A 72,089-nucleotide genomic window follows, 5' to 3' on the forward strand; every position below is an offset into this window, starting at 1 on the left:
CAGCCGACTCGGTTTGCATACTAAGAATCCTTTGGGATTTTGTTAGGGCTAGCTGTCCTGAGCATGTGTAGTGGCTGCTATTCCAAATGAAAGAACTAGTTTGTTTGTTTTTTAATTATCTCTTCTTACAAGATCTACCCAGCAGTATTGCTCCACACGGCTTGAAAGAATTTAATTAAACAAACCCCAAAAAAAAAAAAAAAAAAGCCCTTGCTTTTGTTGTTGTTGTTGTTGTTGTTGTTGGTTGCTGGAATGAAATCAGACTACGATTGTGCCAGTGCGTGGAGAATTTTTTTCTTGTTCTTATGAAGAAACTGCTATTAAGACTAAAAGTATAAACACTTAGGAACACAATACATTTTTTTTTCTTTTTTGTGCTGTATGGAGGGTCACCCTCTTTGCAATGGGCCAGAGAGAAGAGTTCCCTTGTTTTTCAGAGAAAGCTCCAGAACTCTGTAGATAAACTGAAACAAAATTAGAGGGTTTATGGGGAATTTTAGTGCACTTTCAGTTCTTCAGAAAGGCTACATAGATATAACAGATGATTGCAGTACCACAGAATATCAGGTGTGGAAATACCTCCTGGACCATCTGGTTCAGCTATGTGAAGGGACAGTGGAGGGAGGGGACAGATAGAAAGCAGTTGGTGACCAAGATAAATTCCTCAGCTAATAGTGGTATGACTTTATTAACAAATAACCCTATTCCTTTATTCATAAAGGTAGCACAGGTTTATTGCAGAAAAATTAGAAAAGAGATGAAGAAGACATGAAGATTCCTCAAATGCTTGCCTATCATCTAAATACCTAGAAGATCTTATTGTCGGAATGTTTCTCTTCGTCTCATCTTCTTTCATCTCTTTTTCTCGCTTTTTCTAAACCCTGGCAGAGGAAGAAAGAGTAGATAAAAATCAAAGAAGAATCTGATGCTCATCAGCAGTTTAAAAAAAATGTTTGCTACAAAGGAAGGGTGAAAAGAAAAGTCTTCATTCCTAAAAAGAAAATCCAACTTAAAAGGTGTTAAACATGTTTCATTTAAGTAAAAGTGTTTTCTGAAATATTTTGTAAGTTTTAAAAAAGAGAATGAGAAATTGTACCTGACTGCCTTCAAGTCACTTACAATCTAGGTGGCTAAATTGATGATGTGCTGCATATTTTTTAAATACTGATTTTTAAAATTTTTTTTTCATACTTGAGGAAAAGGAGATGCTGAGTGAGAGAAAAGTTAAGCTTTCTTTCAGTTTCAAATTCTACAAAGTATTTAAGAGTCAGAAGAACAGACATTGCTCTTGGGTATTTCTCTTAGTTGCTTGCTTTTGTCTTTGGAACTTTCCCCTCTCTGTCACCTTGCTTGAGATGCCAAAATAAGATAATCCTCTTCTTACTATCATTGATACTGTCTTCTTTTTTCTGAGTTATGAAAATCTGTTTGAGGATCACTTATTATTAAGGCTTTGAAGATTGATGAAGAGGTATTTGAAATGTTTATTCATTCATTTATTAATTCATTTTCTGGATATTTATTGAGTACCTACAGGTGCTTGATGTTTAGCAGGGAACAAAGCAATCAAGCCCTGTCCTTATGGAACTTATATTTTATGACAGATTTTCTACCTAGGTGTAGAACAATTGGAAAGTTATTTAAGCCTGTTAATTACTGGAGAAGTGGGCTGTTCCAATGTAACGTTCCATGAGGGGTACTTTTAGGATTTTTATGTAAAAACACCTATATAGCTGCGTCAAATCCCATCAATTTTGCTTCTGTAAAAGATACAATCTCTGAGACTGCTCACAATTTAAGATCAGCATCTTCCACGCACGCATGCCCAGTAGGTCTTTTCCAACCCAATAGGTGGCTGTGGGCCAATTGGACGCTGAAGAGGTGAGTGTTGATGGAAAGATAATGCTATGGGGCAAGGACTGTGGGATTAGGAGAGCTTAGAACCAGGGCAATGTGAAAGGGGAAGCGTGAGCAGAGGGAGAAGGAGGTGAGATGGGAGGAGGTAGGCAACTAAGATAAACCCAAGTGCATTCATAGTTCTGTGGTTGACTGACCTTGATCCCTTGAGGCTTCCTGGTCAGGACCCTCTGCCATTGTCTGACCAAGGGGATTGTTGCAGATCTTTTAAGAAGAAACGGTAGCTGACTGGCCGATCTAGAGTTACAGTTCTAAGAATAATGTGACAGGTCTATCACCACATGGGAAGACACAGCTTCTACCTTGTTCTCAAAATGCATGTTAAAATATTGACCCATTTTGCAGTCCCTTAGCATAATCCCATTTAGACTTTCGGCTCTAACTATCTCACTTATGATCACAGCAGGACATTCTTGCTTGGACTTTGAGATACGGTTTAGAAGCACAAAATGCAAAGTCTGCAGGATATAATTGTCTTATACCTAGAAAGGTCAATCACAAGTATCTTGGAAAAATTTAAATAAATCAAACATGGACCCAGGAATCACTACCCCACTTTCCACATTTGAGGCTGGAGAGTTATTTTGTTAAGACTGTGCACACACCCCTGGAAGCACGGGGTTATAATTGAAATGTTGACACAACCTTAAAGCATCGCAGTGTGAGCAGTGTTGTTCTAATAAATCTTGTCCCTAATCCTCAGAGAGAACCTAAAGAAGAGATTCACTTTCTATATCAGGTTTCATTTACTGAAAGGCTTCTGAAGATAAAGCTCATAAACTATGAAGGGACAGATACAATGTGGGCTAAAGGGTTAAAGGGCTGGAGAAAGCTCTGTAATTCTCAGAAATGGGAAACAGATGTTGTTTGACATTTTGAAGCACAGTTTCCTTCTCCTTTACGCACTTTTCTGCTATCACGGTTTTCAAAGCAAAGATGTATTACTGTAAATGAGAATTGCTCAGCAATGAGTTTCCTGCTTACAGAACAGTGGGACCTAATATTAAGACTAATTTTTATTTAATACAGTGTCTTTTCACATAACAGAATCACAAATTGCGTTTGAAAACCGAATGGCATTGGCAGAGTTTATCACGAAACCCAGGGAATTAAATAACACCTTATGAAAATGAGTAAATATAATTGGAAAGAAACATTGCTTGAGCCTGGGACTCTCCTTCATATTAATTTTTGTTGCTAGGGGAACTGCTTTGATTTGCACTGACTTCTGGTAACCTCTATACAGATAAACACCTGCAGCTTCATACCTGCAGGTACAAGCAGGAAGCAGGACTTGGTATTATGATTCAAGAAAGAGGTGAGAAGAATAGGGTAATAGTAAATGATGAGTATGGGAGGTAAAGCATCCTGGGAGGCAGGATCCAAATGAAACAGTGGGCAGGAATAGCCTCCTCCAACTGGTAGCTGCCAGAGCAGGAGAAGAGACTTCTATTCCAGGTTAGATGCATTGGGGAATGGAATTGCGCCACTCAATGAGCAGAAAGAACTGAGACAGTGCTTGCAATTTACAAGCTGCGGAAATAAACCTCTTCTGGTCTATTTAGTGTGTATCTCTGCTACCAGTAGTGGTATCTATTTCAGCTTCTCGAGAGATAAAGCATGGGCCATTGCGAGGTTGCCTCTTTCCAATTTTAGCGGGGAAGCCTATCGGTTACAGAGAAGTGTCAGATCAGAGAGAAAGTTAACAAGATGGACTGAGGCTTGGGAAGCATTGGCAGCTTGGGCCGGGTGTTTCCCATGGAGCCAGCATACTGAATGGATATAAAAAGATATGATTTTGTGTGTCTCATAAAGTCCAGTGAGGGAGACTAGGTTTCTTATACAACATTTAATATTTAGGGGGGTAAAATAATCAGCAAAAGCAAACTTCAAACACTGGTCTTAGTTTTTTGGATAAATGCTGCTAACTCTTTGACTGAAGCTGTCATGGCAGGTGGGTTAAAAATGCAAAAAAAAAAAAAAAAAAAGATAAATCATGGCTTTATTTTGGAAATGGGGCAAGATGCCAAATTTTCATTTGCTCTGCTTTCCGTTGGCAATGAAATAAAGGCATTCCCAAAGGAGTCTCACCACCTTCCTGCAGAGATCCCAACCGCCAGGCCCACCAGGCTAGTCTTTGAGACAGCATCGACCACATTATCCACTCAATCAGAATATCGCCAAAAAGAATGTAAAGTGAAACAAAATGAAAAATAACGAGACAAACAAAAAACACACCAAAAGACAGAGTGAGGAAAGAAGTAAAAAAGTGAAAAAAAATGTTAGCAACAAAAGGTCAATATTTGTGATTTATCTTAGAGAAGTTGATTGGGATAAATCAACAATGAATACTCTTTAATGTTAGAAGCACACATATGCAAATACTTAGGCATGTCAATTCTAAGATCATTCGTATACTTCTTATGGCTGTTTAATCAGAAGGGATCCAATTCTCTTGGAGGGCTGATGCCCTGATATAGCTTTGTTTAATTTTTCTTTTTTTTGTGTGTGTGTGTGTGTGTAATTTTCTTCAAAGCCCTGTTTCTTGGTTCTTCTCTTTGATACCATTTCTCTCTCTCTCTCTCTCTCTCTCTCTCTCCTCTCTCTCTCTCTCTCTCTCCCTCTCTCTCTCTCTTTCTCTTTTCATTAGACCCAATTTATTTCCAACACTTTCTTCTACGGTACTTTCTTGGATTTGCTTGATACTTGGTTTGTTCTTTAAGATCAAGGTGTTTATGGAATATAATGTAGGATTGGGTCAACCTGTTCAGACCTTCTCTTTCAATATGCCTTAGACTAGTTTCCAGACTTCTCTGCACACTGAATCTCTGAACTTTTTTTGACAGTCAGTCACCTTGAACTCACACACTTTAAATTTCTTTCATAAAATGAAGAAATTCTCTTAATAAAAAAATTATCACAGAGTGAAATCATGTGTAGAAGATAAAAGGTAAAAGGCAACTTTTCCATCTCCCAAGAATTTCTACTCAACCATGTTTAAAATGAAAGTCAAATTTAAAACCAGTTCAAGGTATAATATAAGAGAAAAGTCTCTCTAGAGAAATAATCTTTAATGCAGTGTCTCTTTTATCCCATTGGAATTATAATGGGTTATTACTAAAGCATCCCATGCAACAATAATTTCATGATATCTCTTTCTCTTGGTCTTTAAATTTATTTTTTGATTCTTATTTCTTCCCACTTTTATGAGTTTTATAATGGACCACTCTGACTTCAGGATCTTCGATTTTCAAATGAACTAGAACACTGAAGTCCATTGAGCGTCTACTGCTCTGAGCAGATGAACCACCTCTGTGGCAGTCAGTGTGGATTTTATGTCTTGTAATAGCCATACCTGTCTCAGTACTTTATACTCAATTAAACACCAACAAACATGTATTCATGATGTTCACAATATTTGTAGTGAAATGAATGCTCAGTAGATACAGAAAATCTTAATAGGTATCAAGTCCCATTTAGGCCAAGCCCATGATGGAAAGCTGGGGCTTGGGAAGGCAGGTCAACATGCACATATATTTAGATGCACCGATTGTTTCTCTCTGGGCCATTATCTCATTCTTGGGCTCACAGTCCAGGAGTTAATGTGAATGGCTATACCATGTCCTGAGGCTTGAGGCAGAGCTAATAAATTTAGGAATACCAGTACAATTTTTTCTAGAGAGAAAGTGAAAAACCTTTGTTTTTATGGCACGAACACACATATACCCTACTGAGAGCCCTGCGAGATGGTAATCTGAAAACTACTAAAAGAAGAGGCATTCTTCATGCTAATATCCTTGTCATTGGATTTCTGCTAGTTGCCAGTGTTTTGGTTTCTACAAGCTGGTAATGCTGCCTTGGGCTTTCTTTGGCCTAATGAGCATTAAGTAATGTGGAAGATCTTATGGCCCCAAGGGGCAGAACGCTACCTATGCTGCTGGGGCCACTCTCAGGCAAGTTTGGAGAAGATGGAAAGGTAACTGAGATTAGGTCTAGAGCTGGAAGAGAGCTAAGGGCTTGTATCTTGCAAAAAAAGGCCTAGGAAACATACAAAGAGCATATGTTGTCTGATTATTTCTTCTGTATTAAAGCTGTGGACTATTGCCCATTCCTGTGTGTGTGTGTATCAGAGATTTATTAAGAGTGTCCTGCAAAAATAAGATCGAATAATAAGGTTGTACATACAGTCACCGAAAATCTGGCATTCTTTTGGATATACATAGACATACGCACACATGTAGTAGTGACAGTGTTGGGAATTGAACCCAGGGCCTCACGCATGCCAGACAAGTGCTCAGCCACTGAGCTACACTGCTGGCCCCTGAATTTGGCATTCTTAATGAAGGTCAATCCCTGATTATCTGCTTTCAGTAAACTTAAGATGTGTTACAATGATTGATATTGAAAGCTTCAGAAGTCATTTGGAAATACCCCTGAACGATAAGAATCAGAAGGCTACCTATAGTTCAAGTTTCGTAGTCTATCGCCCATGTGCACCTGGTCAGGAGAATTCAACTCTCAGGGTCAAGTTCTATAAATGGAAGAGGTAGGTTAGACGAACTGGAAGATTCTTGCCAGGTAAAATTCTTGGTAATTGATATTTTAAGGGGAAACGTTGCTCACAACTTCCCAGCTCTACCCTGGCGGTTCCTGATATACATGCATGGAAAGATATCTGTCAGAGCAAGGATTATTGAATAGCTCTTTGCTCTGCAGTGACTTGTCACAGTGAGTATTAGACAATGCTCAATGAGAATTTTAGAGCCTTATTATCATGCTAACTCTTTTGCCAGAAGATGCTCTTTCCTCAAGAAAGCAATGACTTGCTCCTCCACCGCCTCCAGGTTTTTGTTCAGATGTTGCCTTTTTAGTGAAGCTTTCCTAACCATCCTAGGATAATAGAAGTCCACCCTCACCTCCTCACTTCCTATCCCCCCTTCTAGGTTTTATTATTTTTTTCTTCATGGTACTATCGCCATCTGACATATTGTATCAGGCAGGTCCATGCAAGAGACAGAAACCCCATAATCAACTTCACAGGGAGAAGTTAGTAGAAAAGAGCTGTATTTCGCCATGGTGGTAATTTCAGGAGACATCTAGGGTTGCTGATGTTATGAGCTATGTTGGTGCCTCACCAAATTTGTATGTTGAAGTCCTCGCTCCTGGTACCTCAGAATGTGACTGAATTTGGAGGTATGGTCTTTAAAGAGGTGACTAAGGTAAAATGAGCTTGTATGAGTGGGTTCTAATTTCATCTGACTGGAGTCCTTATTTAAAAGAGGAGGAGATTAGGACACAGACACACAGAAGGATGATCATGTGAGAGTGCAGGGAGAAGACAGCCATTACAAGCCAACAAGAGGGTGAAGAAACAAACCCTCCTGAGACAGCCATGTTGAACTCCCAGCCTCCAGAGTTGGTAGAGAACCAGCCTGTGGTTCATTATGGCTACCACAGAACATTAATACAACTGCGAGAAGAAGAAAAAGACATTGGAATTATTGAAATTTAGAGCCCAAAAGAGGGACTCCTCCAAATTGAAATGAAGACCTCAGGACTCCCAGGGAAGGATTTGTCTGGGATGGGCATCTCTAAGAGAGGGATAATGGGGCTGGTTTTCCTAGTGTGGAAAAATTAAAAGTCAAAACCACCTATTGCTTTTGGAATCAATAGTTGCTTCCTAGGAGAGGAGTTGTAACTGGGAAGCTGTTGGGGAAAACAGGAAACCAATAGCAAGAAGCAGCTTCCTTCTTCCTCCTTCACTCTTGAAGTCTCCCCCCAGGATCCTCTGTCGGCAAAACCTAACAGAGACTAGCTGGCAAAGCAGAGATACTGCTGGGTTCCACCACCAACCCAATGTGGATTCAAAGACTAAAGACTTCCTGAGTTTTATAAAGGTTAAAGCTTATTGAATGGTGCACTCAGACTCTCTTTTCTGTATCCCCACTAGTATATCAGCTTCAAAAAGGCAGTGATAGAACTAACTTCTCTATCTCAAAGGACCTAAGCAACTGGAATGTAATGGGGACCTAAGAAGTAAGAAAATAATTAATTAAAACCTTCTCAATTTTATCATTTGCTAAAGTGGTTCCTGGAATGTGAGCTGAATGTCGTGATGTAGGCTGGAGAAGAAGAAAGACAGATAATAATACGACTATTTATTGATAGTTTACTATATACCAGAGTTTGCTAAACATTTTATGCGAATGTAATTCATTATTACTCCAACAACACTGAGGTAGATAACCCTAATGCTTCACAAGTAAGGAATCGAGGCTCAGAGAAATTACATAAGTTGTTCAGGAACATTGAAGTAATCAATTCAGTGTTCATTCGTAGGTCTTATTCTAAAATCTGCACTGTCTCCCTGGACCACAGCCACTGTGCACTTGATCTGTGTGCAGCTGGGGAACATTGTCCTGGGGCTCTTTAGTCCCAAATGAGATCTGCCATGTATTTCTCAATACTGTGCATTTGTATAGACTTTGTTTGGCATTATAAAATTATTTTTCACATGAATTAGTTCATGTTGTACATGCTGGAGTTCATCAGTATAAAAAGAATGTAAGTCTTTTGAGTAGATAAGAAATATTCACTCAAGCCTTAGTCCATATCTATGAGTGCTATTTTTTATTTATTTATTTTTTCTCTCTAGTTCTGACCTTTAAACTCCTCATTTGGTCAGAGCAGTGTTGAGCAGGGCACGTTCAGTGGACAGACTTTTGATGAAATCTGTAGCTGGTGCTGGCCAAGTGCAGGTTGGGAGCAAAAGTGAATGATAGAAAATTAAAAAGAGGCAATCAATGCTTAAACAATGGTCCCCCATCAGCAAAGGAAATCTCCCTGGTGCTTCAGACGTCTTTGTGTGGGAGAAGCCAGAGAGACCACAATCATAAGCTGATTCTTTTCTTTTAAATCTATCTTGGCAAATTAGCTACTCCGATAGCTTTCAAATGCATTTGGGCAGCTTGACGCTGTAATGACTGACAGACTGGGGAAATCTGGACCTCTGTGGAATAATGGTCTTAGAGAACAGAAAAGAAAACACTCCGATTAGATGTCATTGAGGCCTTTATTTGTACTATTCACAAAACACCAAATTATGGGATACCAGCCTGACCTAATTTATTAAAAGGGCTTACACATGCCCAGCAATGACAGAGCAGCCTCTTGTACAGCTAAGCCTAGCATGGGCCTGGTTTCCATGCCAGTTGACTTGGGGGTGGAGATGTTAAGTTTGGATTCAGGATTGAGCAGACACTAGTCCTGTTTCCAGAGTCCTCAGAGAATTCCTGAGGAGCCTCGACCCCAGATAGTGCTTATTATTTCTTTATTGCCAATTTTCATCATTTGTCCTCTTTAATAATCTTAAAACATCCTTTTTTTGGCCAAATACTTGGAGAAAATGGACATCAAGACTTAAATAGCTTTATCTCTTTATAATAGGAAATGACATTTGAAAAGTATTCTACACCTTATTGCAAATATTCCAACCTAATAGGCAAATATTTTGAGACCAGTGCAAGAATCCTATTTGACCTCCTCTCCTGGGATATGAAAGGTTATTACAGAACAAATGCGAGCGATGTTTTTATTTCAGTTCAGGCATATTTTGTTTCATCATCTAGGCAGTAACCATGGTTGACTGCAAATATTTTTGTACTTAGCTATGCAAGTGTTTCTTCATATGGCCTTGCTTAATAGAATCTGCATTATTATCCAGCTGAAATGATGCTACTTCAGCAAGGATAATAGCACACTTAAAAAAATAATGGTTCAGAAAGTAGCACATGCTAGTTTTCCACTTCACAAACTTTAGCTGAAAACATTTTAGTGTTCCTTAGATGTTTTGTTTTTCCACAACCATAGGGCAACAGATGACAAATAGATGGTATAATGATGGTTTGATGATTTTTCTTCAGTGTTTAGAGTTGCAAAACACTCTTGCATGAGTCCCAATTTACAGATGAGAAAAACCAAGGTTGATGGGGCAGGTAATTTATCTAAAATGATTGCTGTAGAGTGTAGGCACAATTCAAACCAGGGCTGTGAATCTAGAGTCCAGCCCTTTCAGCACTGTGTACAGCTCACAGATAGGGGAGGTCAAGTTTGGCAGAAAGCCAGGAAACATAGACCAGGGGCCACTGGATACAGGCCATTTCTCTGCCTTTCTACATTGGAATTGAGAAGCAGAATCCTGTTCACTTCTAAATTAAATATAGAGAACAAAGAAGTTTATTCCTCACTTGCCTAATGTGTTATTCCTTTTCTTTTTGAATCCTTTTCTTCCTCTAGTTAAAACTGGGAAGAAAAGGTCTTACCTCTTGTGTTTCCAGTAAAGATTCAGACTTTTATGGGTAATCCCTTTAGTGTTTCTCACGGCTACCTGGTTTCTCAATGAAAGTCACATAGCATCTCCTTTGTTACCATCAAGTGGCATGCTTATAGTGATAGATAAGTCATAAAATTATAGGGTCGAGCTATAATTACCTCTGCTTTCTAAACCACAGTGTAATGTACTTATGGTACTTCCTTTTGAGTGTGATAGAGTTAATTGTTATTGCTATGTTATCGTGTAGCATTAGCTAACAAACCCAGTTCAGCTACCTAGTAATCAGGAGTCCTTGCATCACCCAGAACCTGGTGACTTAAATTGCGATAAGCATTCATGCAATGTGCACGCTGCCATCGCCACGGTTGTAACCCATCAAGTTGTTGCCACTTGCGTTTGGCTGGGGATTATAGCTCTCATAAAACCCTTAGGGCTGGTTTAGTGGCCTCAGCCTGAGGTTTTGAAATGCCTGGAACTTCACGTAGGCTCAAAGCCCCAGCATGGTTGACTCAACAAATGTAATGTCACTCACTGTGCCGTTGGTGTGTGTTTAGGGAGAGAACTGAGAACTGGATTTCTGCGTGCACATAAATGCACTCAGGGCATTTGGAGAATAAGTAGGAGTATATTTATGTTCAATTGACAGGCGAGCCAGTTATACTGGTAAGGCGGTGGAGCAATGGTTTGGAAAAAGTGAGAACTCTGGTTCTTCCTACTCACTCTCTGACCTATCACCCAGTTGTGAGAAATGTCTGGAGCCAAAGTTTGGAACATTTTCTCCCTCCTAGTAATGCACATTGGAGTTCTGGAATAACAAGCTGGTATATCTTCCAATTATACATTGTACCTGGATCTATGAGTCCATGTACCTTGGTATCAGTCTATCTGTGTATCTTTATATCTATGTATATGTCTATTTGTGAACTGGTGTATCTCCTTTTATATCTTTATGGGACATGCTGGCATGAATAGGCCCAGATTACTAACTCCAGTCTGGAGTTCATGGATAACAAGAGGAAACTCAGAAAGGGCCTAAACTGTTTACAGCCTGAGGCTCTCCAGCTTTCCAGAATCCTGCAACATCTTTTTCCGTCAACTTGTTGCTTCTACTATGCCTCTTGGATCTGCGGTTCCTATTGCTACCAACTAGCTTGATTCTTTAACCAACAACTATGCTCTTACAGTTGTTTCATAACCAGGCTTCCTATGCTTGTCCAACCACATAAGCCATATATCCCATTTCATGATCAGATATTCTTGATGGTTTCCTATAGCTTAGCTTGCTGTTTGAATCCCTCCGTGGTCTCCCTTCTTTCTTTTTCTGCTCCTTTTCCTCATTAGGATCTGGCCAGGATCCTTTATGTAAGTCCTGCTGGAACGATGGCTGCTTTTGAGACATATGTGATATCTTCCGTGTTCTGTTCCCTTTCGTACTTCTTACTAAAATGCTCTTTCCCCATCTCAGCCGTTGGGCACATCTTGAATATCATTCTGATATGAAAAAGTTGCTATCTTCCTCCGAAGAAGTTCCCTCAAATAGGTCTTACAACCTCTGATGGATTGCAATCTTACAATCAGGGACTCTCTGAATATTACAGTTATAACTAGCTCCCAAATTTGGATCATTCTCTCCACTCCCATGCCATTACTTTTGCTGAGGAAGTCTATTTTCCCTAAGACTGGTAATGGTATTCATTATCTCTGATCTTCCATCAATCATCTGCCGCATGTTGCTGCCCCAGTGATAGTTTACAATGCTAAGATAATAATTACTCATTACGCCTCTCCTGAAAACCTGTCCATAAAAGGAGAAAGTTAGGTAGACAGGCGAGGGGAAATATTACTTTATATGTAATACTTTTTTAAAAAAATAAATGCATACATTCTTTTTATAATAAAAATAAACCTTTTTAATGTTCCTTACTACTTCTGGACTGGAAACCCTCTCCATGTGGCAAGGAAATCCCTTTATGATGGAGCAGGTGATCCTGTTGGAAGTTCAAACTTCTTTGTATCCCAACCCCCAAGATGTACTTGAACTCTTGACGTTTGCCTTTATTTGAATATTCTGGAATATTCTCTGGCAGTCCTTTGTCGGCACATGCTGCCCTTCCTCCCTGCCAGAATCCTTTCAAGTGTGGAGGATCCTCTGCTCACGTCACCCGCTCTGAGAAGTTTACTACCTCCCCAGCTTAGTTGAGTCCTTAAGTATGTCTTTGCCATAGGACTCACCCCATGGCCCTGTATTGTTTATTGTCATTTACTTGTAACTGCATAAAGCCAAAGAGATTTAAGGCAGAGTTTTAGGTGTTTCCAAGTCCAGGAATCTGGTACTTTTAGTTTTGTGTCCTACCATGTTAGGGTTCTCCAGAGAAACAGACTAGGAGAGATGCATATTCATTATTCGATACTGACTCACACAAGTGTGAAGAAGCCCCTACCATCTGCCATCTACAAGCTGGAGGCTCAAAGAAGCCAGAGGTGTAGCTCAAAGGTCTGACAGCTGGAAAGACAAAGGTGTGGATTCTAGTCTGGTCTTAAGACCTGAGAACCAAGTGTACGGGAGATGGACATCTCGGTTCAAAACGTCATATGGAGAGTGAGTGAATTCCTCCTTCCTTCACTTTTTTGTTCAGTTCAAGCCCTCTATTCATTGGACAATGCCCACCTATGTGGATGAGGGTGATCTGCTTTATTCTGTCCACTGCTAAAATGCTAATCTCTTTTGGAAACAGCTTTGCAGATACTCTTAGAAAAGTAATTTTTAACCAGCTATCTGGGCATCCCTTAGCCCAGTCAAGTTAGCATAAAATTAGCCATCACACCAAAGCACCTAGGTTATACCAAATTAGAAAGATTATTAAATAGTATTAATTATTATTACTATAATAAGGATTGTGGACTAGTAAAAAGTAAAATCATAAGGCTTAAAATTGGAGGAGTAAGCCCAGATACTCATATGAAACTTGCATTCTACAACTGAGGAATCTAAGGTCTAAGCATCCCACACAATGTCTTGTATTTAGAATATTTGTATAGTTTTGCTGATATTAGTAATAATTAGTGACTGTTTTAAGAATTTATCTATTTCTCTTTGCAAGTCTGTCAATTGTGCTTGATACATTTTGAAACTCTGTTCTTAAGTACATAAATATGTAGGGTTTTTATGTCCTCAATGAATTGATCCCTTCATCTTTATGAAATTGCTTTCTTTATAACTGGTAATATTCTTTTCTCTGAAATCCTCTTTTTCCGATGTTAATATAGTCATGTAGCTTTCTTCTGATTTATTAGCTTGAAATGTCTTTTTCCAATCCATTTCTTTTTAACCTATATTAGTCTTTCCATTTGAAGTTGGCAGTATAGTTCAGTTTTTTAAATTCAATTTTTAAAATTTACCTTTTAGCGAAACAGTGTTCAATTTGCATTTAATATGAGCATTGACTTATGTTTAATTACTTTTCCCTGTAATTTTTCTTCTATTTGTCCAATCTGTTCTTTTCTGTCTTTTATAACCTTTTCTGGTTTCTGTTTTATTATTATATTTTATCTTCATTGTGGGTTTATAACTATATCTGTGTGTCGTTTTGGTTTAATAGTTGCTTTAGGACTTCGAGTGTGCATCTTTAACTTCCTACATTCTGTCCTCAGGTGATCATATACCACTTCACATAGAGTGAAAGATTGCTACCATAGTTTGCTTCTATTTCTCCCCCTGCTCATTTATACTATTGTTGTAATACTTTTAATGTTTAGATAGGTTATAAGCTCCATACAACATTGACATGATTTTTCACTTAGTTGATTATATTTTACAGACATTTAAATAAGAAAAAAATCTTGTATGTTTGCTCTATAAGTATCTTTTTCTGATGCTTTTCATTTTCTTGCATAGATTCACATTTTCATCTGGTCTTATTTTCCTCCTGTATGGAGACCTTCAAAGTTGGTCTATATTGCCTTTATTTGGATTATTTCTGAGAAAAGATCTATTACAAACTGTACCTTTGTTCTTTGTACATAATGTGCTTTTTTCCTCTGACTTCTTTGACAATTTTCTCTCCATCACAAGTTTGGAACAATTTGATTACACTGTATTCTCATAGTTTCTGCATGAGTCTAGTGCTTGAAATTTGTGGGAGTTCTAGGACTGTGGGTTTATAGTTTTGAATAAATATGCAAACATTTCAGTCATTATTTCTTCAAATAATTTTATTTCCTCTTCCTCTCCTTTGGAGAATCAATTGCATATACCTTTGACAAGGTGAAGTTTTCCCACGGTTCAGTGATGAATGGTGTTCTATTTGTTTTTTAGCTCTCTTTCTGTGTGTGTTCTATTTTGGGTGTTTCCATGTATTTAATTTATGAATTTTTCCCATAGTATCTAATCTGCCATAAATTCCATTAGTGAAATTTTTGAGTTATACACATTGATGTTTTAATCTCTAGAGGTTAGACATGGGTGTTTTTCACATGATCCATTTTTCTATATAACTTTTGAAAAAAGGAAATATTCTTATAATAGTTGTTTTTTTCTTCTAATTTGATGTTTGTTTTTATTTGAATTTACTCCAAAGGCTTAAAGCCACTTTTTTATCCTTTGATTTTCTTACTCCCATTAGATGTTCAATTTTTCTAAAATTAAATGTACTCTTATGATGTGACATATTTTAAACAAATAAATGTACAGTATTTTGTTTATTTTTTAAGTTAAATAAATTTTATAATTTTTACAAATTAATCTTTTGCACCAGTGTTTTGAAATATTTTATATTGAGTTAAGATCCCTTCAATAATTGGGTTCAAATCCAGACTGGTCATCTCCTGGATGAAATGTTGCAGGATTTAAGGCACACAGGTGAAGGGTCTACAAGCCCTTTGTGGTTCTTCTGATACTTGTTACTTATGATGCATCATGCATAGTATAATCTTTTTAAAAGGTTGCATGCAGTTTCTTTTTGAATCATCTGCATTGGGCAGTTTCTCACATATATTAAATAGATCAAAGCAATTCTCTTTAAAATGAGCACTCCATGAACAATTCAGATGAGATTTTATGCAATTGTAATATGTAACATTTTCTCATTACAGAGTTTCATTCTGCCTGGTTTTCTTTTCTTCTTTCTTTCTTTCTTCTTTCTTTTTTTTTTTACAGACTACATTTTGATTCATTGTACACAAATGGGGTATATCATTCTGTTTCCACGGTTGTGCACAATGTAGATTCATACCATTTGTGTAATCATACATGTACATAGGGTAATGATGTCTGTCTCATTCCACCATTTTTCATACCCCCCCATTTCCCTCTACATAATCCAAAGATCCTACATTCTTCTCTCACTCCCCACACCCTCATCCCCTTATATATCATTCTCCACTATCAGGGAAAACATTCAGCCTTTGTTTTTTTGGGAATTGACTCATTTCACTTAGCATGATATTCTCCAATTCCATTCATTATTTGCAAATGCCATAATATTATTCTTCTTTATGGCTGAATAATATTCCATTGTGTATCTATACTACAGTTTCTTTATCCATTAATCTGTTGAAGGGCATCTAGGTTGGTTCCACAATCTAGCTATTGTGAATTGAGCTGCTATAAACGTGATGTGGCTGTGTTACTGTAGTTTGCTGATTTTAAGTCCTTTGGGTATAAACTGAGGAATGGGATAACTGGGTCAAAAGGTGGGTCCATTCCAAGTTTTCTGAGGAATCTCCACACTGCTTTCCAGAGTGGCTGCACCAATTTGCAACTTACCAGCAATGTAAAAATGTGCCTTTTTCCCCATATCCATGCCAACATCTATTATTGTTTGTGTTCTTTGATAATAGTCATTCTAATTGGAGTAAGATGAAATCTTAGAATTGTTTTAATTTGCATTTCTCTAATTACTAGAGATGTTGAACACTTTTTCATATATTTATTAATTGCCTGTATGTCTTCTTCTGTAAAGTGTCTGTTCAATTCCTTGGTCCATTTATTGATTTAGTTCTTTTTTTTTTTTTTTTTTTTTGGTGTAAAGTTTTGTAAGTTCTTTATAAATTTTGGAGCTAAGTGCTCTGTCTGAAGTGCATGTGGAAAAGATTTTCTCCCACTCTGTAGGCTCTCTCTTCACATACTTGATTGTATCCTTTGCCACGAAAAAGGTTTTTAGTTTGAGTCCATCTCATTTACTGATTCTTGCTTTGATTTCTTGTGCTTTAGGAGTCTTGTTGAGGAAGTCTGATCCTAAGCCAACATGATGAAGATTTGGGTCTATTTTGTCTTCTATTAGTGCAGGGTTTCTGGTCTAATTCCCAAGTCCTTGATTCATTTTGAGTTAAGTTTTGTGCAGGGTGAGAGATAGAGGTTTAATTTCATTTTACTGCATATGGATTTCCAGTTTTGCCAGCACCATTTGTTGAACAGGCTCTCTTTTCTCCATTGTATGTTTTTGGCACCTTTGTCTAATATGAGGTGTTTGTATTTATGTGGTTTTTGTCTCTGTGTCTTCTATTCTGTACCATTGGTCTGCTTGTCTATTTTGGTGCCAATACCATGCCTATATAATAGTAGTTTTAATGTTGTTTTGCAAGGTGTAATGTCTGTGTCTGTCTTGGGTCTGACTGATGGATATTTTCTGTCTTTTTTGCATTTCTGGTGCTTTTTGATTGGATGCCTGACTGTGAAGTTTACCTTATTGGGTGCTGGATAGTTTTATTATCTCTGTAGATATTCTTGAACTTTGGGATGTATTATGATTCTTAGGTTAGAATTAAGTCCACTTACCCAAAATCCTTATGATGATGTTATTACCTTTTTCACTTTCCACCCACACAAAGAATGGTGACAACTTGTTAAGCAAAGTGAACCTTCTGAACAATAAACCAATAGGCCTGGAGGCCCTTCTCTACCTCATTCCATCAGTTAGTATCCAGATTAAAGAGTTAAAATACTGATCTGCAGATGTCCTTGACAGGTGTGTGTGTACTGCTATAGTTGCCTCTGTTGTATCATCATATCAGATGATGTTTCATTACAGTGTTTTGCAGATTGTTGTCTAATCCCATGGACCCCTCAGATTGGCATCAGACCAATACTTACACCAGTGATACACCTTGAATGATTAGAAATCATATATCTAATATCTGGTGCTAGTGGATAGTGTTATTATTGTCTTCCCTGTGTGACTGTTTTCTGTTGCTTCTTATCACCCTGATACCTGAAGTCAAATTATGTCAACTGTATCCCTATAAAATCGGTTGCATGTATTCTTCTGCATTTCTGCTTCCAAGTTAGGCACTAGTAAAACATCTCTTGAAATGCTCTTATAATCTCTCCCTCTGATCAATCCCCATACCCACCCCATGCATACCCAATGTGCTAAACTGCATGGAACATACTGGAATATAATCTTTGTATGGAATATATTCTAGGTTCAAGGAAGTTCTGAGGGCTGGTTTGGGATGGACCGGTTTTACTAAGCCAAAACTTCAATGTCTACTCTCTTTGTGTGAAAAACCCTTAATGAATTCTTTCTCTAAGAAAATAAATTTAAATGCCTTTGTATAACACTCAGAAGATTTCTCTAGCATGCAGTTTTTGTTAAAAAGCTTTCCATTCTCTTTGTACCTAGAACACTTTCTTTGCTTTGCTAAACTTGGATGGAATGTGCATTCTTTTTTCCTTCTTCAAGGTCTAAGTCAAAAACTTCTTTAGCATGTGACCTAATTTGATCATCTCCAAGTACAGGATGTTTTTCATGACTCCTCCCACTTTTTACCTTACATTCCTCCTTCCTTCCTTCTTTCTTTCCTTCCTCACTTACTCTCCCTTCCTTTCTCCTTTTTTTCATTCTCTGATTCTCTCAATTGACAAATAACAATTGTGTACATTTCTGGGATACAATGTGATGGTTTGATCTATGTTTAATTGCAGAAAAATTCAACCAAGCTATGGCATATTCATCACTTTGTCAGATTACCAGTTTCTTTTTTGTTTTGAGGTAAGAACATCACAAACTTATTTTAAGAAATTTTTAAATTTTGAAATAAAGCACAAAACTTATTTCTCCAGTCTAACTGAAACGTTGTGCACTTTGACAGAAGATTCTTTTTCTGTATCCTTCTCCTTGCCCACAACCTCTGGTAACCACCTTCCTCCTATTTCTACGAAATCTACTATTTTAGATTAGACCTCTAAGTGAGATCGTACACTGTATCTTTTTACACGTGGCTTATCTCACTAAGTACAATGTCCTCTAGTTGTATCCATGTTTTTGTTGATGACATAATTTCCTTCTTTTTTATGTATCTTCTTTCCTTCATTGATTATAAGACAGTGGGAAGGTTGGGTTAGAATGGGGGCTTATCTCTCTATTTTCTGATCTGCTTTGCACTAAATCATCAGTGGCCAGCAAAAGCTTGAAGACTGGAAGAATATATGGGGATGATGAATCATGTAAATCAATTTTATCAAAGTAATTCTATGTGAACCCCAAACTCCAGGAATCTTTTATCTGATGCCTCCTCATGACCACATCTAGAGAAGAATGCAACTCATGTTTCATTATGTTGGGTTGAGAAGAATAGGGTCATGCAAGTTACTTTTAAAATGATTTCTTCTTAGGTATATGAATATTACTATATTAATCATTCAACACTAAACTTAATTGACAAAACATCAAGATAACTTGCATAGTGGGATTTTAGTCTAACCTAGTGTTCTTCACAGCCTTTTCCTTTAAGACCTAACATTTCAGACTTGAACTAAACCAAGATGGCTTGATAACAAATGAAGACCTTTGCTTGACATATTGAAGCAAACTTTTCTTTTTAAAATAAAGATTATTGGGGCTGGGGAGATAGCTCCACTTGGTAGAGTGCTTGCCTTGTAAGCACAAGGCCCTGGGTTCAATCCCCAGCACCCCAAAAATAAAATAAAATAAAATAAAGGTTATCACTGGGTGCCTTGAGTTCATGTAAGTGGGAAATATTGAAATATTTTGAAAAGCTTCAAATTTCATTTAATAATGAGCTCCCAACTCTATGGCTTTCTAGTTATATGACCTTGAGCAACAACTTAGCCTAAGTCTCAATTTTCTCATCTGTGAAATGGAAGTAAAAAACTATAAAGTTGTGGAAATAAATGAGCTATTTTGAGCAGTTCTGAGAATGATACTCTTCATTATGATAGTAGAGGCTATACAAGTTTTAACTGTTAACATTATTATATACGAAGACAAAAATAGTTGCATTTGTCTTTTTTCCTTCCTTGAGTATAGGTTACATGAGATAATTATCCCCCTTGCTAACTACACTGTTTGCATGTTGGAAGTTCTCAAACCATATTTGTTTACTAAATAAATGTGTCTAGGTTTTTTGTGGTGCTAAGCAACTGTTAAAAACTTGTCATGGGGAGGCTTATTTGGAAAGCATCCCATGACAGTGAGTGACATAAAACACCCAAATCAGAAGGAAATTGAAGAGGAATCTTTTCACTGAGGTTTTTGGGATTAGGATAGTAATTCTCTGGATTAGAATAGTCTGTGTTATTTTAGATAGAATTGTGCTGGAAGCAGTTCAGATTAGAGTATAGACAAGCTTTTACTGTTTCATCATTCATTCATTTAAAATTGCAAAATCAATGGTTCAGCATTTTGGACAATGCTACCTTTTAGAGTATTGTCCATATCCAAGCTGTGTGCTTCAGACAAGACTCAGTAAGTACCTTTAGGGTATGACATTAACTAGATGCTTCCGATCCAATATTACAAACATCAGGCTGCTACTTACCTTTTAATACCTGAAATATAAGCCAACAACTGGCAAAAAGTAAATGTAAAAAAATACATAGGTGGTCATTTAAGTGCTAAGAAGCCCCTGTTTTAGCTCAGTCTGTTCTAACAGACTACCATGATGGGAGAGTTGAAACAAGAAATATTTATTTCTCACAGTTCTGGAGGTTGGAAAATCCAAGGTTAAGACACTGGTAGACTCCAGTGTATGGTAAGAGCCCACTTCCTAGTTTGCATGTGTCTTTTTGCACGAGGTGGAGAGGGGAAGGTGGGAAGAGGGAGAAAGAGAGGGAAAGTTCTCTGCAGTCTCTTTTTAGAAAGGCAACAATCCCACCACCAGGGCCTCCAATCTCATGACCTAATGCTCCCCATCTGCTCGACCATCCCACTGAGGGATTAGGATCTCAGTCTAGTCATTCTGGGGGGTGGGCAGAACCATTTGATCATAGTGCCACCATTTTATTAAATCTATTTCTTTCTAGTTACCACAATGTCTGGGCCACCATGATTATAAATCCATTCTTTGTGGGATAACACATTGAATGGTGTGATCTGTTCCCTTTGATTGCCTAAAGAGGGCAACATTAAGTCTTAGAACTCTTCAGATCTTAGAGATATTTTCTTGACAATAATAAGAGATGAGATCAGAGCTTGGATTAAGTGCTAATTTTACTTGGACTGAGGAAGAGCTAGATACCACTTGGGTAGAGAGCACAGGACCTTTATGAGGAGAAGCCACAGTGAGGCCATAGGATCATTGAAGTAGGATCTGGATGGCTAGGGTGTGGGCTTGTTGGCAGGTAAAAGTAGAGACAATAGGCCTAGTGAGGTTCTGGACGGTGAGACATCTCTCGTTTCTTGTCTTTCTTAAAGCCCTGACATTCTATTTCAAATGAAATATGACCTCTGACCTTTCACCTCCCACCCTGGTAAGAAGAAAAGAGACTTGGGGGCTTATGGGTGGGATGAAGACATGGATCACAGCTACTGTCAAAGTAGAGGGAGTAATTTTAAGTTGTCTTTGCAGATTTTTGACCTTCTTGTCTTTGACTGGAGGTGCAATCCTGGCTACATACTAAGGTCTCTTCAGAGAGAGCATAAACTGTTCTCTGCATATATTCTTCCATGTAGAAGTGGTTAGTTCATTCAATTGAACTTAAGAACACGACTATTTTCAGTATTAAAACTACCATGTGTGTGTCTGCACATATGATGGAATAAATTGAGTCAATTTTAAACATGACTCTGGGAAAACAAACACACACAAATTTAGCACTTCTCACTTGCTTAGCTCTTTATTTCAAGGACCAAAGTTTTTAGGATCTGAATATTGACGTGGATTGCCTCAGCATTTCCTTTTGATTTCTATATGGAGATAACTCAAATTATGACCAACAGTCATTTTTGGCTTCAAGATAATAAACATCCCAAACAACTTAAAAAAAAATTTTGGAGATGCCCTTTTCACTTTGACCATATAGATGGAGAAATTGTAAATAACAGATCCTTGACACTCTTCAGAAATAAAATGTGATGAAGAGTTCAGTTGTCTGATTAAATTCTCCCAATAAAATCTCACCTCGTCTCTTCTTACCCCTGGGAGAAGGGCCGCACGCACAATGGACATTATTTTTCTTTTGAACATACTCGTATCTTGTCAAGATGTCATCAATACAAATACTTTGACGTTTTTAGTGCAACGATTGGGAAGCAGGTTGAATTTTTCAATCCTCCCAGCCAATATAAGTCAGTCTGTGATACTTAATTTCTATTTGAGATCCTTCGTTTCTATTATAAACAGATCCCAGGGTGGGAGATAAATTTCATGGTAACAGTTTGGACTTTTTTATGAACCACCTGCAAGTTTTCTGCAAACAACATGTTTTATGGGAGCTCAAGGCAATGTTCACCCATCAAGACCTGACAGTCAGGGGAGGATGGATGAGGCCTTATCTCAGGCACACACGTAACCTTTCCTGTCCCCTGGCCTGACCTCCCTCTGCACTCATTTATGAAAATGATTCATCTTTAAAGAGCTTCCTCGCTCTGCCTGCAGGCTGTAGATCTTTTTGCACTGGACTTGTGTAGGCTGAGGTTATAAACTTCGGTGTGTAAGCCATTTGGAGGGGCTTAATTTCGAATATTGGAAAAAGAAAAGTGCACAATAGGTGTTCTTTAAAGGAACAGTCTCATCCTGGGACTTTCTTCTACAGAAGGGTGTTCCTGTGGGGTTTCATTGACAAGCGTCATTGAGATTCATCTTGTATTCATTTTGCTAAAGCCGTGCTGTCCTAAAGAAGTGTCCACACTTCGGTAGAGGCCAGCAGGTAGTGCTAGCACTGGGGTGGGGTCATCACACCTGGGTCTGCCTAGGTGGAGAAAGAGGCTGTGCGGTGCATGTTTCTTGTCCATACAGGACACAGCAAAAGGACTGGTGGGAATCATGAGGTTCCTTTGGAACAGGTCTTTGAACAGAAATGCCATCAAAGGTAAGGGGTAGGAACTGGAGCTGGAGAGAATACAGTTCTCAACAAGAGTAGAAAGTTGAGGAAAGAGAGGAGAAAACATGAATCGGTTCATTCATCTGAGCTGAGTTCCAGCAATACCAAAGCAAGCTTTCAATCCAAAGGTCTTGGGGATACATCTCCTGTGGGGCATACCGAGGAAGTGTTTGTGTGTGAGATTTGGAGTTAAGAAAGAGAAAGGATAAGATAGAAAATCCTGATAGAATGGTTTTTGAAATTCAAATATTTGTGCCAAACAATTTAAATAGGAATGAGATATTCTAGGTAGGCAGGCATTTTTTTTTTTTTTTTTTTTTTTGTAAAAGGCCAGAGATTAATTTTTCACCTACGGTCTCTGTTGGCTATCAGTGTTGCTACTGCAGCATCAAAGCAGATGTGATCGACTTGTGAATAATTGGGCACAACTGTGTTTTGATAAAACTTTATTTATAATGACATGAGGGGGCCTGGATTAGGCCCACAGGTGGGACTTTAACAACCCTTCTTCAAATGGCTGTTCTAACATCAAACCTCAAATAAGCTTGAACCTGTTTCCATGTTCCTAGATTGAGACCCATGACAAAAGGACAGCAATAACTTGAGTCACATTTTGCAGCAAAAGACTAGTAAAAATGAGTTCAATGAAAGCTAATGTCCTGAAAGATGTAATTAATTGGGATTAATTGGAAACCTTGAAAAAGCTTTCCATGGTTAAACAAATTTGGTAAATATGGACAGGGCTTCGTGGAACTTTTTGTTTTTAAATGTATTGAGAATCTCAAAGGGAAGATAAAGGAGGCAATATTTACAAGCTTGTTTGTTCATACTACCTATTTTGTACTGTACCCTCTTTGGGACATTCTGATTCCTTGGAACAATGTGTGACAATCCTCCAGGTTGGTTCTCCAAAAGCCACTAGAATAAAATTTTTCCTATGTCTCCGTTAGTCAGTTTTCTATCACTATAATGAAATCACTGAGACAATTAACTTATAAAGATAAAAGACTCAGTGTTTGGAGGTTCTAGTCCAAGATCAGGTGAACCTATTGCTTTGGGCCTCTGGTAGTTGTGCTGAATTCTAATAATGGAGAGCACAAGGTAGAGGAAACTGCTCACCTTGGAGTCAGGAAGCAAAAGAGAGGAGGAAGAGGAAGAGACTGGGGTTCCAGAATCCCCTTTAGGACATGCCTGCAGTGATCTAAGAACCTCCCACAAGGAGGACCACCCAATGGTCCACAGCACTTCTGCACAGTGCCACCTTGGAGACTAAGTCCTCAACACAAGAACCTCTGGGGGACACTTATCCAAACTATGGTAGCTTCCTATTCTGGTAAAGATCTTCCTAGGCCATTGCCCTTCCCCAATAGGTGTTTAGTGACATGCTCCATTGATTCTTTGGATAACTGATAACTGCAAAATGGCAGCTGGAGAAATTACTTTACTCCATATTAGCTCTTTTAAAATTTTGCTTATTAGAGGTAATCCCAAAAATCCCTTTAGAGACAGACTTGCCTTCTCGAATCCCTGAAACTATCAATCCTATTTCTAGTAAGTACGTCCTAAAGTCATACCTTAAGTGAATTTGCTTATGCTCATGGATAGCAGCCATCAAATCTGGTGACTTTGGTAATTCACAAAGGATGACAGTTGTTCTCTGGAGCGTTGAGTAATTTAGTTTGTCTCTATTGAGTACCCTCTGTGTTCAAGGCACAGAGTCATGAAATGAATATAATGAATAAGGTACTGCTCTGTCTTGGAGGAGATTAAAATCGTATAGGGCTTAAAGGAGTAGAGCAGTGTAGTGGTTTTCAAATTGGGCACTCTCGGGAGTCTCCTAAGGAGTGAGAGATGGTCGTCTATGAGGTCTCTAGATCTCCCTTCCCTGTTTCAATCAGAACAGCTCTGATGTTATCTATTTTATCTAGAAAATAATAGGCACTGGCGTCAGAATGACACATCTCTTCTATCTGCTAAGGTGCTGCTTAATCTTTCTGAGCCTGTTTCCTTATCTATTGAAGATAGATAACACCTATGCTTCACAGATTTGCTCTGAAGGTGTAATGAATGAATGCATATGATGTACCCAGACCAGTTCCTGGCACATAGCAATACCTCAATAAAGGACAGTTATGACATGGAGCGTAACATGATACCAGTCACAAGAAAACTACAAAGTACCTTTTGTTTCATCTTATAGTAGATGGACTGGAAATATATTAGCTGAAAAAAAATTAAGTCATGCAAAATAAAAGAGTGAGAGAAGGGATTGGTGACATTTGGGTGGGGGGAACTCAGAAAGCCTTGTAGGAACGGGAACATTTGAGCTGCCCTTTTACTCCAGATCCTAAGGACAGCCAGGAGTCTCTCACAACCAGGTGACTTGAGTGTAAGAATGACAGAAGAAGCCTGGACCACTCAGATCCTCCAAATCTTTGGGAGGTCATCCTTAGACCATTAGAGTGGTCAGGTTCTGTTATGGAAAGATCTTCCTTTTTGATAGGGATCAAGAAAGAAGGAAGGGGAGGGAACAGGGAGAAGAAGACTGGGAAGAGAAAAAGAAGTTGTAGGTCTAACACGTATCACCAGCTCTATGGAAGACCTTTCTAATTCCACTGAAATTTTCTTTCTAAGCAAGAGCAGCTATTTTCTCAGATTCTCTACTCCATTAACATAAGTAGATCTATAATTATATTTTATAGTCATCCAACCTCTTCTTGATAAGTTTGACTGAAATGTAAATTATGACTTGAAATAATTTTGAAGTAGGGACTAAGTTAATCCCAAATCCTCAATGCCTCTGTGGATGACTATTTGAATGGATTGACTGCTCATCATAGGCATGGGAATAAATTTCTGGGTGCAACTGCATCTGATGGGGCAGGTGGACAAAGGAAAAGTTAGTGAACGAAGGGTGAAGTCAGTCTGTAGGTTCAGAGTAGAGGTGCAGCAATCCCTAGCATCTGTTGTTGTTTCTTTAACTGAGAAATACAGAAGGTGTTTTGTGATTTTTTTCTTTCTAATATTTACTCACATGAAGTATACCTTCTGGTCTCCAATTCTAACACAGTGGATTTGATGAATCATTATAGCTTTTTTCCTATGATTTCCTCTATGAAAATAATAGTATTATTGCAATATTGTGAATTAAAAAAATCACAATTTCAACCGGAATTTTGTGGGGTTGTACTTCTATTTCCTTTTTAATCTCCTGGACCAATGACCTCCCATCTTTCCCCTGTTATGACTGGAAGCTTCCAAGGCTATTTCACGTGTATACACAAAATAGTCCATTTGTATCCTGTCCTTGGAGCCAGAAAAATTTATAAGAAATTTCCATCCAGCTTCCATCTGTCCTGGGACTGGGCGCCTCTTGTTTGCTGGGTCTCCAGTTCTACTGTGGTGTTCTGTGGCTGGGTTCTGCCATGGTTGTGGGTTATGTGGAAATGGTTTCACCAGGATCATCCAGGAAATGATGTCATTTCTTTGCCAGCACAGATCTACTGTGTCCTGGAAGCTTCAGGCTATTATAGAAAGCCTGTTTCCTCTTGGGGTGTTACATTCCATAGGTTGACTCTGAGGATCCCAGGAGTGAGGCTTATAGACACACACAAGTACCACCCCTGAGCTGTGTCAGACTCTTGCTTTTCTACAACCAAGGCTTTGCAACTGGGCTTGGAGGGTTTGCATGGTGATTCTTCTCTCTCCAAGAAAAAAAATATCCTTCAGCAGAATTTTCTATTTTTTCCATTTATTAATTCTCCTGTTGCACCCAGGCATGTGATTGAATGATAGGTTTAGCTTTAGCCCAATCTATGCGTTCACTCTATATAAAGATGAAGGAGCTAATGGCAACATCACTAGTGGTCTTGCTTTCTGTTAGATTTCTTTATAAATTAGGGAATGGAAAGGCAAATATTATTTCTAGGTTCAAAAATAGCTATTTTAGTCTTAAGTGAGAGACAGCAAAAGATTTTCCTACAAATCTCTATGCCTTCTGTCAGGAAATGAGATTGCATGTCAATTTTCTGTCATTTCCTTGGAAGATTTCTGAAAGCTTTATTTATAGCAACCACTGATGTCTCCTATGACACCCTCAAAATCAGGTAATGGACTGTGAACCAAATCATGTAGTTAGAGGAAGTCCGCAGGCATCGGCACAAAGTGAGGGATCCTTGGAAGGATTTTATCTCACTGTCTTGTTACGAATATTTGAGCTGCTGCTATTAGACAGGAATTGCTGAGTTTTAAATATTATTAATTTTGAAGAAAACATCAGACTGAGTGTACACTCTAGCATTATCTTATCTGGGTTAACTAGGAACAATCTGGAAGCATGGGGACATTCCCAGGCAAGCAGTAATGAGGAGGGGGAGAGAGAAGCAGGCAATGCTCCGTGGCCTGAGAGGTCCGGGTGTGTCAAAAGTGACTTCTGTCGACTTCACCTTTTGGTCTGTGATCCATCTCCTGCCAACGAGATGAGACAGAGAGAGAGAGAGAGAGAGAGAGAATATGAATGTGAATTTTGGGTTTAATGGTCTCTCCATTCATTCTGAAGGATGCTCAATTTTGTTTTCTTGGTATCAGAGATTGAACCCGGGGGTGCTTAACCACTGAGTCATATCCACAGCCCCCTTTTTTTTTTTATTTTGAGAAAAGGTCTCACTAAGTTACTTAGGGCCTTGCTAAGTTGCTGAGGCTGACTTCGAATGTAAATTACAATCCTCCTGCCTCAGCCTCCTGAGCTGCTGGGATTACAGATGTTTTCCATTGTGCCTGGCAGAATGCTTTACTTTTTAACCAAATCAAGATATTAGCTAGGCCACTAACATTATCACCAGTCTTTAAATCATTGAATAAATTTGTAATTCAAGGGAAAAAAATAAATAAAATATTTCATAGCAGAGTTGTCCTATATATACTAACTGGTTCGGTTAGAAGAAAAGGTTCTTACACAAAGAAGCAATAAGTACAATTTTAGAGAAGATGTTTGAAACGATAAGATCAACCCTGGTAAGGAGGCTGAGCTTTTGTCTGCTGACCTATCCAGAATCATCTGAACATGCTCCAAACATCTCCCTTTGAGATAGTTAATTGTTAAGGTGATCTGAACCAGGATGATTTCATTTTGTATTGACACACTTTCAAAATTACAAAACCTATTTCTGTCTCTAAAAAGAATTCCTCTTGCTAGTCAAGATCACCAAAGTCGACTTTTGGTTCCCATGATGTGGAAGCTCAGGGGGACAAGGCAGGCAGCTGCTGGGAACCGTCACTCACTCTCTTTCCGGTGAACTGTCGTGCCGTTCTGAGAACATGACCCATTGGTCCCTGCAACAGAGGGTCAGATAACCAAGTCATGCTCAGCTGATTGGCTTGCAGATAATTGATGAACTTTACCAACACTACCAGCCCACAGGTCTTTTGAGACTAAAACAGTCAGAGTTTGAGATAATAAGATGACTTAATGACTTGCACCATGGTCATGGTTTTCCTTGGCCCACACAGGGACAGAGGTAATTTCCCTGTCGTCACCAGCATCCTCTCTGGGTGTCTCCTCTTAGTAGCATATGCTGCTACCACAGAAATGATTAGAGAGCTTCGCCATGCCAGAGACACAGTCAATGTCCAATGAATGTCAGGGAAGGAGGCCAGAGTGATCACCAGGGCTGTTCTCAGTGGTTCAACAGCACCTTGCTATCAACCCAAAGACATGTCCTGATTACATAAGATGAAAAATGTGGTCATTACAGAGGGTTCATCTTGAAGGTTTTGTACTCCTTGTTGTGACCCATGAACATTGCCAATAAGCACCTCCAAAAGCTAAGGACGGGAGTGACTTGTTGGCGACTGTTGCAGATTAGCATGTAGCTGGCTGTTGAAGGAAAGAACAGGCTGAGGACAAGGTGTTAGGTGATGTGCATCCATTTGTTTTTCCAGAATGGGGAGAATACAGAATTAGGTGACAATTTTTTTTTTTTTTTTTTCCCTACAGGGCTATGTTCAGATAGAGCGATAGTATAATGGGGATCATGGGAAGGAGACTTTTCAATTCATCCTCTAGTTAGAGAAACTGTCAATAGAATATTGCAGAAGTGAGCTTCAAGGGATGTGCTGTTCTGATTTTCTTATCTTGGGCAATGATGATGTTGATAATGGTAGTCATAATAATATTAGTAGTAAGAGTTGATATTTATTGAGCATTTACAATGTGCTGGGGAGCTGTGATAATTGCTTGAGGTGTATCATTTAATTTAATGCCTACAACAGTCAACCTGTCAGGTAACTACTTTATTACAATGACAAAGCTGTGGCTTAGAATTAAGTAAACTGCCCAAGGCCACGCAGCCTGTAAAATGTGGAGATTTGAACTAGATTTGAGAGTTAAGCTGTGTGGCATTAGGTGATCAAGAGGAAGGATGGACAGCCATTTTCAGATTGAAATAAATACAATGTGAAAATGGTAGAATAATAACATTGTGATTTATATTTCTCCTCAAGTGTCCTTGTTTTAATTTCCTTCAAACCTTTAGATCAAGGGTCAGCAAACTAGTCTGTGGACCAGATCTGGCCTGCCATTTGTCTTCATATGCACTGTGAGCTATGAAGGGTTTGTATGTTTTTAAATGGTTGGAAAAAAAAAATCAAAAGAATATTTTTGTAGATAGGTGAAAAGAGGTCATAGATCTGAAATTTGAACTCCAGTGTTTATAAATAAAGTTTTATTGGAACACAGAAAAGTCCACTCATTTAAGTATTGTCTACAGGTGCTTTTGATGTACAATGGCAGAGTGGAGTAGTTGTGACGGGAACCACATGCTGTGCTAAGCCTGAAACATTTGCATGTGACTCCTTATGGAGGAAGCTTACAAATCCCTGTTCCCCATTTTTGACAGGAAGTAGCCAAGAGAAAAAGCTTTGAGGTCAGATTTCCGGGTGTGTTTTCTGTCTCCTTCACTTGCTATGAAGTGTGGGTAGAGTTGTTAACTTTCTACACTTCCGTTTCCACATCTGTAAAATGGTGATAACAGCATCAAACTCCAAGAATTGTAGTAAAGATACCAAATGAGGTAATCCAGATAAGGAGTCTGGAACAATGCCTGGCACACGCTGTTAACTACAATTGCTCTTATCATGCTGAGTTTTGCCTCTAGTGAACATCTTGCACCTCCATCATTGATTAGCTCAATGAAGGAAGGTGGGTCTCTTCTTCACCTACATTGCCTCTTCCCTTATTAGAACTGGAACAATTTCTTTGGGTCCTCTTGCCTCAGGTGAGGAGCAAGCAAGGCACGGGTAACAAATGCACACGCCCTTCTCCTCTGTCCTCATTATCGTTGGCCTTGGGCTCCTGTGGACGGGGTTAACTACTTGGGTGGGTGTGGGAAAATGCTGTGAACTTGGATACTGAAGGGAGATCTGGGAAATGGGTTCATGACCCCTAAAGGCTGGATGGGTTAGGACACTTATCTTGGGTGTACAAGAAATGGGTATCTTATAAGTGAGTAGAATAAGGCAGTTGTTTCTATGAGATGACTTTATGGGGCTCTGTCACCAGCGAGACCATGACAATTCTACTGACTGTCATTCCACCTCCAAGGATTCATTACTGCACCAATATGAAGGGGGCAGAGGTGGAGTGGGGGAATTGGACACCAGGAAAAGAGATACACAGCACCAAAATCCAGCTTCACCTAGTCGGGTGTGTTGTAGGGGACAACTCCAATTATGATGTCAGCCCAGCATGAGTAGAGTGTGACCTGCAGTGGCAGCAATAAAGCTGATTTCTTCCTTCTTAGAGTCACTGAGACAGGATCCTTCTAGAATTTTGTGAATCTGACCCTAATGCAAGGTAAAAACCTGGTGCAACTATTTCAATACCAACAAACTAGCCACAGTAACAGGACCTGCTTGTGATCACAAAGCAATACAGAATCATTTTAACTGGTTCCTCAAAACTCAATGACACGTGTCCCATGCTTTACTCCATCTTCTCTTCTGTTTTTCTTTGTTTTGCTTCTTGGGGAAACTTCATGGGAATGGAATTGCCAGGGTTAGGTTTACAGGTTGTAACTTCCAATGCAGTCACCGACCTTCAACATGACTTGGGATTTTTGAGATGTTCAGTTCATCTCCCCTTAAACTTTAAGGAGAAAAGGGATGTATTCAGAGGCACTGTGGTTAAAGGCATGGATTCCAGGTTCAAATCCAGTTTACTCAATCCATATCTTCATGATCTTAAATCAATACATAACCCTTTCTGTGTCTCTGTGAAACGGACATGTTGGTAGTATCAATCTTGTAAAGTTGTTGAGAGGATGAAATGAGCTAGCTACTTCAGATGGAAAGTTTGGAATGGGAAATCTTATCAGGTTGTTTACTAGGGTTGCTACTATTACCTCCCAAGGAGGTAATTCTGATTAGTATTGAATATATTATAATGAATCCCACAGCTGTCCTCTAAGAGAGGAATCAGTTCAATAGTTGAAATCATGGCTCCATGACCTTGAATGACTTGCTTAACGTCACACCACTGATAAACAAGAGGGCAGGGATGCAAATCCAGTTTCCTTCACTGCCTAGCCCTTGGCTTTCTGTGAGTTCCCCGTTCTCAGAATCATTGACTCTCGACTTAGACTTGGTCCAACAGTTCAGGTTATGTTAATTTTTTTGAATCATTTTTAACATATCCCTCTCCCCCGTGACTGTTTTCATGTAAAGTATTTGCCTTACATTCTTCTTATTAAGAAGTCAAAGGGCATAGGTGGTTTAAGATCAAGCCACATGGCTTCTAGGACAGGTGTGAGTGCTCTTCTACCACCAGGCACTTGATAAAAGGGCGGTGGCCATTTTCCTCCTTATCTGTCCTGTGAGTGCCAAGCAGATGAACCTTATATAAGCTTGTAACCCAGGGAGAGTGTGTGGCCGTGTGGAACATGTGACGGTGTGTTGGCGGAGGTGGGAGTGGAAAAGGGGAGCATATTTAATTGTTACCAGAGGGAAAAGTTGGGCTGGGTGGAGGTGGAGGATGAATCACCTGGATCTTTGACTCAAGTGGCTTAATGAGTTTCTACAACGCCTTCTGATAAAAGTTTGGCCAAGGAGACTGTATCTTGCCCAGGGTGTGATTACCCCAAGTCTCCATGGCTGTGCGGAAGCAGCGACTATCGTTTTGCAAAATGATGATTCAAGGATTGAAGAGTAAAGGAGAAAGGCTCACCTTGACTGGATTTCTGTTTAGGATTCCACATGGCACGGGCTTTGGCGGATTAACCAATCAAGACAAGAATATTGAAGGCTAAACTATGTTCAAAGAGTGGGACAACACAGCCAGCCCCAAAGGGTCGGAAAATGAATCCAAATAGGGGAACCAAACTTTCAGTAGAAAATTATCTAAACCAAGCAATAAAACAGGGGTGTGGGCAATAAGAGAATTGCCTTTCTGTGAAAACGATGGAGTTGACAAACGTCTGTGAGTTCCCAGCAAGACATTTTAAATCACTGTGTGTCCTGCTGTCCTTGTGACCACCTCTTTAGAATCCTGAGCTTGGGAGGTTTAACCTTTCTTCCATGTTTGGGAGTCTCTTAAAAATATATTGTATCCCAGCGGCTTGGGAGGCTGAGGCAGGAGGATGGTGAGTTCAAAGCCAGCCTCAGCAATGGCGAGGCACTAAGCAACTCAGTGAGACCCTGTCTCTAAATAAAATACAAAATAGGACTGGGGATGTGGCTCTGTGGTTGAGTGCCCCTGAGTTCAATCCCCAGTACCATCCCCCACCCCAAATATATTGTAATCATGACCCTCTGAGCTTTAGGACACATTTTTAAAAGTAGTGACTGAATTAAAGTTTCAGTACTTTCATGTCCCCGGTACATACACAAGTTGCTTTCTACAAAGGGTGACCATGTTCACCAATAGCACATAATGACCAGAGAGCTTGTTTAAGATAAATCTGTCTCAATTCCAGGTGTCGTTTTTATAAAAATAAGAATAAAAGAAAGAAAAAATTTATTTTGCAAAACAAAGCGTTTTTAACATTTAGTATTTGTTTTTCTGAGTAGCGGTTAAGCCCAAGTTATCCTTCTGTGACTGATGGGTATTTGTATTCTTTCGTTTATGATTTGGTTTTTCTGGCCATTTGCCTGTTTTCCATTACACGTTGTACACTGTTCTATTGTGGCACTGGAAGAAAAAGATCTATAGAGCTCTTCTTCTATGCTAGAGGCTCCGTACTGATTCTCTTTCCTAATAATGCCATAAGTAGGCACTGTTGCCTGCACCATTTTAGAGATCATGAGGGAGAAGAGGGAAAATAATTGTGTAGGGTCAATAATACGTAAGGGATGTGAACAAGATGCAAATTCCAGCACCTTGGTTCTTCGTGCTTCATCTACCACTTGTTAAGGTCAGGTGTGTTGAGGTACATTAATAGTTCAATCACTTTTTAGGTGTGCAGATCTGTGCACTTTGACAATGTACCGTAATCAAGATACAGAACACTTCTATCACCCACCCATATTTATCAGCTTCACTATTACTAACATATTACTAAAGTTAGATTAAAAGGCATTTTTGAGGGGCTAGGGATATAGCTCAGTGGGAGAGTATTTGCCTAGCATGTGTGAGGTCCCAAGTTCAATACTTAGCACTGAAAAAAAAAAAAAAGAAATTTCTTCATGGCAGTTGTAGTTAATCAAGTAATGCTGATATTATGTAGATAGAGATGCTGGACCAAAGGGACAATTGGAACACATGCCACATCAGCTGATACTGTGATTGGAGACCCGGTTATCTGTAGAAAATCAAAAGAAAATGGAAGCAATTTAAAAAATTTCAGGTCAATCATACGGACACACTCCTCCCCACACATATACACATATATATAACTTTCAATATTTTGTTTATACATTTCCCTTTCAATAGCTGGACATTTTTATAAGTTGTTTAAATGAATTAAATAAATATGGATTTTTTTTTATCCAAAAAATAAACAGAGAGGACAATAGGGATAAACATAGTCTACTTTCTTTGAAAGTTTTCATGCTTGGCTCAAGATATGTTTTCTGTTGGATTCCAGCTCTCCCCTGCGCTTGGAAGACTGTGCTAGTTTGGCAAGTATCTGCCCACTCAGATTTCTGCTGTTGGGAAGTAGAGGGATGATATCACCTCGGAAAATCCGTGCTAAGGGCACAGGCTGCATGAAAGGGAAACTGAAATATTGGAGCTCTGACTCCATCTCCTCTGTCCCTTTTTCAAATGTGTTAGAGAGATTGTCCTCTGATGGTAAGTCAATTTTTATTCTCCTGGGAGGACAGGAGGTGAATCACTTGTCTTGGTGATGAGTACACAAGCAGGTAGAAATCATGCCATCCTTCAGTTGACAGATGAAAAAAGTCATGTTGAAGTAACTGTCCAGTAAGAAAGAAAGAGCCTGAGAGCAGGAAGAAAGTACAGCTGCCATCTGGTTGGCACATTCAGCTTAGCACGTTCCGCCCCGGCTCCTTGCTGGATGGACATGTAAGCAAGAGGGCCCTGGGTGAGTGAGAGTGAAGAGGCACAGGGCAGAGGAACCGTGATTCACAGGAGTTGGGTTGTGACAACTGGGTGGAATGATGGCACTGCACACCCCACGCAGCCTTTAGTAAGCACCGCCTGCCTGCTGGCAAGGTGGAAGTCCAGGGTGATGGGAGGGTCAAGGAGTGGACTGCCCACCCGTGGAGTTCAGAGTTGATGTTAGGAGACACCATGCGCCTTATTTATCTACGACATTTTAAAAAATGTTAAATGATACACATTCATTTTATAAATACATCCAAAATGAGTACAGAGAAAAGATGGGCCATCGCAGTCTCATTTAGGAAGATTTCCTGAAGTGGACATGATACATGATATCTGACACAGCAGAAGAGGCAGAATATTCTAGGATGAGGAAGTCTGTGCATGGAGCAAAGAAAGGTAGATTTGTATTTCCTGAGAGTGTGTTATGTGCTAGGCACCTTGGAGCCAGGGCTACTGAGACAAGTAGTTAAAAAAAAAAGAAGGTGCTGTTTTGAAGGATGTTTCAAGCTAACAGGTGCATAGACCAGTAGAAGGAAATTACTATTTTTTAAAATTTTCATGTGTTCTTTTTAGTTATACATGACAGTAGAATGTATTTTAGTATATTATACATACATGGACTATAACTTATTCTAATTAGGAGCCTATTCTTGGGGTTGTACATGATGTGGAGTTACCCTGAGTGCCTATTCAAATACAAGGCTAGGAAAGTTATGTCTAATTAATTCTACCGTTCTTCCTATCCCCCTTCCCCTCCCTTCCCTTCATTTCCCTTTGTGTAATCCAATAGACTTTTATTCTTCCCCTCCCTACCCTCTCTTGTTGTAGGTTAGCATCCACAAATCAGAAGAAACATGTTTTGGTCTTTGTTTTTGGGGTATTGGCTTATTTCACTTAGCATGGTATTCTCCAGTTCCATCTATTTACCTGCAAATGTCATAATTCCATTCTTCTTTATGGCCAAGTAATATTTCATTGTGTATATATACCACATTTTCTTTATCCATTCATCTATTGAAAGACATCTAGCTTGGGTTCCATAGCATGGCTATTGTGAATTGAGCTGCTATAAATGTTGATGTGTATGCGTCACTGTAGTATGCATATTTTAGGTCCTTTGGGAATATGCTGAGGAATAGAAGGAAATTGTAAGAGGATGGGAGAATATTCATCTGGAGGGAGTTTGGATGTATGGTTGACTTCACATCTCCCTTGTAGGGGAAATGGAGCATCAATGAAAGATTCTAAGTCAGGGAGCAGTAGGATTAAATTTGCACCCTACAGGGATTTCTCCACTTTACAGAATGGACAGTGAATTGGAGGAAGAAGAACACAAAGTGGGGAGTATAGTTGGAAGATTGTTGGAGAAATCCAAGCAACTGAAGTGCCATATTGGATCACTAACCTGGAGATACAGAGATAACGCATGCACTGGTGAGAGGGAGAGGGGGGAGAATTCTCAGGAAGTAGTAAGGCTTGCGGAGGAGCGAGACCAGGAATGATTGCCTGGTTTCCTTCTGGCAATTGGATGGATGGTCAGGTGCGTCCTGAGAGACAGAAAGAATGGCAGGTTTCAGGATGGGATGGAAGTGGGGAGAGGTGACAAGGTCAGTTCTGTTTTTTCATACCTTGAGATTCTTATGGGACACTCAGGTACTGATATTTCATCTGAGGTTAGCAACACAGAAATGGTGAAGATTTGAGTTTATGAACACCTGGCACTGGTGTCTTTGAAGAGATCTGAGCCAAAGGATGGATTCAGGGATATTCTTCATGCTAATATGGGAAGTTGGAACCAAGACTGATGGATGTTTTTGGTTGATGTTTTATGTGTCCACAAGAATCAGAACTTCAATGGTGCTTGAATTAAAGTTCAGAAAGGAGATTGTGGCAGAGTGCAACGGAGTTCAAAACCACCAGCTAGAACAGGGCAGGCATTGCAATTTGGTGCTCTCACCAATTTTACTTGTAACCGTTTATTTCTGGGGAATATCAAACTTTCATTGTAAGGTGAGGCTAATAATCTGATCTGTACTATTACTTAAAATTAATTATAATATATCTTACAACTATCACCAATCTTGATCATTTTTAGAAGTTGTTAGAATTTCTAATTTTTTTGGTACTGGGGGATTGAACCCAGGGGTGCTTTATCAGTAGGCCACATCCCCAGTACTTTTTATTTTTTATTTTGAGACAGGATCTCCCTAAATTGCTGAGGCTGGCCTTGAAGCTGCAATCCTCCTGCCTCAGCCTCCTGAGCTGCTGGGATTACAGGCATGCACCACTGCACTGGGCTATGTGTAGGATTTCTAAGAGCAATGTTTCTTTTGCCTAATTATGTATGATCCTTCATACTTTTTAGGTAGTAACCTTTGTACAAACACTTTCAAAGACATTACACCATTGGACTCTCATGGCAATCTAGCGAAGTGGGTAGGAGAGTCATTGTTTTTCTTTCCATTTTATAGATGCAAAACTGAAGGTGAAATGACTTGTCCAAATCACTGTCTAGTAAGTGGCAGATTCACAAATCCATTCAAGTATCCGGGCATGGATATGATTATAATTTTTACAACCTTTCCATAGCAGTCCATCATTTCATCTTTGGGTTAAGGCTAAAGAATTTAACTAGATCAGTTAAACTATACAAATAAACTAACATATTAGATGTCAGCCATATGTCAGGCCTTGTGTGAGGTGCAGGAGTGACATAAATATACTGCACCTTTGGGACCTGAAAGTCTCCAGGAGGTGTATAAAATAGAAATGCATGGTCAAGTAAAAAAATAGTCATAGAGAGACAAAATGATAGCAATAATCCAAGAATATCATATAATGTGTACAATGAAAACCAGTACTCTAGGGATTCAGAAAAGAAGTCCCATGCAAAATCTTCATAGAGTAGGTACAACTTGAATTTAGTCTAGGAAATGGCCAGGACATGGAGGGACAAAGACAGAAGAGAAGGCCAACATATGCTCAGCATACACTGCTTGCCGAGTTGGCAGGAAGGGATTGTTCATGCAATGTTGTAATGTCAAAAATTCTGTTCAGGCAGAGTAGGAAGATGTTGTAGAGCCAGTAAAGTATTTTCAAATCTAAATTATTTTTATCAGATTAGTTAAAAAAAATCAGAGATGGTTAATTCAGTGAAAATTTTCTGAAACTTCACTTCTCTGATTAATTTGTTAAAAATCAGATCCCTTTTGGTTCACTCTCCTGATCATAGTTTTAGAAGACATCTGGCAGAGATCAACTGTATTTAAGTAATACATATTTAAGTGGAATTTGCATCTTATTTTCTACTGAATTATTATGGTTCTCGAAAATCAATTTCCTGGGATCCTTTGGACAATTTTTTCTCTGCTGATGGAGACACAATCTTCAGACTACTCTTGGGACTTCCTTGAGAATTTCCTCGAGGTTAGGGCTCATCACATTTAAGATCCAGGGCAAACATATTGAAAAGGCAACTTTCTCCAACAAAGGAAAGCAAATGTCAAAAGTCAACAAAGTCAGATAGTATGGCAAGGTTTTGGCATGCCATTCAGGAAGATCATAACATGCAACTTATAGAGCAACTTGTTTCAATTGCATACACATACACACACACCTATAGTTAAGGAAGTTGAACTTGAGGCTACTTTAAATCTTATCAAAACCACTATCAGGAGAAGATGACAAAAAATACTGTATGTTTACCGATAGCTCTAGTCTCTAATGTCTGACAAATTATATAACCAGTAGACGACTTTGGATTATCTCCTGGAGATATCAGTGATGTTACAACACTGGAAATGGCTTAGCCAGAGCAGTGACAAGAAGCTAAAAGCCTCTGTACTTACAGATGATTACCTAATGCTCAAGGTGCGCCAGAACCTTCTAATCGGGATGAGAGTTCTGAGCATCAAGAAAGGAGACGAATCATCCACACTCACACATCTCTGAGCATCAGGAAGAGTTTTGTGGGGCTTCTAAGAGAGAGCTCTGTGACTCTCAGAGAGAAAAGCTTTTCCCAGCTTAACAAAGTTTTTATTATCACCTCGTGAAACGGAGTCAGGTACAATTTTGCAAATAAGCCCAAAGGGACAACCCTGTGTACAAATGGCTGATCTTTCTGATTTCATGGAAAAGATAATTTCCACTTCTCTTCAGAAGGACAGATTTCATTCTGCTCCAGCATGAGGTGAAATTCAATCCTGTACAGTAGCTAAATTGGGGGTTTGGGCCTTTATAACATTACCCTCATTCTTTCCTTTTATTAGAAAAATCGTTTTTCAAAAGCAGATTTGTGTCCTATGATACAGGGTGCTAAAAAGGTTTTGACTTGGTTTCTATAAATAATCTTTTGACTGTAACTGACAAGCAGTAATTATGAATGAAAACATTTATTTTTTGATATCTTGATAACATAGTGGATCTTTACTGGCTTTGGGGATAGCCTTTAGCATATTTTCATCGTATATAACACTGTACCTTTGGTATTTGGGCTCTAGAATTTTGGTAGTTGGCTCTATTTGCTCTCAGAAGTCAGTCACTACACCTCCAATGGTACAGTTAGCTCAGATACCACAAGACTTTGGTGCCAGGCAAAAAACAATAAAGCAAAGACACACATCTTGGGCTGGTTTGCAACCCCTGAATTAGTTTTATTCATTTAAACATAATTCATTAGTGGCAGAGGTGTTCAAAAGCAGGTTCATCTGTTTCTAGACTTATCTTTCACCAGTCTACCTTGCTCTTAATTTTATTTGATATAGTTCTTCTGTATCAAGTGGGTCTGTCCATCTGTTTTTGCTTTTTAGGAAAATTAAATCTGTCCACATTCCAAATTGATTTCTCTTAATAAAAGTTGATTTTTAAAGAATGCTCATCTTTTTTTTTTTCATATTTTGTATAAAAATTCAGGTTAAGAAAAATTCAGTCACATTGAAAATGCAAATGCCTCTTAAGTTACTCAGTAGTGTGTTTTAGCTACTCAGCACCTCTTCTATGCTTTTTCATAAAGAACACAGTCCTGTAGGCATTCTCCTCTCTGTCAGATGACTAAGGTGCATATCCTTCATTCCCACTACAGGAATAGATAATGCTTCATCTAAAGCAATAGGTGCAAGCATTTCTGTCTCTTCTGGTTGGGCTAGGGATAGGTGGATGATATGAATTGACCCAACAGATAAATGAGGGACTCTCTCTGCAGGTGTGTGTGAGGGAAGAACAGAGAACTTGTATCTCCCACTGCCATTGATAGACATCTGGTGACCACTTCAAAAACTGACCTTAAGATGAAATCGATGCTTGAAGAGACAGAGAGGAAAAAAGTTCTGGTTGACATTATTGTGCTGTTGACCATGTTGAGCCTAGAATCCTCCTTCCACATTCTGGACTTGAGTTATATGAGAGAGTAAATTTCCTTGTTATTTAAGTCAAATCGTGATGGACTTTCTAATACCTGCTGCTGAAAACAGGATCCCAGGTGTTCTAATAGTGCTAGAAGGCAATGAGGAAGGGTGTGTTCCTTCCTTGTCTCTTGTCTGTCTCTTGTCCAGGGGAATTGTGCAGCACAGTTGAGTGGCCCCACAGACAGAGTCTGGATTTCAGTCCTAGCTTGATGAATTTACAAGTTGTGTGACACTAGAAAAGCCACTTGCTACAACCAGCTTTCTTCTTTCTGTTTTGAATGGACACAACAATACCTTCCAGGCAACCTTACAATGTTTCTCAAAGAATGAAAAAAGATAAGCGGGTGAAACTGCTTTAAAGACTACATGCCTAATATAAGGTATTTTAAGTGTTAGTTACTCACTTCTAGAGTCAGGTTCTTTAAATATATTCCTGCATACATCCTTCCAAAAAATCTTGCCATGAATGGTGGTCTGTCTAACCTACAAATGGAGGAGCTGGGTCTCAGAAAGCTTACAAAATGTGCCCAAGGTCACACAAAGGATAAATGATAGAAAGGGAATTCTCATTTGTACCTATCTTACTCCACATCTATACTTCACCCATGATGGATTCAATGTGTGCGATGAGCTATGTTTGAGAAGACACGTCAGAATCCTACATGCAATTAAAACAGGCACCAGGAATTGCTAATGCAACTTCAGCTCCTCCTCTAAACTGGCACTCTGCTTGGCTCCCATGATCTCATTTACTCTCCTCGACAGCTCTGGGAGTGAGGTGCAATTATTCACCCTTTATAGATGGGAGAATGATGTGCAGAGAAGTTACAGTGTTTTGTTCAAAGTTGCTTAGCTGGCAAGTGGCTGAGGCAGGATTCAACCTTATTCTAGGTGTACTTACATCCTAATTCCTGAGCACATCAACTTTGAGTTGGAAAAGAAGCCAGGTGATGCAAGGGCCAAGGAAAGAGGTCGCTAGTGTTGAGACATAAACATGCAGGCGTTTGAGGTCCAGCTTATCCAGGTAGGCAATGCTGTAGAGTCTGTGCGGGCTACCTGGGTTGATATTTTCTAGCCCCATGTCCATCCCTCTTTTGGGAGACAAGAACCATTCTTGAGAGCCCTACATTCTGCATGGCACCCAGGGGATCAGGCCAGGAGAGACCTAGATGGACCAGCACAGCTGGACAGTCTTGAATAGTAGTCAGTGTGATTTTGTACATAAGGAAACCAATCAGAAAACCGATAGTTAAATGCTTATATGATTTTATAGAAATTGTCTTCCTATTGGTCCACTGCCTTGAGCCATTTACTAAATGTAATTAAACATTTTTAATGACTTGGAGTCATGGCCATGCACATGGACTTTATACTGTGATAACAATTATTTATTTTACTGTCTCTTTTCCTAATCTCAGACAGTTGGCAATCACTCTTGCTCACCAGGTGTTTTCCTTCCAACATGCTTTTTCTTTTTTAATTCAGGCATTTAATTTGCTGTAGTCCAAGAAATCAGATAAACATGGTAGTTAGAATTGCATGTAAAATAGGAATCAATAAGGCCTCAGTGTGGTGGATGAGCTTTTGCAAGTAGGAGCTGACCAGGGCTCTTTCGGCTGCAGAGGTTTCAGGATCTTGGGGTATTAGCTACATTCCACAGGATGGAGTTTTCCTGAAGAGAAAGTTTATTAGGTCACAAAGTCTAACCCTCTCATCCTCTCAGTGAGGAAACTGTGACTCAGAGCTAATAACAAGGGCTAATATTTATTGAGTACTTATTATGGTTCAAACAATACTGTATGCAGATCATCTCATTATCTCATTTTCCCCTCACTACAGCTCTGTGGATGGGAAACTATTATTATCCTCGTTTTACAGATGAAGACACTGAGGTGCAAGAAGGTTAAGTCGCCCAAAGTTACACGGTTATTAAGTGGTGGAGAAATCATTCAAATAGCACGAGCTGACTGAGAAGGGCCCTCGCAAGCATGGTGGATGTTGATGAGAAGTGACTTGCCTGAGTCTGATCAGGAAACCAGTGAAGGTTAAAGATGAGAATTCAGGACATCTGATTATCAGCTCAGGCTTTGTCAACTATGCCTTCATGGGTATATCCTCTGTAACTTCTTTCTCTTTCTCTCTCATCTGGTTTACAAACTTTTCCAAAGTTATCCTTCAAATCCCCTATTCTTTCCTCTCTCATCACACTGGCTTATAATAATTTTTATTACTGGGGGATAGAAGGAAGGTATGGGAATTTGGACTGTTTAGGATTCCTCTGTTTTGCAGAATTATCTCAAGGATAATGATTAGTGAGCAGTTAAGAAGACAAAAACCTGGAAGGACCATGCTGAGTCCTAGTTTCCTAAGGAGAGATCAAAATCATGCAGTTTTTCATTAAACTGCTAAATTCAAATATTTTGAAGAGGCTATTCCTACTCAAAAGTCTATGGGCATCTAATTTAAGACATTTCAGTCTTTTCCAAAACTTTGTGATTAGAGGCTTCTGAAGGTATCACTTTATTCCATCATATTTCAAAAAGTCAAGGTAGTGTTGGTACCAGGGTGTTTCCTCTTTCAAAGGTGGTTTGCAGGAGTTATTCTAAGTACCTGCTGGCTTGCTGTGTCAAGTTAAGTCCGATTTGTAAAGTAAGAGGCATGGGCCAAAGATCTCAACTAACACCTCACCAAAGAAGATATACAGATGGCACATAAGCGAATGAAAGGATGTTCCACATCACATGTTATCAAGGAAATGCAAAACAAAACACCAGTGAGAAACTGCTACACAACTATTAGAATGGATAAAACTTCAAACACTGACAATATGAAATGCTGACGGTGATGTGAAGCCACGGAAACTCTCACTTACTGGAATGCAAAATGGTGCAGGTACTTTGGAAGACAATTTGGCAGTTTCCTCCAAAATTAAACACACTCTTACCATAGGGTCGAGCATTCATGCTTCTTGAGTTTACCCAAAGAAATGGAGAACTTATGTCCACATGAAAACTTGTACAAGGATGCTAATAGCTGTTTGATTCATAAGTGCCACAACTTATGAATCAACCAAGACGTCATTCAGTAGGCGAATGTATAAGTTGTGGCACATCCAGAGATTATAATATTATTCAAGGCTAAAAAAAATGAACTATCAAGTTATGAAAAGACAGAGAACCTTAAATGCATATTACTGAGTATAAGAAGCCAGTCTAAAGAAGCTATATATGATGTGATTTCTACCATACGACAGTCTAGAAAAGACAAAACTGTGGAGATAGAAAAAAGATCAATGGAGGCCAGTGGTCGAGGAGAGAGGGGGACGAGCAGAGAAGTCACAAGGAAATTCTATGGCAGTGAAAATATTTTACATGAAACTGCAATGGTGGATACATGTTCTTGTACATGTGTCCAAATCTATAGAATGTACACTATCAAGAGTAAACCTCAACATAAACTGTGGACTCTGGATAATAGTGATGTGTCAATGGTGGTTCATCATTGCTCTAGTGGGAGATATTTTAATGGGACAGGCTGTGTATTTGTGGAGCAGGGAAATGTGGGAAATCTCTTTACTCTTTGCTCAATTTTGCTGTGAACAATAAGTGCCCTGAAAAATAAATTCTATTTTTTTTTAAAAGTAAATTGTTGTTAACCACTGTTTACATCTTTTTCAGTAATTTTTTGTTTTTATTTTTTATTTTGGGGGTACCAGGGATTGCACTCAGAGGCACTCAACAACTGAGCCCCATTCCCAGTCCTATTTTGCATTTTATTTAGTGACAGGGTCTCAGTGAGTTGCATAGCACCTTGCTATTGCTGAGGCTGGTTTTGAATTTGAGATCCTCCTGCCTCAGCCTCCTAAGCCACTGGGATTATAGGCATGCACCACTGCACCCAGCTAGTTGTTTGTGATTTTTAGGTATATAAGACAGTAGAATGTATTTTGACATGTCGTACATACATGGAGTAAAACTTCCCATTCTTGTGGTTGAACATGAAGTGGAGTTACACTGGTCATGTTTTCATATATGAACAGAGGAAAGTGATGTCCGATTCACTCTACTGACTTTCCCAACCCCATCCCTCCTCTCTTCCACTCATTCCCCTTTGTCTAATCCAGTGAATATCTATTCTTATTTCCCCACCTAGTAGCTTTTATTAATAGCTCAGAAAGTTTCTACTCCACAGGATAATTGCTGTTCTTGATAAAAATTCCATTTAAATTTGTAAATCTTCAGGACTTTGTCAACTCAATATTTTGCATTAGTAGCATGCATATCTCCTCATCCTTCAATGACTAGAGTTATAATTTTACAAAGATTTCTGGTAAAATATTTATTTGGTTAACTTTAGAAAGTAGAAAGGAATCATGTGTTTGGTATTTCTCACCTCAAATATTATTGTTTATATTAGAAAATTCCGGCTTGATTAAAGAATGCATGTCTGCTTTGGAAAAACAGGGTCAGTGAAACTTCTAATTAAATCACCTTGAAAATTAAAGAACACAGTGTTTCTGTTGGGCTTTCCTATGGGATGTGTTGTGGGAGTTGGGTAGAATCCTTTCCTCTAATTTCATGAAGCAGTGTCTTTTTCAGGTGAGAACTTCCATGCTCCTAAAAAGATACTTTCATACATCAGTTGAAATGTGTGCAATGAAGTACAAGCTTTTGGCATGAAGTACAAGTTTTTGGCATGGCCGTGAGTCGCTTAGATGAGACATAGCAGCAAACCCAATAAAGACTAGGTTCTGAGCTCTTTCAGGCAAGGCTTATCTGTTCCTCTTTCCTCCTTTGCTCTTTCTCTTCCTTGCTCAGGCCATGTTAACATCCCCATATAATCCAGATGTCATAGAGTCTGGTCCTTTAAACAGGAACTTTGTGCTCTAGAATGCATTTGCATTTATTTCTGCATAACTAAGTAGCCACATGTACATGCATGTATGGACACATGCGGAGCATAAAAACACAACACACACGTAGATCCACAAAGGACAGACTCACACAAACAACCAGGATGCAACTGACAAAGAGATACACACAAAAGCACAGACAGGTATCACCCAACCGCACACTAAATACACAGATGAGCATGTATATACACATACACACATAAATACACACTTAAGACAAAGACATACGTATGCATATGCCTGATTTACCCAACTGTGGTGATCACAGACTAAATACAAATTGGTCTGTCTCATTTATGGGAAATGATGGTAGTAGACAGAAATCAGGATGTATGCATTAGGTAATTGAATAGTAATTTTATATCCCATATATCAATGGCATGTGAATCACTCTCTGTCTCTGGAACCCCAAGCCTGTGACCAGTGATGGTGGGTTTCCAACTCCAGTTCAGAAGCAGAGGCAGAGATGGAAACTTGGATAGAAAGTTATAGCCATGTAGTTATAATTAGATAATTCTCATCCAAGTAAAGGTCTGATTGTGGCCACAGCATTGGGATATGAGGAGCTGACTCAGACCTGGCATCTTCCTGTACACATCTGGGAACCTCATGCCTTCACTTGTCTTGACTACCTACTTTCCTTTTCTGAAGGTGAAAGAGAGAATCAGGCTACAGGAGAAGAATACCTGGTCAAAGTACGCTCCCATGATTTCTCAAACATGGAGTTCAGTTACTGAATCAGACCTTTACTTGGATGAGACTTATCTAATTATAACTGCAGGGCTGCAACTTTCTTCTTTCGGTCAATGTGTCTATCCAAGTTTCCATCTCTGTATCTGCTCTAACAGATCTTTCTCAAGTAACTTTCACCATCATATGTAAGTCCTTCCTTTGAAACCTGATTATTAAGTCCAGGGAGTACTTGCTTATGTATTTCTATTTCCCAATTGGAGTTCTGCTCAAGATATCAATTCACAGTATTGCGGTTTGTTTTGATGGGTGAATTGGAACACTTATTTACTTTCTGAAGTGAGAGGAAACACCTAAATGCAAGATGGACCTGATAATGATGAGCACAGGGGAAAAATCCAATAATTGTTATAAATAGTAGCTACCCTTTGTGGATCACCTACTGCACATTAAACCCCATGCCACGGGCTTGGCATATGTTATCTTAATCCTCTCAAGGACTTTCTGCAGTAGGGTGGTTCTATTGCCATCCTATGGATGAGGAAACTGGGAATGAATCCTTCTTAGATATGAAACAAATGTTTTTCAAATGAGGTTTTAGACATAGAAAATTCCATACATGGATTTAGATTCTCAGAATTTAATATGGACTTTGAGAAATCATTCCTCAACCCTATTTTTTCTCATGAATGTATTTAGATTTCTTACTTGATCGGGCTTTACAGATGTGCCAAATGCTGCGGAACATCACCAAGTAGTGTTCCTTTTTTGTTTTTTTTTCAGGGGAGCACAGGGTTTAAAGGTGTAGATCTGGATCTCAATTCTGATTATACCATTTACCAGCTATGTGACCTTGGGCAAATCAATTAACTTTTCTGTGCCTTAATGTTCTGCTCTGTAAAATGGGGTAATTAGAGCACCTACCTCATTGACCTGTAATGAGGATTAAATGAGTCAACATGGGCAACATTCTCAGAGTTGTGTTTGACACATAGTAAGCAACATATTAGGTCAGTTATTATTTTAATTTTCATTCACAGCTTTGATTTCACAAGTTGGGTTCCTTACCATTTACCCTACTGTCCATTTTTTCCCACACAGACGAGGAAAAACACATTCTTTCATACATGTCCCAGAGGACTGAGCCCAAAATTACCATTGAGAACTTTTCCTTTTATGATAAAAGGAAGGACTAAAGAAAAAAAGAGCTTGTGGTCCTAAAGGGCCCCTGAATCCCAGACATAGCTGATGAACTAGATCATCTGGAAGAGCCTGTGAGAGTGGCAGCAACAGGGCCATTTCATTACCTCTGTTAAATAGGAGGAAAGTTGACCAACTAGTTGCCTATGGCAATAGTTAGTCAAACTGAGACTTGACTAAGAGGCCGATCATAACAAGGTAACGAGAAAATCGAGCAAGGCCTTTGAATGGCAGGGTGAGTGGGTGGCAGGCTTGTCGTTGGGGTAACTGATGTTATAACTTTATTGCGCTGTTAGTTCAGTCAAGTGAAATATCTCTGCAACAAGCCAAGACAGAGCTCTATAACAATACCTGCGTACTGTTCTCTTCTTCTTCTCTCTCTCCTTTCTCAGTCTCCCTCCGCCCTTTCCAAGCTCCCCTTCCCTCTCCCCTACCTCCTTGTTTTCCTGTGGAAGATCAGGTCTTCCACTTGCTGACAGTCACCACGATGACCTTGGTGACCCACGGTGGTAGGCAGCTAGGAGCTGTAGGTTTCCATCTGCCACAGGGCTGGAAGAGAAGCCCCTGTCAGCACTGAATTGTGAAAAACATGTGGTAGATAAATCGTCTGAGCACATTGAATCAATGGAAGGAACAAGTATAGAACTGTAAGAGGGAGTTTGGGTTAAGATGGCTGCCCATTACAAAGGAACTTAAAAAAAAAATGACAAGTGAATTTAGTCTTCGCTTCTTCATTAACTCTGTTTTTATGAATCTGTGCTGACTTGTCAGAACGACCATGACTGTAGTATTGGAACGGTATACAAAGAAAAACAGCATAATTATTCGGTGTGTGCAGAGATCTCTGAAACACCCCACCTCATCCTTCTCAGGACAGTGGGTGAATTCAGCACCAAACATTTTGACAGGGATGGAATAAATCAAAGCAGACAAAATTAAAAAAAGATACTTTTTCATGTTTATCTCTATCGCCCCATCCTCTGAGACAATGATCTCACCTCTCATTTTTTCTTCTGTTAGAGAGTATTTTAAATGAATTAAGGAGAGTCAGCAACAAAGTGTTGGAGCAAATTCTTACATGAGAAATAATCATTGTGCTGCTTCCAAACTCCCTCAGATCCTGAGCTGCTTGAAATCTATGATTTATTTCTATCCCGGGCATCTCTGGGGACTGTTATCTTACCTGTCTCCAAAATCCTATAGGATGTATTTATTGCTGTATTATTACTTGAGTTGTATACACCCTTGTGGCTTCTTCTTTTTTTTTTTTTTTTGCAAAGATTTCTCATGTTTAAATCTCATTTACTCATGGAGATTATAAACTCCTTGAAGGCTGGACTCTATCTTATACTGATATTTATCCGGTGACAGTCTCCTATCTGTAATAATATATTCTCAATAAGTGCTCGTCGCCTGATTGACAGCTTGCTTTGACCCTCTTTCTACGTGGGTTTGTGCCCAGCACAGCAGGGTGGAGTTCTTTTTCACAGGATCTGTGTGGTTGCCAGCAACTGGACTTTTCTTCTGTAAACAAAAAGAGGAGGAGATGCTGAGCGCCTTTTAAAATCCAGCCTTCCCTGCGTCCTGGCGACGTGAGGTGCCAGTAAGTGGAACCATCCACAAATGAAGCCCTTCCAGGTTTGTCCCATTTGTGAGTCCAGGAGAAACTACTCTCCTGTCTATCAGCTCTCACTGGATTTCAGCTTTGCCTTAGTCACACTGGAGCATGGAGGGGGGGTGAGGGTAGAAAGGTGAGACGGGAAGGGGAATCAGCACCTTGGATTGTTGGCTGGTGTTGCTTCTCCTTCTCTTGCACCCAAATCCAGGGAAGTGAGAAAGACATAGCTTGAGGGTGAAACTGTAGAATGAAGAGGCAGGCTCCCTGGAGGTCCCCAAATGCTCTCCCTGTCTAGCGGGAGAGAAAAAACAAAAAAAATGGAGAGCCTGCAAGTCTCCTTTTAGTCTCCACCTGGAAGTGCAGGTAAGACGCTCTTGTTGATTTCAGCTTGTGAATATCACCTGAGGATTTGTCCGGGCTCACACTTTTAATTTTAAGACCCATCTTTGAATGTTCCGTCATGACATGCAGGTGACAAATAAGCAAACAGGCAAGGCTGAACGTATTGCTGCATTTTCAGGTCATCTGCTTGCTAACCGTTCCAGGCATCTGATTCCAAAGCAAACATATCACATATCTATTAGGATCCCCGGAGGCACTTAAGCGAAGTAAAAGAGCAAGCAAGGATCTGTCTCAGGGATTGCCACTGCAGTACAAGTCACCAAAGTCGTTGGAGGTGAAAATGTCATTTTGTTACTTTTGCCTTAAATTATCCAGAATAGCTTTTCCCTTGTGAAGTTGTATGGAAAGGACAACTTTTTAATTTTAATGATTAAAAACTAACGATTGTGGTAATTACTGTTCTCTCCATAATTGTCACTGGGTCTTTCTGAGATATTGGCCAGCTTCAGTGATCTGAAAAGAGCTTAAACTCCATTGATCAGGATCACCTTCTGTAGCTTCCCTCAGATTCTTCATTTGGAATGGGGCGATGTGCAGTTATTAACTTATTAAGTATCACTATTTGGATCCATAAAAACAGAACGTTACTATAATAAGTGGCAGGATTTTTTTTAGGAGAATTATCTAGGTAAAAGATCTAGAATATTAATTCCATGTTGATCTAAAAACTTGTTCATCCATATATCAGTACTTCCACTTAAGTGTATTTGGTGGAGAGTAAAGGGGACATTGACTTATAAAGAGGTATTAGCTGGTATTATATATTCTCTGTACAAATAGACCTACCTAAACTGATGCTTTTCAAGACTTGCTTGTTGTGCAAATGAATGCTTAAGAGCCTGGATGATTTCATATTCTCTATAAAATATCAGAGTTACTAATCACTGTGGTGTGTAGTGGAGTTGGGTGCAGTTTCATTAATCAAAAGGTAAAACAAAAATAATTTCATATGCTACATTTATTGGCATTTCCTGGCTTTATAAGGAATATTATTTTTACACAGAAGTAACAATCCTGAAATAAAGCACTATATTTATGTGACATGTTATTCCACTCACTCAAAGTACCACATACCACGTTATGAGCTTTTATCTTCAGAGGCTGCATTCTTGGAAGACTATTCTATACAGATAAAATTTGCTTAGGCTCAAATCTATGTGACATATTAAATTCTTTATACTGGGATGGATTCTAATGAAATGCCAGGTGGCTCTTGGATAATAGGTGACTGAATATTTTTTCTGTTAAATTTAACATCATTTAACAATTGCTTCACTATGTTTAGGCTATGTCTGAGGTCCTTTAGTTATCGTTTTTGACCTACATATCTCGCCTAAAACTTTTGAGACAACTTTGAAAAATGTTTATGTACGTGTGTGCATTTGCGTTCAAGTTGGACACCAACTACTAATTTTTATGCTATCTCTACATCTACATAGCAGATCTCAGGAAGCCTCTGAGATAAACGATCACAGTGTTTCTTGAAGCTGCTTTTACTCTGCTAGGGCTTGTGCGCACGTGTGCACGCTACAAACACAACCTGGCTTTGTGCACAGTAAGCATGCATTCTACCACTGAGCTGCACCCCAGCCCTGGAATTTTCTTTATTCAATATTGAATATGTTCAAATTAAACTGGAATTCTCAATCTTAAATTGGATTTCTCAAACTTTCCTCATTAAGCAAATTTGAGAACAGTGCTTCTTAGTCTAGATCAGAGTCCAAAAAGCATTCTCATACAGAATTAACCAATTAATTGAGTTAACCTAAAATAATTTTAAAAGAAGATATTAAATATTCCACATGTATTTCATAAAACTGGGAATTTATTTTTCCTCTTTTTGGTCTTTGTCAAACCCTAAGTGTCTAGAAGCATATTTATCCACAGTATCAGGAACCTTTAAGCCCTACAACTTTGAATCTCTTTGTAGTTGCTATTGACGAAACAGCCCAAGGCCGGTTGTTGAAATGGCCACATTCACCTTTTCATTTGCCTCATGGGCCAGATGTCAGGCAGAAACGGACCCATTGACCATGCAACTTCTTTTGATGACGCTCATCCTTAGCTTATTGTCGAAAATATGAACGGTGCCTGGGAGATAGGTTAGCAGAATTTTCAACCACTTGTGAAATTCGGGATTGCAGAGGGTAAGGCGAGAGATGACTGTGCCTTCCCAGGTGACATAGTGGCGATGGGGTTGCTGTTTTCGACTCTCCTTAGCAATCCATTATGAAATAATGGCCAAGCTTGTTTTTCTTGCCTGAGTTTACCACAGCCAAGCCCACGTGGCTAGAGACTAAACCAACTTCCTTAAAGCACACAAAAAAGTTTACTGTGGGCTTTCTCCTCAATTTTCGCAATTTTATTAGTCTTTAATAAGCATTTTCTCAGAGCTTGGCAGTTTCCAAATGCTTTAAAATCATTTTTTACTGGCGGCTTCCACAACACACCTGTGCAATAGGTCTGTGCTTTTAGCCATGTTTTTTTATGGGGTATATGTGAGCAAAAATGCAAAGAGGAGAGACGGAATTTCACTTTTAAGCTTTGTTCCTTCCTCTGAACCACAGGGAGGAAAGGTAGGACCTGCCTGCTGATTCCTGTTTGGTGTTCTCTCCACAGTGCAAGTGATGTGGTTCCAATCGGCAGGTGCTTTCGTTTCATTTTGTTTTCATAAAGAAAGCTCCCCAGAAGGAAGATTTATGGGAGGTTCGGGAAAGCAAATTCTCCAACTAATAACAATGACTGTATCGCTTAAAGCCAAAATTAAACAACAGCAACAAAACTTTAAAAAACTACCCTATAACTCTAGTTTGGAATAAATCCCATGACAGGATTTTTCAGTTCAATCACACGACAGATTAGTGTGATGATATAATGACTTGTGTACATCTTTTCACGGAGGGCTTTTAATTTACCAAAATATAAGTTTATAATTAGGTTGGAGAATTTTCATTAATATCTTTCTGATTCGTTTCACTAGAAGAAATCCTTTACATGTAGTCGATAGGAGCTCTCAGAAAATATCTAAATTCCAAATGAGTTCTGAATATTTCATTTCTTAACCCTTCTCTAACTCAAAGACCTCCTTTAATCACTTAATTGTGTCGTCTATTGGTCATTTGAAAATTTAAGTTTAAAGACCTAATAACTCCCTTACTTACTTCTGTCTTTAACAATGTGCTGGATGCATGACTGTTAGGAAATGTAGCCATTAACAGTGAATTAAAAAGAATGTACCCACATAAAGTAGCTTCTCTAGTGAAATGTATATACTTATGAAAAGCATAGATGTTCTCTCTGCTCTAAACAACATTTAAATTAATTAGTAGCCGTTCCTTGCTTATTAAAAAAATATTTTCCATAAGACACAATGTTTTGATAAGTAGAGGGGAAGATTCAAATTACATACAGATTTAAAAATTATTTTCATTACCATATATATTACCAATATATTTACTTTATTTATATGTGTATGACTTTCTGAAAAATTGTGTTATTTTAGTGATGTTAAATATTGAATTTATTTCTACCTTAGTGGACTGTATTTAAAGCTGCTTCTTATAATTTACTTGCTATGTATAAGGTTAGAAAACATACAGTCCAGCAAATGGGAGCCCAGAGTTAATTAAAAATCTTCAATACATATAATTAATGAAAATGGAAATTTGTATTTATAGCTAATAACTTTTTAATTGAGGAAACTAATTTCCTTATCAATACCAAAATAAAAATTTATATTTAGAAATAGTTAGTTTCTCTTTTCCTACTCATCGAGTCCACAGATCAGATGAAAGCAAGACATGTATTTTTGGGAAATGTAAAACTATATGCCTGTATTTGTATTTTTATATAAAAGGTAAATTACATGATAAAATAGACTAAAGGAATTTTTAAATTTTTCAATGCAACTACAAGAATTATGTCTAATTTTTTTTTAGTTTGTGCTGAAAATTTTCTTATTTACTTCATGCATTATAAAAATGTTTCATGTTCATCTCAAATTTTGGATTTCAGAGTGATGAAATTAAAGGTCAATCTACATTTTAGTAATGTGGAACAACTGGTGGTGACATGATGTGATAGCTCTGAAGAAATACGAATGAACTAAAATGTCTTAGGTCGAGCTGAGTGAGACATATAAATTCAACACAGGCAAGATGGTTCCACATTAACTTTTACAACAAGTACATTGCACTCAGATTAATTGTTCTTAACTTTTGTCTGTCTCTCCCTTTCAATTAATATTAATCATCACTATTATTCAAAAAATGACATTCCTAATGCACAGTCTTTTTCAGAACTTTCCTAAACATCAGTGGATGAGTCCCAGGTGCTGGTGACCTATTTTATTGCTACGATCTCTTTGTACACAGAGTGTCCTGGACTCTCATGGGTTTGACTCATGGTTAAAACCTGCTACCCTGCATTTTCTTACCTGGTTGAACTTTTGAACTTATGTTTTAACAGTAAATACCCAAATAAGAGGTGATATTTCTTTCTGTCCAATCGAATGGGGAAAGAATGAGAGAAGGCAAAAATGTAAGCAAAGTCTACCTTGACGAAAATTGATAAGTTCCCTGGAACTTCATTGGCTTTCAGAGTCTGCTTCTAAGTCCTTCATTCCATGGGGAAGGAAAGGATTTTAGCTTTAGGTTAGAGCTCTCTCCTGCTATCATAGGCTCTGATGATTTAAAGTATCACTCAAGAACAACAATGATAAAAATACAGTTAGTCCTCATTGTAGTGAAGGTGACTATACTTCGTAGCAGTAAACGCATTTATGTTTTTAAATGCCTTTGAAACTCAGTTCGGTCTGGGAGAGGCGTTTGCCACAGATCTTTAGAATGAATGATCATTTCCTAAGGTGAAGAGGTCGAACTCGTGAGTTAATTTACCTGCAGTAATAAGCCTGATGGGGCAAATCCAAAGTGCCAACCACATTTCCAAGGAGCCCAGAATGGAAAGTGTAACCGAGACCGATCTAGTAGCAGCGACTCACACATCAACAGCACTACCCCAGAGAGAAACACCTTGAACCCTTCCACAAATTCACTCTCAAGGCATGCACATACAAACAAACAGAACCCCGAGACTCACAGTTCATTTGAATTCACAAGGGAAAATTTTCGGGATGAATGTTGCTTTGACGTTGTCTTACTGATGCAGAGGGAAGCCAAACCTGTTTTTAATTGCAAAACCAAATGGTTTATGCATAGGCTCTGCCATGCTTGTGTGAACATGTTGCTTTTATAGCCCCCTCCCCCCCACGATCACGAGACAAGGCTTGCCAACATTGTATTTGAGCGTGGTCACATTTAAAATCAGAAGCCTTGCAGGGATTTTTTTGAAGGTGGGGGGTGGTGATGTCAATCTGTCAGAGATGTCGCCATAAGTGGATCTATCTACCTATCTGTTACCACTTGCTAATTATGGATCGGGGTGATAATTGTCATAAACTTTGCCACAAAATGTGCAATAAAATATATTTTCTCGGGGCAGAGGGTGATGTATAGAGAGGATTGGGCTAGATAGTGAGATCGCAAACCTGTGCTGTAGAATTGTCTCACTGTTCGAGGTTCCAGTGAATACACATATTGTTGCATGTGTTGGGTGGCTGCAGGCAACATTACTGGCATTCCATTATAGGAACGGTGAGTGTACACAGAACTGTCTGTAGAGAGGTTGCTCTTCATATGGTCAAAACATGCCTTTAGGAATATTCTGCCCTTACTAGCTCTGCACTGGACAAAACTAAGAAAGAACACTGAACAAATGAATAAGAGAAGGAGCTTCCTTGTGATTGTAAGAAACAGACTAATCGCAGCAAATTCAGATCCTAGAAACATTTTGAGATGAGTCTTAAATACCTGTGGTTCCAAAGATTACTTAAAGATAAAGAACAGAAGAGGAGGACTTCCATCTCTGCTCTTCCACAGAGTTGGTGATAAAAAGTTAACCTAAACACAGTTTCTGTTTCTGTGTCCAGTCCTGAAGTCATTGCCACCACCAGCTGCTGGCTCACTAACTGTCACTGTCACCTCAACTCCATTGGTTCTCACCTACACACACACACAGCCCTTGGCCTTAAATATTAATTTCACACACTTTGGAAATATGAGTCCAAATGTCAAGTTTAAGAAGTCCATCGTCTCTTCAGTGAATCAAAGTGGTATCTTGTTCAGCCATTCCATGACAGAATGTGAGTTTTCTTATGGGCAGGAAAGCCGACTTATTTATCTAGATGTCTTCCCTCAATGTAAGGACCCACTAAATTTTGCAGAAGAAAGGATTCCTTCAAAAAAAATGGCTCCCGCTGAGAACTAGAATTTTCACCTGGGAGAAGCTGAGTACCTGGCCACCAGGAGAGCAGGACACCAGGATTGCAGATGGACACTGATGCTCACCAGCCTCTGATGCAGCCAAGCAGGAAACTCTTGGCCTAGTTGAGGAAGGGGAACGTGCGATAGAGGAATTGATGTCTACCTGTAAGTAAACGAGGCTCAGGTTCAGACCACAGAGTCTACCGTATGCAAAATTCTCTATCAACATGTGCAAGATTCATTGGCTGTGGCTTAGAAGTGACTGGTCCATCCAAGTCCTGAAGGGTCCGAGCCTAGAGTATTCAGACCAGAACTCAGTACAAAATATTTCTCAGTTACTCATCGTTTGCCCACTGCCCACAGCTGTACATAGATTGGTATGACCAGGAACTTGAAAACAGTCACATGCATGATTGCTTATATTTTCTGCCCGACATGGAATTCCTACCCCTTACTTCTTATTATAGACCAGTGCTGTCAATATCAGGGTCCAGATCATACCTTGAATCTTGTCAATAAGGGAATTGGGTGCACAGTAATACTGCTTGCACCTGAAGCAGGTGCTTGACAGTCTTCTCCAGTCTTGCCAGTTTCCTCAAAACTACATATTCAGACAATTTAGCAGCAATGTAGAACCTAAACTATAGTGGGAACTGCTTCCAGGTAGGAGCAACCTTTTTAAAATCAGTTATGCAGTATGCATCAACAAACTGTATGGCAGATATGACTGAACTCACATTCATATACAACGATTACATTAGCAAGGATACTAAGATCAGACCTATTTAATAAAATGAGGAAATCGAGTCTCAAATCACTTGAGTGGTTTGGCTAGAGGTATTTGGTAGACATCAAGCTGGAAATCACATTCTGGGTTCCAGGGCATGTTTATTAGGTAGAATCAGAGTCATAGGACAATTAAGACAACAAAAGAGTTCTTTCCTCTACAACTAGGGAATAGAGGAGAAGGGATTTTATTTTATGTAACTGCCATCTGCATGGCCCCAAGTTCAAGGGCTGGACAAAATAAGATAAATGACAGAGGATCCTTGTCTTCACCACCCAGGAGCTCTGTAACAGTCCAGTGAGGAAGAGAAAATGTAGGAATAAAGCCAAAGGGTAGTAAGAAACAGTCTAGCGAGGCTCATGAAAGACTTGGGGAACACAGAGGGGAGAGTTAGTCCCCCAGAAGTGAGGGAGGTGTAGAGAATGAGGGAGCAGGTATGGCGGATCCAGTGGCTCCCCGGCAGTGGAGTAGAACGGGTCTCGTCTTTGCAAACACACCAGAAGTTCCCTGGGCTAAGTAGTGACTCAGGACATGTGGGAATGAACTCAGACAAGAAACACCCTTGCTCTCAGGCACATGGGGCCTGTCAACCAGGGCTGCCTACATAATTAGCAGACCCAATGCAAAAAACAAAAAACAAACAAAAACCTAACAAAACAAAACAAAAAACAAAAACACGACTTTTTTTTTGGCTCAAAAATTAAGAAAGAGATGTTGAAAGTACTAAATATAAAGATTTTCTTTTCTTTGTGGACTGGCTCTCTCTTGAATGGTCTCGGTGCTTTTAATTTTTTGTAATTTAATATCATTCTAGGTAAAGAAAACAGAAATTTCAACAATGAACATGGATTTTATCATTTATCTTTATATGGTGCAATTCCAATTTCAATAAAAATTGAAATATTTAAATATTTAAATACTGAACGTTTAAAATTATTTTTTTGCATGCAAAATGACCAAAATCATGTGATGTCTAGTTCATGGCTTATATAGGCTTATGTAATTTATTCTTACCAGAACATTGGAAGTGCTGCCCAAAACTAATTTTTTTTTTTTTTTTTCCTTTGGCAGTGCTGGGGATTGAACCCAGGGCCTTGAGCTTGCTAAGTGTGTGCTCTACCTCTGCACCACAACCTTGGCTCTGAAGTAACTGTTTTTATTTCATTTCATGATACACGCACATTCTCCCAACACCGCATGATTATCTTGTGTTCTCTTTGCATCTCTGAGACCCTCCCTCTGCTGGGTCATGGGGTCTCACAAGCACCGTAAGTGAATTGGGCAAGAAGGAGGGCAGGAGACAAAGCCTGTGTGCATTTTCTCTGCTCATTCATACTGTCCATCACTTCATTGGTTGTCACTTACAAAACAGCAGATCAAAGATAAATTTGTTAAGAATTTCAAGACAGCCACAGCAGAGCACTAAATCAAGGGCAGGTCCTTCTGAGCATGAAGTCTGGTGTGGGTAGCTTGCAAGCCCATGAAGCTGACCTTGCTGTCAACACAACTCCATCTTTGACAACAAAGTGAGGGCAAAAGATCAAATAGGAATTCTCTGCTCTGTGACACTCGGGCTGAGAGATCAACCATTCCTCATCTTGCAAAAGTGCAGACCGGGAATTCCAAACTGATGATTCAAAGGGAGGCTAAATCATTGCCCAGTGTGTATGAGGGTGACCTGAAGTGGTCTTGCTGGGTGCACGCACCCTGAACTGATGACTCTGTCTATCCTTCCGGTTCTCCTCAGTGGAAGGCTTGAACTTTCCTCCCTGTGAGCAATAAGGTAAGGAGACAACGAGGGCCTTTTGACGGCCTCCTTCTTTTCTGGAATTCAGAGAACAAGATGAGAGTAATGAGTGGATGATAACAAGAGGGACTTAGCAATACACGACATTGCTTTCCTTTGTGCGTGCGCGCGCAGGTTAAGTTGGTTTTTCTGTTGGACTAGACTTCTAACCACTCACTTTGTCCCAGGTAACCTTTCATTTAGTTTCCTCCTGGTCTATCTTCTTAATTTCATGCATCAAGATCATATATACATTTCACATGAGTATTACAACACTTAGGTGTTCGAATATAAGTTGAGTTATTCTTGAAAATTTCCCATTTTAATAGTCATTCTATTTTAACAAAATTTTTCTAGAACAGTGGTGATGCTGGTTTTCTTTTTCACTGGCTTCACCTTCCAAGTTTTAAGAGGCAAAATGTATATTATTATTATTAATAACACAATGGATAATATTTATTAAATGTTTATTATAAGTATTGTGGGTATATCAACTCATTTTGATGTTCACAATAACTCTGGAAGGTCAGTTCTATTGTTAAAGTTATTTTAAGGGCCTTGGTTCTTTAGACAGAGTTTGGATCCTGCGTTCACTAGCTAGGAGGTTGTGGACCACTCAACTGTTCTGTGCCTCAGTTTCTTCCTTGATGAAACAGTGGTTTGCTCATAGAGCTGACTGGTCATTCAAGGAGGTGACACAGGTATAGGTTTAGAACAATGACGGCCACATAGTAGCATTCAATAGACATGAGCTATTATTACTGTTTTACTCCCTCCCATGTAGGGCTTTCTGTTCAGTTGCTGTGTGTCCTGGAGATGGCTATTTGATCTCTCTGAGCCTCCTTTTGCTCATCACCAAAGCTGTGCCAACTTGAGATTTGTGTGGATAGTCAATGAGGTAACCCATGAAAAGGACTGAGCAAAAGTGTTGGACACAGTCCATTTTTGTCTGCGATTTTGAGTGTTTCATTAAGGAATTTCTGCCTTATCCTGACAACTTTATTGATTCTCGATGAAACATTTTGTTTATTCCTCTTTCATCTGTAAAATACCAATAGCATCCTGTTCGACACTCCTTTCTTCTTTTTGACTGGGGCCTGACCTTTGCCCCATCTCTTGTTTCTCTGTTGCTGATTCTTCTCTCCTTGCAGTAAACTATACTTGTGTTTTTATAGCATCTTTTTCTGGTATCTCTCACAACTCTGATTCTCTGTGCCACTGTTTCTACCTGGGCCCAGCCAGTCACCCATGTTTGCAATCAAGAGGGGCTTCTGGGCTTTGAGAGTACAGCTACCACTCCAAAAAATCACTAGAATCACTAGGGAGCATGCTATGGAAGCTGCATCCTGAAGAAAAATACCAAAATACTGAAGTGCAGCTATTATATGGTTTCAACTTTCTGGCTTTAACAGATTTTCTGCTCACGTTTGGATATAAAAATACAATGGAAGCTACTAGTATCTGTTTGCTGCCTCCTTCTTTCATTTTATTGGTTATTTCCTTTCTTTTTTTCTCCAAGTAAAGTTTTTTCCACTTTTTCAATAAGTGAAGAAATATAAACCTCATTAGGGAGTTTCCTTGACATATCTTTGTGTACTAAACAGATGTTTATTTCTGTCCCTTGAATACTATCACTAATCAATAACCCATATTCAATAAATTTAAAATTGTAACCTTTGCAGTCTGCTTTAGGCAATCTGCCCCTTTAAACTCAGTTTTCCTTAGAGTAAAAGGGCATAAGAACACTTTGTAACTGGATCTGACTGAAGTGAATTGAATCTGGTCGAAAAAGTGAATTGAATTCAAGTGGACTACTTGAAAGCTACTTTGAATGAAACTCTTGCTGTGTTTTACAACTTGAAATAGAGCTCTCCCACCAGAGCCAGCGGATTCTTCGCTAATAATTTCAAGCTCTGGCCTTTGTTCTACACCTCCTCAGCCTCCACCCTGACTCATCCCTTTGCCATCTCAAGACCTCATGTGCTCAGGCTGCACCAGAAAGGGCTTGTTGAGTCATCTAATTGAATGGCAGAAATCACTTTTTCCACACCCTCAAATTTATATTACTAAGAGCACATAAATATCCAATTCATTACAAATGAACTTTTGGACTTTACAAGAAGCCTCCTGAGAGATACTTGCAACCTTTACTGAGAATCTCCATTCAAGACAGACCGAGAAGTGTAAACAAATATTATGGTACAGAAGGGTTCTGTCCTAGGAATCAGGGGTTTTGGGTTAGGTACCAGGTCGATCGATAACACCATTATGTGACCTCATATGGATGACCTTGTTTTCCTGTCTGTGAACTGCGAATTGCCTCTATTTATTTTTTCAGAGACAGTGGGAATCCAAGAAGATAGAGTATGTGGGGGAAATTCTGAATTCGCAAATCCCAATCCTATGATCAGAGCTGTTCTGATCACCTGCTGTTATAAATAGATACAAAGCAAATGGAAGACATGAAGGAATTAGTCCTGTTTTTCTGCCATCTGAAATACTGAACTATCAGAAACATCAGATGTCTAGGACTAAGGGCTTTACAAAGACATTGGCCTGTGCTTCTCTGTCCTCCATCTCCCCCTCCTCTGTCTGGCACTACCTGAGAGACTAGCTGTGGGAGTCTAGTTCAACCGTTTTCACCAAGAAAACAAACCAGAAATGAATCCTAAAGTTATCTTCAACAAAATCTAACTCGCTGGGTGGTTTTTTTTTTTTTTTTTAAACAAAATGCAAATTCTATTTAGTTGTTAGTTTGTTCTTTCCAGAAGGGACACTTAATCTAATTGTCCAGTTTAGAGTTAAGAGTTATTCCCCAGAGAGCGGAACAGACTGCTCTTTATCTATAGACCATAAAAATCACAGCAGAACACCTGCTGTGAGGCCTCTCATGGACTGAAGGACACTCATCTTTAAGTAATAATAATAATAATAATAATAATAATAATAATATCATTTAACTGTTGTGTGCTGCTTTATAATTTTATGGCTTTTATATATATTATTTCATTTTATTCCAATAACCACCTAAAACCAAATGGTTTGGTTAAGGAAAATGCAGGTACATTAAAAATGCAAGTGCTTAGTTAGGTAATAACCTATTTTACAGTTGACAAATCAGACTCCGAATATTTAAAAGACTTTCCTAAAATCAAAGAAAAACTGTATGGTGGATTTTATGACTTCAAATTAAGTGCCTCTTCCATCACCCAGCTAGTCTGACCCCTTGTACTTTGGGCCATTATCCTGATGGATGATTCTCACCCGAAACCCCAAATCCAATGGTCACACTATTGCTATTTTCTGCTCATCCTCTTCAATGACCCACTGCAATAAGCCCAATCTGTTCTCTAGCATGTTCCAGGAACCATCTCCAAACACACTGAACTATCTGTTTACATAAAATCCTAGTGACCCTGATGATCGCTGGTCTGTCTCATCTCTAAATTTTATTTCCTAACTTCTTTATTATTTTGAGTTTCCATCCACTCTATCTCATCTAGCTCCGGATATTGAGCAGGAGAAGAGAACAAGGACAAGAACATGTGTTTTGGTGCTATGAGTGGAGTTTGATGCAATAAGAGCACACAGGAAGAGAGGGTGGGGCTAGGGCTGCAGGGGTCATTTGGGACGTTGAGAAACGGACGGTAGAAGATGGAATAGACAGTCCACATGATGCAGCATTAACAGAAGGTAGAAGCAGATGTCAGAGTCCTGAGGAGCAGAGATTTCACTCAGAAAAATAGTAATAGGCAGCAGAGGTGTTTGTGGTGTTAGGACAATTCTAAGGGAACTCTTGATAGACTTAGGACTAAATTTGTAGGTAAAACCTTATCCTCAATATGGTCATTCACTACGTATTTATTTCTTTACTGATCCACTTGTTTTATACCAAGTTATTCTGTGATGAAACACTTCTCTGATTCCAAATGTATCTGCAGCTATTCCTGTGTAAACATGACTTTATATTGCATGTGTGCCTATACTTCTACATTAAAAAAATTTTTTTTTTTAGTTGTAGATGGACACAAAACCCTTATTTTATTTATTTATGTGGTGCTGAGGATTGAACCCAGTGCCTCACGCATGCAAGGCAAGCGCTCTAGGACTGAGTTGCCATACTCATAATTTCGTCTTCCATTTGACTATAAAATATATGCTCCCAGGCCCCTCCACAAAACTATCACCTGTAACGTTCTCCTGAGTTAATGCTAAGCCATTGACAACTGCTCTCTGGCTGCCTCTGTCCAGTGGGCTGTGTATTCTCTGAGTAGCTGTGTGGTTTAGATTAGATCTCCCCAGTTTGTTGATGAGAATGTCAGGTAGAACAGAATCAAAGGCTTACAGAAGTCTAGAGAGATTACATCTATTGCATCCCTTTTATCTACAAGGTCTGTCACTCCATCATAGAAGGAAATTAAATTGGTCTGGCATGATTTGTTCCTCTAAAAGCCATGTTGGTTGCTACCCGGGATGCGATGCTCTTCTAGGTGATTGCAAATTGATCATTTTGATGATTTATCTTAGTAACTTCTCTGGCACTGTGTTTTAGGCTGACCAATATTTCTTTTCCTTCTTTTAAAAATGGACATTGTATTGACCTTTTCTTCTGCTTTAAGGATTTTCCCTGATGTGCATGATTGTGATTTTTTTTTTTTTAGTTTAACTAATTGAAGTCTGATAATAGATTCCCAATCATTTCCTATCATATGATTTCAGCTTGTCTTTTTAATAATTTTCAAAAATTGACTTATTTCAGCCTGCTTTTCTTCATTCCCTCTATCCTTTTATTTTGCCACGTATTCAACCCTTATTGAAAGCCTAGGTGCGATGAAAACAACAAATAGGGGAGCAATGAATTAATAAATCTCTTGCGAGACTAATAGTTAAGTGCAGGAAACATGCAAATAAAGAGACGATTATGAGAGGGTGCTGAAGCGCCGGGGTGAGTCAGATGCACACCTTGAACAAGTATTTACATCAATCCCAGGTACTCAGGAAGGCTTCCCAGACGAGGTGGTGTCTAAACTGAGTTCTCATGGTGGAGGATGAGTTAGCAGGTGTCAGATAGGGAAAGTGATGGAGAGGGAAAGAGTAGGAGAGAGGAGAAAGCATTCAAGGCAGTGGGAAAAGAATTTATGGGTGTAGAGTCCTGAGAGTGAGAGGGAAGTGGATTAGGGGACACCACTGCATACTAGTGGGAGTTGAGCAGAGATTTTCTGTGGGATCCAGGGCAGTCATTGTAATACACAGGGCTGGAGAGGTGGCAGAGGCAGACCAGGAAGATCTTGAATGTCAATACAATAATATTTTGCCTCTTCTTGGGTGCCAAGGGAGTGTTCAACCCTCATTGAATTAATTTTTTTTATTGAGTTCCTATCATTTCAATGACCTTAAGTATAATAGGAAGATAAAAACAATTTAGATCTTAATCACATTGGTAAAGTCCCTTGCACACTACTCAAGGAGTGAGAATTCACAAACACCAAACAATTAAATGGCAGCCTGAATAGTTTAGGTAAGGGTCAAGTAAGTTTCTCAGAGAAGAGTTACTGGCAGTTCAGAGACAGCAAGTTTTGAAGTTGGGTTTATATATTTTATTAAATTAAAGATAAAGAAAGAAGCATCTCTGGTTGCAGTTCATTGGGAAGATTCCAAACAACATATGCTTAGATTATAAATGGTCCTTATGTTCCCATATCGGTCAATACTGGTCATACAGTTTCCCAATGCTGTAAGTCCCTACTGTCATTGAAATGATTATTAAATACGTAAGCAAGTGGGAAAAAGGTTATTTCCTTTTTCTGGTAATGACAGATTAAATAACCAAACTAATCATTGAACTGAGAAAAATTAGACTAACTAGAAAAATATTTTTAAAAGGCTGCTTGAATATTCTGGAGAGATGAAAAATTAGAGATAAATTACTTGGTCAAGATCTAAGGGGAGGATGGAGTTTTCAGGTCATGACTCTAATATTTGGACTGTTTTTCCCTCTTCCTCCCAAATGTGGAGAGATCGTGTTGCACTTTTGACAACCTCAGAGGGCTACGAAACAGGTACTCAGGAGCAGCACTCGCTCATGCCCTGGTCACCTGAGGACCACTTGTATCCTACAGGGACCCTGAGGGCTGCCTACCAGGCGTGTGGATGAACCAGGAGCAGAACTTCTCTACAACCAGAGCAGCTGAGCTTGGCACCTTTCAATCCATAATGTTAGCACAAGGATTTTCTGGAGTATTAGTGCCTCCAGGCACCTTGGAGACAAATATACTGATCATTTCTGGAGGAAGATAACCCCAACTTTGGTCTTAAGTTACTTCTAGAATAATCTGAACAGGAGGGAGTAAGACAACAAGAAGGAAAACCTGCAGAAATGTCAGATTACTGAAGCAGAACCATAGGCATTCCAGTTACTAAAGTGTTCAAACTGACATGGAAGGAGCTGTGCTTCCTATGTTCAAAGAAATAGATGTGAATTGAGAACTTCTTTTAGAGAACTGAACAGCATAATAAGAACCCAAATAAAAATTGCAGTATTGAAATAAAACAACTGAAAATGCATATGGATCATTGTAATAACAAATTAGCTTTACATTCAATAGTGAATAAAAAAGATACAACTGAGAAAAAAGAATTATGATTCAATAAACCCTAGGAACTATAAACAGGATAATTGAACAGAAAACCATACTTAGTTATACCACAAAACCTTTTAGCCAACAGCCAGAGGAGGGTAAAAAAGACATTTATAAAAATAACAATGAGAATGAAAACTGAGTTCTCAGGAGAAAAAAAAAGACAGTAGAAAGGTGTTGTTAAAGTATTGGAAGAAATATAACCTCCCTAATTTCCCTATGTAGTGAAAATATCCTTTAGGAATAAGACACATTTCAGGCAAAAATTGAAATAATTTAATATCAGTTTAACATTATTAATGGAAATACTAAATATTATTTTTTACATGGAGAATGATTCTAGAGTGAGGGTCAGCAATAAAGGGACAAAGGAAACAAATGTGATTAAAATAATAAGGTCAGCATCAAAATATAGATAGAAATAAAATATTTGACAGCAATATCATGTAAGTAGGGGGTATAGATTATAAAATGTCTTAAGGTCATTACATTGTCCAGAAAGAACTTTCAAAAGGCCAATTAGGCCTGGGTAAGTCAATCATGAAGAGTAGAATCTCTAACCACCAGAAGATGTGAAAAACAGAATATAACTAGGTAAACTTGAAAGCATACCAAGAGAAACTATCAAATATAAAATACAGAGAGTAAGGTCTGAAAAAAATGAATAGAGGGCCAATAATCAGTGGGAAAAGTCAAAAGAGACTCATGTACATGGAATTAGAGTCTCCTAGGTAGGAGAAGGAAGAGAAGGGGAAGAAAAACACTTGAAAAATAATGGTTAACTTTTTTTTCTAATTCAATAAAAAATTATAAACCCAGAACTCCGAGAGTGTAAGAACCCTAATTTTAAGAAACTTGAGGAAAACAACAGGTCACATCATATTTAGTTTGCTCAAAAACAGTGATAAAAATAAAATCTGTCTAGGTGTCCATCAATGGATGAATGAGGTATATATCTACAACGAAGTTTTATTCAGCCATAAGGAAGAACAAAGTGATGTCATTTGCAGGAAAATGGATGGAAATTGAGCACATTATGTTAAATGAAACAAGTCAAACTCAGAAGGTCAAAGGTTGTGTGTTTTCTCTCATACGTGAAAACTGGGGAGGAGATCTCATGAAAATAGAAAGGAGATCAATAAATTAGAGGAAGGGGGTGGGGGAAGGAAAGGAGAAGCACTGGAGAATAGAAATGACCAAGTTACATTGTTATATTGTGTGCAAGTATGAGTATGTAACAGTGATTTCCACTATTATGTATAATTATAATGCACCACTTAAAAAAATAAGAAAAGAACTGGGGAGGTAGAGGATCTCTTTCTCTACCACAGGAGGAAATATTGAGAAAGCATACTTCTACATACCAGGATGTGAGCCCTCCCCGGAACCAAAATAACCAGCACTCTGGTCCCGGAATCTCTAGAAGAGGGAGAAATAAATATCTGCTGTTTAAAAAAAAAAAATAATAAAATAAAATAAAATATTAAAAGCAACCGCAGGAAAGAAATGTACATTAATTATTTGCAGAGGAATAAGCATAAGAATGATGGCAAATTTCTTGTTAGAAACAACCCAGGTAAAAAGATTGTAAAGCATCATCTTCCATTAATGAAAGAAAATGAATTCCATCAACTTGGAATTCTATGCCCAGAAAAAAAAAAAAAATCTCAAAAACAAAGACAGAATGAAGTTTTTGTTTGTTTGTTTGTTTTTTCCTAGACAGACGAAATCTGTTAAGACTTCAGTACCGTCACATCTGTGCTATAGTGAAGGCTAAAAGTTACCCTTCTGATAAAGGAAAAGTGATACCCGCTGAAAGTCTAGATCTGTGTGCCCCTCCCAGCTACATACACGCCAGGGAAGAGCACCCCAACTATCAGCTCTGGGATAAATATAAATAGGGTGTTATTTTTAATCATCTCTAAGAGATCATTGAGTGTTTAAAGAAAATGTCATGTGTTGTAGGATTTGTAACATATGTAGAAGTAAATAACAGCAAAAAAGCCAGAAATTAAAGGACACCAGTAATATTCCTGTATTTTAAATATTCCTTGAATTTAGACTGTGGTAAGATAAAGAGTTATTCTATAAATTGTAGGACAATCACTAAAATAAAACATTGAAGAACTTTTGCTAATAAGTCAACAAAGGCAAAGAGATGGAATAATATAGAAGTATTTGATTAATCAAAAGGGCAGCAAAAAGAAAAAAAAAGAATAAATGGCACAAAGAGAAAATAAGTAGAACAGCAGACTCAATCTTACCATAACAATAACCACATGAAATGTGATATAAATACTACAATTAATAGGCAGAGATTGCCAAACCGGATTAAAAACAAGTCACAAGTGTTTGTAAGAAGTTGATTTTAAATGTAATAGGCTAAAGTAAAACAATGAAAAAAAAAAGATTTTTAATGCTAACATTCTAACGATGATCAAAAAATCTGGAATGACTATATTTATATCAGAAAAAGCAATTCCCAGAGGAAAGAATAAAGATTTAAAATCTTCACAACGACAAAGGGGTCAGTTATAAAGAAGATATAACGTTTTAAATATTTTTGCACCTATTGATAGATCTTCGAATTCTGTAAAGTAAAAACAGACGTATAAAAAGAAATAGATAATTTCTTATGGTCAGGGTTTTATCATTGATAGACTAAGTAGACAGAAAATCAGTGAAATTATAGAGGACTTTTACAATGCTATCAACCAATCTATATTTACAGAAATAATTTGAATCCAACTAGTAGGATTTGCAGAAAACTACCAAACAGCAAAAAACATATATTCTTTTCCAGGGACCATGAGGCATTTATCAGAGAGACCATGCTTTGGGAATTAAACAGATTTTAAAAAGTGTAAAAGGATTATAGTTACTCAAATGTGTTATTTAACTGCAATGAAATTACATTAGGAATCAACAGAAAGATCTTTACAAAATTCTCTATTGTTTGGAAACCAAAGAACACATTTGCAATTAAACTTTGGATCAAATAAGAAATCAAAAAGGATGACATTTTGAATTAAATTAAATTGAAAACACATTTATAAAAATTTGTGGGATGCTACCAAAGTAGAACTTTGAAGAGGAGCTGGGCTGTAGCCTAGTTAATCCAGGTTCCATTCCCAGCATTGAAACAAAAACAGAAACAAACTTAGAGGAATGTATGTAGCATTGAACAACAAATTAGGAAAGAGGAAATAAGGAGGGAGAGATGTCAAATCAATGACTACAGTTTAGAAATTAAGAAAATAGTAAAGGGAATGAAAATTAAACTTAAAGTAAGCTCAAGATACAAAATAAATTAATACACCAAAAAAAGAGAAAAACTATGGAGAAAAAGCAATAAAACCAAAACTCATCCTTTGAGAAGATTAATAATATTTATACAAACTTCTTTCCATACTGATTAGGTAATACAGACAGACACCAACATCAAGAATGAGAAAAAGAACATCTCTGTAGGTTGTACACATATTAAAAAATAAGGGAACCCTACGTACTATATCTTAAAATATTAAATTTAACAATTAGACAAAGGGACAAGTTTTTGCAAGACAAACTGCTGAAGTTCACCAAAGGAGAAATAAATAATACCCACACACCTTAATCTACTAACAAAACTGAGTTTGTAGTTTAAAAAACTTCATCTTTAAAATCCTATAGACAACATCAGGCTTAATGGTAAGTTGATTGCTTTTTCTTGAAGATAAAGAACAAGGCAAGACTTTCCACTCTTACCATGTTGATTCACAGGGTACAAGTTCTAGACAATGCAGTAAGGCAAGAAAAGGCAAAATAATTCAGATCAGAAGGGAAGAATAAAAGTTGTGTTTATTTGCAAACAACATTGTCATTTGTGTGGAAATGTTTATCTATGAAAACCTATTAGGGATAATTGGTAAGTCTAGCAAGGTTGTGGAGTATAAGATCAGTACCCAAAGAGAATAGTCACAAGTAGACAGGTGGTGGGACACAAAGCAGTGGGCACTCTTAGGCACTACTTGGGATTACAAAATGCCACAAGAATGGTTTGATGAGTTTTTAAAAAGTTAAGCATATACCTACCGTATAATTTGATCATTTCACTTATAGATATTTATGCATGAAAAATGAAAACCTATGTCCATGGGAAGACCGTCCACAGAAATGTCCATTGTAGCTATATTTATAACACCCCCCACTGCAAACAACTCAAATGCCTATCAATAGATGAATGAATAAAGAAATTGTGAAATGTCATCACAATACCCCTCTAAAACAAAATGAATGATCTTAAATATGTACAATAGCTTGGATAAAATTCAAAATAAATATGGTGAGGGAAAGGAGCCAGACCAAAAAAATCAGAAAGTACTTATGTCTGCCTCCCCTCTTAATGAAATTCTAGAAAATGCAACTAATATACAGTTCAAAATGCAGTTAGTGCTTGACTAGAGAAGCAAAAGGTCGTGGGGAAGGGTTAGCAGGGTTATAAAAAGGCATGAGGAAGCTTTGGGGAGTGATGGATATGTTCACTATCTTGATTTTGTGATGGTCTCTTGGGTGTATACTTATGTCAATACTTATCAAATCATGCATTTAAACACAAGCAGTTTATTGTATGTGAATTATATTTTAATAAAGCTGTTAAATCAATTTGCATTTATTTTTTGTCAGATTTGCAATATCTATTTTTAAAACAGCACTGTGAAAGCATAATTGATATACAGTAAACTGCATATAGTTAAAAAATACAATTTGATGAGTTTGGACATATGCATACACTCATGAAACCATTGCTGTATTAAAAATAATGGACATGATTACTATCTCCAGAAGTTTCCTTGTGTAGTTTTATTTTTCTACTTATCTCTTTTTTTTGTTTATGGATAGTAACACAATATGAAATCTATCTACCCTCTTGAAAATTTTCAAGTGTATAATATGATATTATTGATTCAGATTCACTGAAATGACTGGTGAGAGGAACTTTCATTTCTCTATGTAAGAAACTATAAAAAGTTTTAAAATATACATTTTGTAATCACATGAGTAGCATTATATATACCCAAAAAAATTTGATAAAATATATGAAAGTTCTTCTTCCTGGGAACTCAAACAATTTTTGAGAAAAACTGAAGACCTACATACATTCAGGGACATACCATCAGAACACTCAATAGTATCAAAAATTCTCACCTGTTCCAATTCAATCAAAGCACGTACTATGTGTGTGTTTGTGGGTGTGTATGTGTGTATGTGTGTGTATGTGAGAGAGAGAGAGAGAGAGAGGGATTTCAAATGATTTACAAAAATAAAAGAAAGATCATTAACACAAGACACTATTTGAAGAAACAGCAGTAGAAGGTCTTGCAGTAATGAATATGAGACTTGTCGATAAAGTCACAATGTTTAAGAGTCTGGTATTGTTATAGTAATATACACTAGAATAGAATCGAGAGCTCAGAATTAGATACATGAGTATCTGGCAATGTTGAACTGTACAGTAATGGGGATAAGGAGGTCTTTTCAATAACCTATACTGGTTCGATTGGTTAACCATATGAATAGCAACAAAAAAAGTCACATTTAATCCCTGTCTTTCACCATATGTAAAAAGATATTACACATAGATAGTATTGAGCTATAAATTCTGGAAGATCACATAGGAAAGCATTTTCATGATATGTAAGTATTTCTTAAAATTATGTAAAAATTACTACCCATAAAGGAAAAGTTTGAGAATTTAGACTACATTAAATTTAAGGGTTTCTATTCATTGAAAGATACTAGAAGGAAAAAAAAAATTCAAATCACAGAGAAGAACAAGATTTTGCAGAACATGCAACAAGTATCCAATATATAATGAACTCCACCAAATCAAATACATAAGGGCAGATAACCCAATAGCCAAGTGGTCAAAAGACCTCAGCATTTTTTAAACAAGCATATCCAGCTGTGTGGGAAACTTAAAATATGTTCGACTCATCAGTAATCCTGAAACTGCTGATTAAAACCACAGCGATAAAACACTACCCATCCATCAGAATGGCTAAAAATGAAAACCAAATCCCAAGTATGATAGCCAAAGATAGAGGTCCTGGAACTCCAATACAGGGCTGTGGGAGTGAAACTGGATCAACCACTTTGGAAAACATTTTGGCAGCATCTATTAAAATTAAGTATTTACATTTATGGTGATCTAAAATTGCATTTCTTGGTAAAGACCCTCTGAAAATGTGTAATTGTCTACAAACAACATTGTTCATGTCAGGGTCATTATTCCATGTTAGAGCAAACTTGATCCCCAAGCCCTTGACCCTATAATAAATGAACTCATCCCATGTAGTTTATATTGCAATGAAAGCAGGTGAATTAATGTTTTGCTCAGAAACATAGCTGAATGTCACAGACATAATATTTAGCAAAAAGGAGCTAGCCTTAAAAAATGCTTAATGTGTGCTCCTATTTTTGTATAGTTTAATAAATAGGCAAGACTTTCATTTTCTGAGGAATCTCCATACTGCTTTCCAGAGTGACTGCACCAATTTGCAACTCCAAACTTGGAATGGACCCACCTTTTGACACAGTTATCTCACTCCTCGGTTTACACTGAAAGGACTTAAAATCAGGATACTACAGTAACACAGCCACATCAATGTTTATAGCAGCTCAATTCACAGTAGCTAGATTGTGGAACCAACCTAGATGCCCTTCAATAGATGAATGGATAAAGAAACTGTGGTACATATACGCAACGGAATATTATTCAGCCATGAAGAAGACTAAAATTATGGCATTTGCAGGTAAATGGATGGAATTGGAGAATATCATACTAAGTGAAATAAGCCAATCCCAAAAAACCAAAGACTGAAAGTTTTCTCTGATAAGTGGATGATGATATATAATGGGGGTGGGGGCTGATGAGGGATAAGAGAAGAATGGAGCATCTTTGAATTATGTAGAGGGAAATGAGAGGGAGGGAAAGATGATGGAATGAGACAGACATAATTACCCTATGTACATGTGTGATTACACGAATGGTGTGAATCTACATCGTGCACAACCATAGAAACAAAAAGATGTACCCTATTTGTGTACAATGAATCAAAATGCAGTCTCTAAAAATAAAAAATAAAAAAAGAGAATTTGGTGATGTAGGCATAGATGGTAAAGACGAAAAGAAGAGTAAGGAAGCGATTACTATAAATGGAGGCAAAAACATCTCCTTTGGGGGGTCACAAGGGGTTTAGGTGAGAGGTGGCAGAAGGGGGCACTAGGAGGACACTTTAAAGGTTGGCAAAGTTTTGTTTCCTGAACACTGAGGCATTTACCTTGGCTTTCAACATGGTCATTCGTTGACTTGTATATTTATTTGTCAAGTAGTTTGCTATCTATGTGCTCTGCTTTCCCATAATTTTTTTTCAAGTAGAGGAAGAAAATAAGCTATGAAAAATCAGGAGTGTCTTAGGTGCTGGTGGGTTTCTGGGAAGGCAGATTTGTCACCTAAACTCTCTTCTCCAGGCCGGCTGTTTGTTTTCTACGGCCTTCTTAAATAGTACACGCGTTTTCACCAATGACAACTTTATTCTGGTATACTACGCACCTTTTGTAAAAATGCAAACACCTCTGGTAGTTTGAAGGGCTGTCATCACACGTGTCTTGTTTCCAGAGCCCAGAATCCTGTCTAGCAGATCCGATGTGGCTCTTTTACAGTATGGGTTGAACTGTCTTTCCTGAGCATGGCAGGAATTTGACCGCCATTTATAACATTGTTTCTACAGGGATTAAATTCAGATTTCAAAACAAAGCATAGGAATATGATCTATTTGTCATTTGGGGAATGCCTGTACAGTGACTAGCACGATGTAAGGGAAAGTTGACAGGAGTTACATTCTGACCAGCGGGACTCAAGTTTTGGTCTACAGATCATTCCTTACTTTGCTGGAAGAAAATTGTTATGCCTTTGTATAGACTCAGTTTCCTAATTCATAAACGTGGGCAAAAGTACCTACCCCCAAAAGATGTTATAGGGCTTGAAGAAGACAAAATGCTATATAAATATTGGAAATAACGACTTCAAATTCATAATAGTCAGAATAAAATTGGTTATAGGAGATAAAACACACTAATGAGAATATCATATGGGAGCTGGGGCTGTAGCTCAGTGGTAGAGCGCTTGCCTAGCATGTGTGAGGCGCTGGGTTCCATCCTTAGCACCACATAAAAATAAATACATAAAGCCATTCTGTCC

The 72,089-nt window shown here is 38.4% G+C and overlaps 1 long non-coding RNA gene across 1 annotated transcript; it reads right to left on the minus strand.

The window, feature by feature from the left end:
- Positions 1 to 32,524: 32,524 nt before the first annotated feature.
- On the minus strand, positions 32,525 to 48,154 carry LOC124962191 (uncharacterized). Its single transcript, XR_007104435.1, has 2 exons — positions 46,731 to 48,154; positions 32,525 to 33,325 (listed from the first exon to the last, which is right to left on the minus strand). It is a non-coding gene; the product is annotated as an uncharacterized LOC124962191 (long non-coding RNA).
- Positions 48,155 to 72,089: the final 23,935 nt, after the last annotated feature.

Source organism: Sciurus carolinensis, chromosome 12, assembly GCF_902686445.1.
Source record: "Sciurus carolinensis chromosome 12, mSciCar1.2, whole genome shotgun sequence".
Classification (NCBI taxonomy): domain Eukaryota; kingdom Metazoa; phylum Chordata; class Mammalia; order Rodentia; family Sciuridae; genus Sciurus; species Sciurus carolinensis.